This window comes from Oncorhynchus keta, unplaced genomic scaffold, assembly GCF_023373465.1.
Source record: "Oncorhynchus keta strain PuntledgeMale-10-30-2019 unplaced genomic scaffold, Oket_V2 Un_contig_30434_pilon_pilon, whole genome shotgun sequence".
NCBI classification, from domain to species: Eukaryota; Metazoa; Chordata; class Actinopteri; order Salmoniformes; family Salmonidae; genus Oncorhynchus; species Oncorhynchus keta.
Window position 1 is genome coordinate 1 of NW_026287043.1, and position 57,564 is coordinate 57,564.

General features: G+C 51.3%; 3 protein-coding genes and 2 long non-coding RNA genes across 5 annotated transcripts; 4 read left to right on the forward strand and 1 right to left on the reverse strand.

The window, feature by feature from the left end:
• Positions 1 to 4,759: 4,759 nt before the first annotated feature.
• LOC118380117 (ubiquitin carboxyl-terminal hydrolase 8-like) lies at positions 4,760 to 33,857 on the reverse strand (the record flags this gene model as incomplete). Its single annotated transcript, XM_052507702.1, has 8 exons — positions 33,715 to 33,857; positions 30,675 to 30,842; positions 28,548 to 28,692; positions 27,582 to 27,667; positions 27,171 to 27,300; positions 6,110 to 6,327; positions 5,750 to 5,912; positions 4,760 to 4,810 (listed from the first exon to the last, which is right to left on the reverse strand). Coding segments are annotated over exons 2-8 (897 nt in total), but the record flags the coding sequence as incomplete, so codon positions are not given.
• LOC127923669 (uncharacterized) lies at positions 21,391 to 24,495 on the forward strand. The gene is made up of 3 exons (XR_008114989.1): positions 21,391 to 21,401; positions 24,286 to 24,345; positions 24,466 to 24,495. It is a non-coding gene; the product is annotated as an uncharacterized LOC127923669 (long non-coding RNA).
• On the forward strand, positions 31,026 to 32,470 carry LOC127923670 (sialidase-like). The gene is made up of 2 exons (XM_052507703.1): positions 31,026 to 31,137; positions 31,299 to 32,470. The coding sequence occupies exons 1-2, from the start codon at positions 31,026 to 31,028 to the stop codon at positions 32,468 to 32,470; spliced, it is 1,284 nt and encodes a 427-aa protein (XP_052363663.1).
• A 5,343-nt stretch (positions 33,858 to 39,200) lies between the features above and the next one.
• LOC118380116 (macrophage mannose receptor 1-like) lies at positions 39,201 to 41,185 on the forward strand. The gene has a single exon (XM_035767111.2). It carries the CDS (start codon positions 39,696 to 39,698, stop codon positions 40,458 to 40,460), a length of 765 nt encoding a protein of 254 aa, XP_035623004.2. The 5' UTR covers positions 39,201 to 39,695; the 3' UTR covers positions 40,461 to 41,185.
• A 127-nt stretch (positions 41,186 to 41,312) lies between these two features.
• On the forward strand, positions 41,313 to 45,344 carry LOC127923668 (uncharacterized). The gene is made up of 9 exons (XR_008114988.1): positions 41,313 to 41,725; positions 41,808 to 41,876; positions 43,434 to 43,726; positions 43,909 to 44,048; positions 44,173 to 44,420; positions 44,669 to 44,792; positions 44,917 to 45,040; positions 45,103 to 45,164; positions 45,227 to 45,344. It is a non-coding gene; the product is annotated as an uncharacterized LOC127923668 (long non-coding RNA).
• Positions 45,345 to 57,564: the final 12,220 nt, after the last annotated feature.

Genomic DNA, 57,564 nt, shown 5'->3' on the forward strand with positions numbered 1-57,564 from the left:
ACATGGTTATCAGATGTTATTGGTCACATACACATGGTTATCAGATGTTATTGGTCACATACACATGGTTAAGAGACGTTATTGGTCACACACACATGGTTATCAGATGTTATTGGTCACATACACATGGTTATCAGATGTTATTGGTCACATACACATGGTTATCAGATGTTATTGGTCACATACACATGGTTATCAGATGTTATTGGTCACATACACATGGTTATCAGATGTTATTGGTCACATACACATGGTTAAGAGACGTTATTGGTCACATACACATGGTTAGCAGATGTTATTGGTCACATACACATGGTTAGCAGATGTTATTGGTCACATACACATGGTTAGCAGATGTTATTGGTCACATACCATATACCACACATATACACAGATGTTAATGAGAGTGTAGTGAAATGCTTGTGCTCCTAGTTCTGACAGTGCAGCACTAACGTACAATTCCACAACTACCTTATACACACAAATCTAAGGCATGGAATAAGAAATATACGTTTACATACACCTTAGCCAAATACATTTAAACTCAGTTAACAATTCCTGATTTTTAATCCTAGTAAAAATGCCCTGTTTTAGGTCAGGTAGGATCACCACTTTATTTTAAGAATGTGAAATGTCAGAATAATAGTAGAGAATTATTTTTTTCGAATTTTCACATTCCCAGTGGGTCAGACATCATTTGCAAATAAATTCATAAAAAATCCTACAATGTGATTTTCTGGATTTAAAAAAAAAAATTTGTCTGTCATAGTTGAAGTGTACTACCTATGATGAAAATTACAGCCCTCTCATCTTTTTAAGTGGGAGAACTTGCACAATTGGTGGCTGACTAAATACTTTTTTGCCCCACTGTATGTGTGTGTATATATATCACATTGTAGGATTTTTTATGAATTTATTTGCAAATTATGGTGGAAAATAAGTATTTGGTCAATAACAAAAGTTTATCTCAATACTTTGTTATATACCCTTTGTTGGCAATGACAGAGGTCAAACGTTTTCTGTAAGTCTTCACAAGGTTTTCACACACTGTTGTTGGTATTTTGGCCCATTCCTCCACGCAGATCTCCTCTAGAGCAGTGATGTTTTGGGGCTGTTGCTGGGCAACACGGACTTTCAACTCCCTCCAAAGATTTTCTATGGGGTTGAGATCTGGAGACTGGCTAGGCCACTCCAGGACCTTGAAATGCTTCTTACGCAGCCACTCCTTCGTTGCCCGCGCGGTGTGTTTGGGATCATTGTCATGCTGAAAGACCCAGCCACGTTTCAATTTCAATGCCCTTGCTGATGGAAGGAGGTTTTCACTCAAAATCTCACGATACATGGCCCCATTCATTCTTTCCTTTACACGGATCAGTCGTCCTGGTCCCTTTGCAGAAAAACAGCCCCAAAGCATGTTTCCACCCCCATGCTTCACAGTAGGTATGGTGTTCTTTGGATGCAACTGGAGTTTGGAGTGTGACTGTTTGAGGTTGTGGACAGGTGTCTTTTATACTGATAACAAGTTCAAACAGGTGCCATTAATACAGGTAATGAGTGGAGGACAGAGGAGCCTCTTAAAGAAGTTACAGGTCTGTGAGAGCCAGAAATCTTGCTTGTTTGTAGGTGACCAAATACTTATTTTCCACCATAATTTGCAAATAAATTCATAAAAAATCCTACAATGTGATTTTCTGGATTTGTTTTCTCATTTTGTCTGTCATAGTTGAAGTGTACCTATGATGAAAATTACAGGCCTCTCATGTTTTTAAGTGGGAGAACTTGCACAATTGGTCGCTGACTAAATACTTTTTTGCCCCACTGTGTGTGTGTGTGTGAGATATATACACACACACACTGGGGAGAACAAGTATTTGATAACCTGCAAAATCGGCAGTTTTTCCTACTTCCTACAAAGCATGTAGAGGTCTGTAACTGTGGGAGACGGAATCTAAAACAAAACAGAATCTAAAACAAAAATCCAGAAAAACACATTGTATGATTTTTAAGTAATTCATTAGCATTTTATTGCATGACATAAGTATTTGATACATCAGAAAAGCAGAACTTAATATTTGGTACAGAAACCTTTGTTTGCAATTACAGAGATCATACGTTTCCTGTTGTTCTTGACCAGGGTTGCACACACTGCAGCAGGGATTTTGGCCCACCACTCCATACAGACCTTCTCCAGATCCTTCAGGTTTCGGGGCTGTCTCTGGGCAATACGGACTTTCAGCTCCCTCCAAAGATTTTCAATTGGGTTCAGGTCTGGAGACTGGCTAGGCCACTCCAGGACCTTGAGATGCTTCTTATGGAGCCACTCCTTAGTTGCCCTGGCTGTGTGTTTCGGGTCGTTGTCATGCTGGAAGACCCATCTTCAATGCTCTTACTGAGGGAAGGAGGTTGTTGGTCAAGATCTCACGATACATGGCCCCATCCATCCTCCCCTTAATACGGTGCAGTCATCTTCAACTTCTTCCATTTTCTAATAATTGCACCAACAGTTGTTGCCTTCTCACAAAGCTGCTTGCCTATTGTCCTGTAGCCCATCCCAGCCTTGTGCAGGTCTACAATTTTATCCCTGGTGTCCTTACACAGCTCTCTGGTCTTGGCCATTGCGGAGAGGTTGGAGTCTGTTTGAGTGTGTGGACAGGTGTCTTTTATACAGGTAACGAGTTCAAACAGGTGCAGTTAATACAGGTAATGAGTGGAGAACAGGAGGGCTTCTTAAAGAAAAACTAACAGGTCTGTGAGAGCCGGAATTCTTACTGGTTGGTAGGTGATCAAATACTTATATCATGCAATAAAATGCAAATTAATTACTTAAAAATCAGTGTAATATTTAGGATTTTTGTTTTAGATTCCGTCTCTCACAGTTGAAGTGTACCTATGATAAAATGCTTTGTAAGTAGGAAAACATGCTAAATCGGCAGTGTATCAAATACTTGTTCTCCCCACTGTATATGTCTACTACCCTACCTTGGGTTCAATTACACCAGGAGAAAAATGAGATCTCAAAGATGAATGTTAAAACGGAGCTAACTGACAACGTGGATCAATTCCATCAACACTACACGGCACCATGCTGAAGTAGCATATCAACATAAAACGGAAAGACTGACTCATTTTGAATGTTACATCTAATTTGTGAATCTCTGACTGATGTTCTATCGATTCCTGGGGTCGTGTCATGGTTTCATGTGTCTCTGAGCTAGTCACCCTAGTCACCGTTCAAGCATGCAGAGTCCTACCGGCTGTATTTCATACTGGCTGTATTTCATACTGGCTGTATTTCATACTGGCTGTATTTCATACCGGCTGTATTTCATACCGGCTGTATTTCTGCAGGCAGAGTCCTACCGGCTGTATTTCATACCGGCTGTATTTCTGCAGGCAGAGTCCTACCGGCTGTATTTCATACCGGCTGTATTTCATACCGGCTGTATTTCTGCAGGCAGAGTCCTACCTGCTGTATTTCATACCTGCTGTATTTCATACCGGCTGTATTTCATACCGGCTGTATTTCTGCAGGCAGAGTCCTACCGGCTGTATTTCTGCAGGCAGAGTCCTACCGGCTGTATTTCTGCAGGCAGAGTCCTACCGGCTGTATTTCTGCAGGCAGAGTCCTACCGGCTGTATTTCTGCAGGCAGAGTCCTACCGGCTGTATTTCTGCAGGCAGAGTCCTACCGGCTGTATTTCTGCAGGCAGAGTCCTACCGGCTGTATTTCTGCAGGCAGAGTCCTACCGGCTGTATTTCTGCAGGCAGAGTCCTACCGGCTGTATTTCTGCAGGCAGAGTCCTACCGGCTGTATTTCTGCAGGCAGAGTCCTACCGGCTGTATTTCTGCAGGCAGAGTCCTACCGGCTGTATTTCTGCAGGCAGAGTCCTACCGGCTGTATTTCTGCAGGCAGAGTCCTACCGGCTGTATTTCTGCAGGCAGAGTCCTACCGGCTGTATTTCTGCAGGCAGAGTCCTACCGGCTGTATTTCTGCAAGCAGAGTCCTACCGACTGTATTTCATACCGGCTGTATTTCTTGCTTGAACGGGGGTACAGACAGAAATGTGTGAATGCGGTCCGCTGTGGGAGGGTGTTATAGATGTGTGTTCGGGGGCGAGGGTTAAGGTAATGGTTAAGGGGTACTCACGCTGTGGGAGGGTGCTGTAGCTGTGTGTTCTGGGGGTTAGGGTGAGGGTTAAGGTAAGGGTTAAGGGGTACTCACGCTGTGGGAGGGTGTTATAGCTGTGTGTTCTGGGGGTTAGGTAAGGGTTAAGGTAAGGGTTAAGGGGTACTCACGCTGTGGGAGGGTGTTATAGCTGTGTGTTCTGGGGGTTAGGGTGAGGGTTAAGGTAAGGGTTAAGGGGTACTCACGCTGTGGGAGGGTGCTGTAGCTGTGTGTTCTGGGGGGTTAGGGTGAGGGTTGAGGGTTAAGGGGTACTCACGCTGTGGATGTAGCATAGTGGGGGGTAGAAGTAGGAGCCAGCTCTGTGTGTTCAGGGTTAAGCCTCACCTCCTGGGGGTTAAGGTAGGGAACCATGGGCTCACTAGCTGTGTGTTCTGGGGGTTAGGGGATAAGTGGTACTGTCACCAGCTGTGTGTTCTGTAAGGGAAACACATTACCTCAATGAAACACACATTACCTCAATGGAAACACACAGGGTGTTATACTGTGTGTTCTGGGGGTTAGGGTGAGGGTCAATGGAAACACACATTACCGTGTTCAATGGAAACACACCACGCTGGAGGAAACACACATCTACCTCAATGGAGCTCTCATAGCCTCCCTCCAACAGGATAGTGGTACTGTCCCACTGTGAAACACACATTACCTCACATTACCTCAATGGAAACACACATTACCTCAATGGAAACACACATTACCTCAATGGAAACACACATTACCTCAATGGAAACACACATTACCTCAATGGAAACACACATTACCTCAATGGAAACACACATTACCTCAATGGAAACACACATTACCTCAATGGAAACACACATTACCTCAATGGAAACACACATTACCTCAATGGAAACACACATTACCTCAATGGAAACACACATTACCTCAATGGAAACACTGCCTGAGGAAACACACATTACCTCAATGGAAACACACATTACCTCAATGGAAACACACTGACTGAGGAAACACACATTACCTCAATGGAAACACACATTACCTCAATGGAAACACACTGACTGAGGAAACACACATTACCTCAATGGAAACACACTGACTGAGGAAACCCACATTACCTCAATGGAAACACACATTACCTCAATGAAACACACTGACTGGGGAAACACACATTACCTCAATGGAAACACACTGACTGAGGAAACCCACATTACCTCAATGGAAACACACATTACCTCAACGAAACACACATTACCTCAACGAAAACACACATTACCTCAATGAAAACACACATTACCTCAATGGAAACACACATTACCTCAATGGAAACACACATTACCTCAATGGAAACACACATTACCTCAATGGAAACACACATTACCTCAATGGAAACACACATTACCTCAATGGAAACACACATTACCTCAATGGAAACACACATTACCTCAATGGAAACACACATTACCTCAATGGAAACACACTGACTGAGGAAACACACATTACCTCAATGGAAACACACATTACCTCAATGGAAACACACATTACCTCAATGGAAACACTGACTGAGGAAGCATTGCAGGGAACACACATTCCTATGTTATGTTACCTTGTAGAGAGCATCTTTGAGGCTTTGTAAGGTGCTTCCCAGTTTGAGGTCAGTAACAGAGCTGAACCAGTCCAGTAGGATGATGTAATCTACGAACCCCCGTCTCTTCCACGTCTCTCTGGACGCATCAGGTAGATTGGCCTCAATCTGGTTCACTGTGATGCTGTGGGAACAGAATGATGACCTGTTACCCTGTGCAGGGGTGCACAACTCACGGCCCACGGGCTGAATGTGGCCTCAGAGAAGACAGCTTGTAGCCCGTAGTGATTATTAGTCGATTTTAATACATTTATTTGGGCATGGTCAGAGTGGAGACCTGGATCAACCATTACAACCCTCCACCCATCGCTCCCTCCGTACCCAGGGTTGATAGCCTCCTCTGGGACACTGATGACAGTCTGGGTGGGGACCTGGATCTGTGAGTCCTGGAAGTCTCGGAGGCAGCGAGCGTCCATCACAATGACCGTAATGGCCTGGTCCCTCATCATCTTGAACAACCCCTCTGCTGTGATCCCTCCCGCTGACACCGCAGCTAGGGAGGTAGGGAGGGAGGGAGGTAGGTAGGTAAGGCGGGAAGTAGGTACAGAGGGAGGGAGGGACAGAGGGAGGGAGGTACGGAGGGAGGGAGGTAGGTACGGAGGGAGGGAGGGGGAGGGGAGGACGGGAGGAGGTACAGGGGGAGGGAGGTACAGGGGGAGGGAGGTACAGAGGGAGGGAGGAGGTGGGTACAGAGGGAGGGAGGTACGGAGGGAGGGAGGTACGGAGGGAGGGAGGTACAGAGGGAGGGAGGTACGGAGGGAGGGAGGTACAGAGGGAGGGAGGTACAGAGGGAGGGAGGTACAGAGGGAGGGAGGTACAGAGGGAGGGAGGTACAGAGGGAGGAGGCAACAGGGAGGGAGGTACAGAGGGAGGGAGGTACGGGGGGAGGGAGGTACGGGGGGAGGGAGGCACGGGGGGAGGGAGGTACAGAGGGAGGGAGGTACAGAGGGAGGGAGGTACAGAGGGAGGGAGGTACAGGGGGGGAGGTACGGGGAGGGAGGCACGGAGGGGGAGGGTGGGAGGGAGGGAGGGAGGGAGGCAACAGAGGAGGGAGGTACAGAGGGAGGGAGGTACAGAGGAGGGAGGGAGGTACAGAGGGAGAGGAGGTACAGAGGAGGGGAGGCACAGAGGGAGGGAGGTACAGAGGAGGAGGTACAGAGGGAGGGAGGTACGGAGGGAGGGAGGCACGGGGAGGGAGGGAGGGGGGGGGAGGGAGGTACAGAGGGGGTGGGAGGTACAGAGGGAGGGAGGTACAGAGGGAGGGAGGTACAGAGGGAGGGAGGTACAGAGGGAGGGAGGTACAGAGGGAGGGAGGTAGGGAGGGGAGGAGGAGGCAGGGGGGAGTGGAGGTAGGGAGGGAGGGAGGTACGGGGGAGGGAGGTACGGGGGAGGGAGGCACGGAGGAGGGAGGCAGAGGGGAGGGAGGTACGGAGGGGAGGGAGGTACGGAGGAGGGAGGCACGGAGGGGAGGTACAGAGGAGGGAGGCACAGAGGGAGGAGGTACAGAGGGAGGGAGGTACAGAGGGATGGATAAATCAGAGGAGGGAACAGATCAACCTGTTGTGTAAAACAACAGGGGAGGATTCATGGGAGGAGGCACGGGGGGAGGGAGGCAACTCAAGGCACGGGGGAAACTTTTTAACAGGGGGAGGGAGGCACAGGGGAGGGAGGCACCAGGAGGAGGGGGAGGTACAGAGGGATTTTTCAGAGGGAGGAGGCTCAGGGGGAGGGAGCACAGAGGGTGGGACAACAGAGGGAGGGAGGTACAGAGGGAGGAGGCACAGAGGGAGGAGGCACAGGGGGGAGGGTGGGAGGACAGAGGGAGGGAGGTACAGAGGGAGGGGCACAGGGGGAGGGAGGAGGGAGGTACAGAGGGGAGGGAGGTACAGAGGAGGTACAGAGGGGGGAGGTACAGAGGGAGGAGGCACAGGGAGGGAGGTACAGAGGAGGACAGAGGAGGGAGGCAACAGAGGAGGAGGTACAGAGGGAGGAGGACAAGGGAGGTAGGGAGGAGGGAGGAGGTACAAGAGGGAGGAGGCACGGAGGAGGAGGGAACGGAGGAGGGAGGGAGGGAGGTGACGGAGGGAGGAGGGAGGAGGAGGAGGAGGGAGGACGGAGGGAGGTACGGAGGGAGGAGGTACGGAGGGGATAATAAAAGATGGATAAATCAATAAACATCAACCTGTTGTGTAAAACAACTTATATTCATGTCATAACTTCCATATTAACTCAAATTCTGAAACTTTTTAAAAGCATTTGAGTCAGTTTGCTGGTCACCATCCTTACCTTTGAAGTTACATTTTTCAACTCCTTCTGCTCTTTACCTAGAACACAGAACATTACAACTGAGACCACAGCATCTTAAAGGACCAACTCTCAACCACAACAACTGGTGCTGACAGGGTGGTGTAGACAGACAGGGAGGTGTCGACAGGGGAGGTGTCGACAGGAGGAGGTAAAAGGGAAGGTCGAGGTGTAGACAGGGGAGGTGTAGACAGGGGATACAGGGAGGTGGCCGACAGACAGGGGAGTGTCGACAGGGGTGGTGTCAGGAACTGGTGTAGACAGGGGAGGTGTCGACAGGGAGGTGTCGACAGGGGAGGTGTCGACAGGGGTGGTGTCGACAGGGGAGGTGTCGACAAGGGGAGTGTCGACAGGGGAGGTGTCGACAGGAGGTGTAGACAGGGGAGGTGTCGACAGGGGTGGTGTCAACAACTGGTGTCGACAGGGAGGTGTCGACAGGGGAGGTGTCGACAGGGGAGGTGTCGACAGGGGTGGTGTCGACAGGGGAGTGTGTCCAGGGTGGTGTCGACAGGGGTGGTGTCGACAGGGGTGGTGTAGACAGGGAGGTGTCGACAGGGGGAGGTGTCGACAGGGGTGGTGTCGACAGGGGGTGGTGTCGACAGGGTGGTGTCGACAGGGGAGGTGTCGACAGGGGGTGGTGTCGACAGGGGTGGTGTCGACAGGGGTGGTGTCGACAGGGGAGGGGGTGTCGACAGGGGAGGTGTCGACAGGGGTGGTGTCGACAGGGTGGTGTCGACAGGGAGGTGTCGACAGGGGTGGTGTCGACAGGGAGGTGTCGACAGGGGAGGTGTCGACAGGGGTGGTGTCGACAGGGAGGTGTCGACAGGGGGAGGTGTCGACAGGGGTGGTGTCGACAGGGGTGGTGTCGACAGGGTGGTGTCGACAGGGGTGGTGTCGACAGGGAGGTGTCGACAGGGGTGGTGTCGACAGGGGTGGTGTCAACAACTGGTGCTGACAGGGGAGGTGTCGACAGGGGTGGTGTCGACAGGGGTGGTGTCAACAACTGGTGCTGACAGGGGTGGTGTCGACAGGGGAGGTGTCGACAGGGGTGGTGTCGACAGGGGTGGTGTCGACAGGGGTGGTGTCGACAGGGGTGGTGTCAACAACTGGTGCTGACAGGGTGGTGTCGACAGGGTGGTGTCGACAGGGGAGGTGTCGAGGGGGAGGTGTCGACAGGGGAGGTGTCGACAGGGTGGTGTCGACAGGGGTGGTGTCGACAGGGGTGGTGTCGACAGGGGAGGTGTCGACAGGGGAGGTGTCGACAGGGGGTGTCGACAGGGGAGGTGTCGACAGGGGTGGTGGGCAGGGGTGGTGTCGACAGGGGAAGTGAGCAGGTGTCGACAGGAGGTGTCGACAGGGGAGGTGTCGACAGGGGAGGTGTCGACAGGGAGGTGTCGACAGGGGAGGTGGGAGGTGTCGACAGGGAGGTGTCGACAACTGGTGCTGACAGGGAGGTGTCGACAGGGGAGGTGTCGACAGGGAGGTGTCGACAGGGGTGGTGTCGACAGGGGAGTGTGTCGACAGGGGTGGTGTCGACAGGGGTGGTGTCGACAGGGGACTGGTGCTGACAGGGGTGGTGTCGACAGGGGAGGTGTCGGCAGGGGAGTGTCGACAGGGAGGTGTCGACAGGGAGGTGTCGACAGGAGGAGGTGTCGACAGGGGTGGTGTCGACAGGAGTGTGGACAGGGAGTGTCGACAGGGGAGGTGTCGACAGGGGAGGTGTCGACAGGAGGTGTCGACAGGGGAGGTGTCGACAGGAGGTGTCGATTAGGGGAGGTGTCGACAGGGGAGGTGTCGACAGGGTGGTGTCGACAGGGGAGGTGTCGACAGGGGAGGTGTCGACAGGGAGGTGTCGACAGGAGGTGTCGACAGGAGGTGTCGACAGGGGTGGTGTCGACAGGGGAGTGTGTCGACAGGGGTGGTGTCAACAAGGGGTGTCCACAGGGGAGGTGTCGACAGGAGGTGTCGACAGGAGGTGGTGTCGACAGGGGTGGTGTCGACAGGGGAGGTGTCGACAGGAGGTGTCGACAGGGGTGGTGTCGCACAGGGGTGGTGTCGACAGGGTGGTGTCGGCAGGGGGAGGTGCCGACAGGAGGTGTCGACAGGGGTGGTGTCGACAGGAGTGGTGTCGACAGGGGTGGTGTAGACAGGAGGTGTAGACAGGGGAGGTGTCGACAGGGTGGTGTCGACAGGGGTGGTGTCGACAGGAGTGTGTCGATTAGGGTGGTGCCGACAGGGGGAGGTGTCGACAGGGGAGGTGTCGACAGGGTGGTGTCGACAGGTGGTGTCGACAGAGGGTGGTGTCCACAGGGGTGGTGTCGACAGGAGGTGTCGACAGGGGTGGTGTAGACAGGGGAGGTGTAGACAGGGGTGGTGTCGACAGGGGTGGTGTCGACAGGGGAGGTGTCGACAGGGGAGGTGTCGACAGGGGAGGTGTCGACAGGGGTGGTGTCGACAGGGGTGGTGTCAACAACTGGTGCTGACAGGGGAGGTGTCGACAGGGGTGGTGTCGACAGGGGTGGTGTCAACAACTGGTGCTGACAGGGGTGGTGTCGACAGGGGAGGTGTCGACAGGGGTGGTGTCGACAGGGGTGGTGTCGACAGGGGTGGTGTCGACAGGGGTGGTGTCGACAGGGGAGGTGTCGACAGGGGTGGTGTCGACAGGGGTGGTGTCAACAACTGGTGCTGACAGGGGTGGTGTCGACAGGGGAGGTGTCGACAGGGGAGGTGTCGACAGGGGAGGTGTCGACAGGGGTGGTGTCGACAGGGGTGGTGTCGACAGGGGAGGTGCGTCCACAGGAGGTGTCGACAGGGGTGGTGTAGACAGGAGGTGTCGATTAGGGAGGTGTCGACAGGGGTGGTGTCGACAGGGGTGGGTCGACAGGGGTGGTGTCGACAGGGGAGGTGTCGACAGGGAGGTGTCGACAGGGGAGGTGTCGACAGGGAGGTGTCGACAGGAGGTGTCGACAGGGGAGGTGTCGACAGGGAGGTGTCGAGAGGAGGTGTCGGCAGGGAGAGGTGTCGACAAGGAGGTGTCGACAGGAGAGGTGTCGACAGGAGGTGTCGACAGGGGTGGTGTCGACAACAGGGGGAGGTGTCGACAGGGAGGTGTCGACAGGGGAGTGTGTCGACAGGGAGGTGTCGACAGGAGGTGTCAGACAGGGGAGGTGTCGACAGGGGTGGTGTCGACAGGGGTGGTGTGTCGACAGGGGTGTCGACAGGGGAGGTGTCGACAGGGAGGTGTCGACAGGAGGTGTCGACAGGGGAGGTGTCGACAGGGGTGGTGTCAACAACTGGTGTCGACAGGGAGGTGTCGACAGGGGAGGTGTCGACAGGGGAGGTGTCACAGGGGTGGTGTCGACAAGGAGTATCGGCACAGGGGTGGTGTCGACAGGGTGGTGTAAACAGGGGAGGTGTCGACAGGGTGGTGTCGACAAAGGAGACAGGAGGTGTCGACAGGGTGGTGTCAACAAAGTACAAGGTGAAACAGGGGAGGTGTCGACAGGGGTGGTGTCGACAGGGGAGGTGTCGACAGGGTGGTGTCGACAGGGGTGGTGTCGACAGGGGTGGTGTCGACAGGGGTGGTGTAGACAGGGGAGGTGTCGACAGGAGGTGTCGACAGGGGTGGTGTCGACAGGGGTGGTGTCAGGTGGTGTCCACAGGGGTGGTGAGACAGGGAGGTGTCGACAGGGGTGGTGTCGACATCAGGTGGTGTCAGTAAATGTCACAGGGTGGTGTCGACAGGGGTGGTGTCCATCAGAGGTGGTGATGTCGACAGGGTGGTGTCAACAAGGAGGTAACAGGGGTGGTGTCTACAAGTAAATGTCGACAAAGTGGTGTCGACAGGGTGGTGTAACAGGGGAGGTGTCGACAGGTGGTGGTGTCGACAGGAGTGTGTCGACAGGGGTGGTGTCGACAGGGGGTGGTGTAGACAGGAGGTGTCGACAGGAGGTGTCGACAGGAGGTGTCGACAGGGAGGTGTCGACAGGGAGGTGTCGACAGGGGTGGTGTCGACAGGGTGGTGTCAACAACTGGTGCTGACAGGGAGGTGTCGACAGGGGTGGTGTCGACAGGGGTGGTGTCAACAACTGGTGCTGACAGGGGTGGTGTCGACAGGGAGGTGTCGACAGGGGTGGTGTCGACAGGGTGGTGTCGACAGGGGTGGTGTCGACAGGAGGTGTCGACAGGGTGGTGTCGACAGGGTGGTGTCTACAACTGGTGCTGACAGGGGTGGTGTCGACAGGGGAGGTGTCGACAGGGGAGGTCCAGGGAGGTGTAGACAGGGGAGGTGTCGACAGGGTGGTGTCGACAGGGTGGTGTCGACTAGGAGTGTGTCCATTAGGGAGGGTGTCGACAGGGAGGTGTCGACAGGGGAGGTGTCGACAGGGGAGGTGTCGACAGGAGGTGTCGACAGGGGAGGTGTCGACAGGAGGTGTCGACAGGGGGTCCATCAGGGACAGCAGGGGAGGTGCCGGGCAGGGGAGGACAGGGGAGGTGTCCAGGGGAGGTGTCGACAGGAGTGTGTCGACAGGGGAGGTGTCGACAGGGGAGGTGTCGACAGGGGTGGTGTCGACAGGGGAGGCGTCCACAGGGGAGGTGTCGACAGGGGAGGGTGTCGATTAGGGAGGTGTCGAGCAGGGGAGGTGTCGACAGGGAGGTGTCATTTATAGGGGAGGTGTCCATCAGGGGTGGTGTCCACAGGGGTGGTGTCGACAGGGAGGTGTCGACAGGGGTGGTGTCGACAGAGAGTGTCGACAGGGGAGGTGTCGACAGGGGATGTGTCGACAGGGAGGTGTCGACAAAGGAGGTGTCGACAGGGTGGTGTCCACAGGAGAATGTCGACAGGAGGTGTAGACAGGGGAGGTGTCCACAGGGGGTGGTGTCCAGGGGAGGTGTCGACAGGGTGGTGTCCAAAGGGGTGGTGTCGACAGGAGTGTCGACAGGGTGGTGTCGACAGGGGAGGTGTCGACAGGAGTGTGCAGACAGGGTGGTGTCGACAGGGTGGTGTCGACAGGAGGTGTCGACAGGGGGTGGTGTCGACAGGAGTGTCGACAGGGGAGGTGTAGACAGGGGTGGTGTCGACAGGGGTGGTGTCGACAGGGGTGGTGTCGACAGGGGTGGTGTCGACAGGGGTGGTGTCGACAGGGGTGGTGTAGACAGGGGAGGTGTCGACAGGGGTGGTGTAGACAGGGGAGGTGTCGACAGGGGTGGTGTCGACAGGGGTGGTGTAGACAGGGGAGGTGTCGACAGGGGTGGTGTCGACAGGGGTGGTGTCGACAGGGGAGGTGTCGACAACTGGTGTAGACAGGGGAGGTGTCGACAACTGGTGTAGACAGGGGAGGTGTCGACAACTGGTGTAGACAGGGGAGGTGTCGACAACTGGTGTAGACAGGGGAGGTGTCGACAACTGGTGTAGACAGGGGTGGTGTCGACAACTGGTGTAGACAGGGAGGTGTCGACAACTGGTGTAGACAGGGAGGTGTCGACAACTGGTGTAGACAGGGGAGGTGTCGACAACTGGTGTAGACAGGGGGTGTCGACAACTGGTGCAGACAGGGAGGTGTCGACAACTGGTGTAGACAGGGGAGGTGTCGACAACTGGTGTAGACAGGGGAGGTGTCGACAACTGGTGTAGACAGGAGGTGTCGACAACTGGTGTAGACAGGGAGGTGTCGACAACTGGTGTAGACAGGGAGGTGTCGACAACTGGTGTAGACAGGAGGTGTCGACAACTGGTGTAGACAGGGAGGTGTCGACAACTGGTGTAGACAGGGAGGTGTCGACAACTGGTGTAGACAGGGGAGGTGTCGACAACTGGTGTAGACAGGGGAGGTGTCGACAACTGGTGTAGACAGGGGTGGTGTCGACAACTGGTGCTGACAGGAGGTGTCGACAACTGGTGCTGACAGGGGAGGTGTCGACAACTGGTGCAGACAGGGGAGGTGTCGACAACTGGTGTAGACAGGGAGGTGTCGACAACTGGTGTAGACAGGGGTGGTGTCGACAACTGGTGTAGACAGGGGTGGTGTCGACAACTGGTGCTGACAGGGGTGGTGTAACAAGGGAGGTGTCGACAGGAGGTGTCGACAGGAGGTATCGACAGGGGTGGTGTCGACAACTGTGTCCACAGGAGGTGTCGACAGGAGGTGTCGACAGGGAGGTATCGACAACGGGTGGTGTCGACAACGGGTGGTGTCGATTAGGGGAGTGTGTCGACAACTGGTGGTGTCAACTGGTGGTGTCGACAGGGGAGGTGTCGACAGGGGTGGTGTCGACAGGGGAGGTGTCGATTAGGGTGGTGTCGACAGGGAGGTGTCGACAGGGGTGGTGTCGACAGGAGGTGTCGATTAGGGTGGTGTCGACAGGAGGTGTCGACAGGGTGGTGTCGACAGGGAGGTGTCGACAGGGGAGGTGTCGACAGGGGTGTCGACAGGGGTGGTGCCTGACAGGAGGTGTCGACAGGGGAGGTGTCGACAGGGGAGGTGTCGATTAGGAGGTGTCGACATGGGTGGTGTCGATTAGGAGGTGTCGACAGGAGGTGTCGAGGGGTGGTACGACAGGGGTGGTGTCGACAGGGGGAGGTGAACAGGGGTGGTGTCGATTAGGAGAGGTGTCGACAGGGAGGTGTCGAATAGGGTGGTGTCGACAGGAGGTGTCGCACAGGAGGTGTCGACAGGGGTGGGTAGACAGGGGAGGTGTCGACAGGGGGTGGTCCATCGACAGGAGGGTGTCGACAGGAGGTGTCGACAGGGTGGTGTCCACATAGGCTGGTGTCGACAGGAGGTGTCCACAGGGAGGTGTCCATAGGAGGTGTCGACAGGAGGTGTCGACAGGGGTGGTGTCGACAGGGGTGGTGTCGACATGGGTGGTGTCGGCAAGGAGGTTTCGACATGGGTGGTGTCGACAGGAGGTGTCGACAGGGTGGTGGGTCGACAGGGAGGTGTCGACAGGGGGTGGTGTCGACATGGGTGGTGTCGACAGGGGAGGTGTCGACAACTGGTGTAGACAGGGAGGTGTCGACAACTGGTGTAGACAGGGAGGTGTCGACAACTGGTGTAGACAGGGAGGTGTCGACAACTGGTGTAGACAGGGGAGGTGTCGACAACTGGTAGACAGGGGAGTGTCGACAACTGGTGTAGACAGGGGAGGTGTCGACAACTGGTGTAGACAGGGGTGGTGTCGACAACTGGTGTAGACAGGAGGTGTCGACAACTGGTGTAGACAGGAGGTGTCGACAACTGGTGTAGACAGGGGAGGTGTCGACAACTGGTGTAGACAGGGGAGGTGTCGACAACTGGTGTAGACAGGGAGGTGTCGACAACTGGTGCAGACAGGGAGGTGTCGACAACTGGTGTAGACAGGGGAGGTGTCGACAACTGGTGTAGACAGGGAGGTGTCGACAACTGGTGTAGACAGGAGGTGTCGACAACTGGTGTAGACAGGGGAGGTGTCGACAACTGGTGTAGACAGGGAGGTGTCGACAACTGGTGTAGACAGGGGAGGTGTCGACAACTGGTGTAGACAGGAGGTGTCGACAACTGGTGTAGACAGGGAGGTGTCGACAACTGGTGTAGACAGGGAGGTGTCGACAACTGGTGTAGACAGGGGAGGTGTCGACAACTGGTGTAGACAGGGGAGGTGTCGACAACTGGTGTAGACAGGGGTGGTGTCGACAACTGGTGCTGACAGGGGAGGTGTCGACAACTGGTGCAGACAGGGAGGTGTCGACAACTGGTGCAGACAGGGAGGTGTCGACAACTGGTGTAGACAGGGGTGGTGTCGACAACTGGTGTAGACAGGGGTGGTGTCGACAACTGGTGCTGACAGGGGTGGTGTCGACAGGGGAGGTATCGACAGGGGTGGTGTCGACAACTGGTGTCGACAGGGGAGGTGTCGACAGGGGAGGTGTCGACAGGGGAGGTATCGACAACGGGTGGTGTCGACAACGGGTGGTGTCGACAGGGGAGGTGTCGACAACTGGTGGTGTCAACAACTGGTGGTGTCGACAGGGGAGGTGTCGACAGGGGTGGTGTCGACAGGGGAGGTGTCGACAGGGGTGGTGTCGACAGGGGAGGTGTCGACAGGGGTGGTGTCGACAGGAGGTGTCGATTAGGAGTGTGTCGACAGGAGTGGAGGAGGTGTCGACAGGGGAGGTGTCGACAAGGGGTGTGTCGACAGGGAGGTGTCGACAGAGGAGGTGCTCCACAGGAGGTGTCCCAGGGAGGTGTCGACATAGGTGTCGACAGGAGGTGTCGACAGGGGAGAAATGTCAACAAAGAGGAAAGGTCGACAGGGTAAATGCGACAAAGGTGGTGTCGACAAAGAGTGTGTCGACAAAAGTGGGCTCGACAGGGGTGGTGTCGACAGGGTGGTGGTGTGACAGGAGGTGTCGACAGGGAGGTGTCGACAGGGTGGTGTAGACAGGAGGTGTCGACAGGGTGGTGTCGACAGGGAGGTGTCGATTAGGGAGGTGTCGACAGGGTGTGTGTCGACAGGGTGGTGTCGACAGGAGGTGTCGACAGGGAGGTGTCGACAGGGGAAATGTCGACAGGAGGGTGTCAACAGGGGAGGTGTCGACAGGGGAGGTGTCGACAGGGTGGTGTCGACAGGGTGGTGTCGACAGGTGGTGTCGGATGGGTGGTGTCGACAGGAGGTCGACAAAGTAAATGTCGACATGGGTGGTGTCGACAGAGGTGTCGACAGGGGTGGTGTCGACAGGGGAGGTGTCGACAGGGGTGGTGTCGACATGGGTGGTGTCGACAGGGGAGGTGTCGACAACTGGTGTAGACAGGGAGGTGTCGACAACTGGTGTAGACAGGAGGTGTGACAACTGGTGTAGACAGGGAGGTGTCGACGACTGGTGTAGACAGGGGGAGGTGTCGACAACTGGTGTAGACAGGGAGGTGTCGACAACTGGTGTAGACAGGGGAGGTGTCGACAACTGGTGTAGACAGGGGTGGTGTCGACAACTGGTGCTGACAGGAGGTGTCGACAACTGGTGCAGACAGGGAGGTGTCGACAACTGGTGTAGACAGGGAGGTGTCGACAACTGGTGTAGACAGGGGTGGTGTCGACAACTGGTGTAGACAGGGTGGTGTCGACAACTGGTGCTGACAGGGTGGTGTCGACAGGGAGGTGTCGACAGGGAGGTGTCGACAGGGGAGGTATCGACAGGGGTGGTGTCGATAACTGGTGTCGACAGGGGAGGTGTCGACAGGGGAGGTGTCGACAACGGGTGGTGTCGACAACGGGTGGTGTCGACAACTGGTGGTGTCGACAACTGGTGGTGTCAGCAACTGGTGGTGTCGACAGGGAGGTGTCGAGCAGGGGTGGTGTCGACAGGGGGAGGTGTCGACAGGGGTGGTGTCGACAAAGGGGAAGTGTCGACAGGGGAGGTGTCGACAGGGGTGGTGTCGACAGGGAGGTGTCGACAGGGGTGGTGTCGACAGGGGTGGTGTCGACAGAGGGTGGTGTCAACAAAGGGGAGGTGTCAACAAGGAGAAATGTCAACAACAGGGAGGTGTCGACAGGGAGTGTCGACAGGGGAGGTGTCGACATGGGTGGTGTCGACAGGAGTGTGTCGACAGGGGAGGTGTCGACAGGAGGTGTCGACAGGGAGGTGTCAACACAGGGGAGGTGTCGAATTAGGGTGGTGTCGACAGGGGTGGTGTCGACAGGGGTGGTGTCAACAGGGGAGGGTGTCGACAGGGGTGGTGTCGACAGGGGTGGTGTCGACAGGGGTGGTGTCGACAGGAGGTGTCGACAGGAGGTGTCGACAGGGGTGGTGTAGACAGGGGAGGTGTCGACAGGGGTGGTGTCGACAGGGGTGGTGTCGACAGGAGGTGTCGACAGGGAGGTGTCGACAGGGGTGGTGTCGACAGGGGTGGTATCCACAGGGTGGTATCGACATGGGTGGTGTCGACAGGGGAGGTGTCGACAGGGAAGTGTCGTCGACATGGGTGGTGTCCATTGGGAGGTGTCGACAGGGTGGTGTCGACAGGAGGTGTCGACAGGGTGGTGTCGACATGGGTGGTGTCCAGGGGAGGTGTCGACAGGGTGGTGTCGACAGGGGAGGTGTCGACAGGGGGTGGTGTCGACAGGGGTGGTGTCGACAGGGTGGTGTCGACAGGAGGTGTCGACAGGGTGGTGTCGACAGGGGTGGTGTCGACAGGGGTCGTGTCGACAGGGAGGTGTCGACAACTGGTGCTGACAGGAGGTGTCGACAGGAGGTGTCGACAGGGAGGTGTCGACAGGGGTGGTGCTGACAGGAGGTGTCGACAGGGGAGGTGTCGACAGGGGTGGTGTCGACAGGAGGTGTCGACAGGGGTGGTGCCGACAGGGAGGTGCCGACAGGGAGGTGTCGACAGGGGTGGTGCTGACAGGAGGTGTCGACAGGGGTGGTGTAGACAGGGTGGTGTCGACAGGGGTGGTGTCGACAGGGGTGGTGTAGACAGGGGTGGTGTCGACAGGGGTGGTGCCGACAGGGGAGGTGTCGACAGGGGTGGTGCTGACAGGGGAGGTGTCGACAGGGGTGGTGTAGACAGGGGTGGTGTCGACAGGGGTGGTGTCGACAGGGGTGGTGTCGACAGGGGTGGTGTAGACAGGGGTGGTGTCGACAGGGGTGGTGTAGACAGGGGTGGTGTAGACAGGGGTGGTGTCGACAGGGAGGTGTCGACAGGGGTGGTGTCGACAGGGAGGTGTCGACAGGGGTGGTGTCGACAGGGGGGGTGTCGACAGGGGAGGTGTCGACAGGGGAGGTGTCGACAGGGGTGGTGTCGACAGGGGTGGTGTCAACAACTGGTGCTGACAGGGGAGGTGTCGACAGGGGTGGTGTCGACAGGGGTGGTGTCAACAACTGGTGCTGACAGGGGGTGGTGTCGACAGGGGAGGTGTCGACAGGTGGTGTCGACAGGGGTGGTGTCGACAGGGTGGTGTCGACAGGGGAGGTGTCGACAGGGGTGGTGTCGACAGGGGTGGTGTCAACAACTGGTGCTGACAGGGGTGGTGTCGACAGGGGAGGTGTCGACAGGGGAGGTGTCGACAGGAGGTGTAGACAGGAGGTGTCGACAGGGGAGGTGTCGACAGGGGTGGTGTCGACAGGGGTGGTGTCGACAGGGGAGTGTGTCGACAGGGGTGGTGTCAACACAGGAGGTGTCGACAGGGAGGTGTCGACAGGGGAGTGTGTCGACAGGGAGGTGTCGACAGGGGAGGTGTCGACAGGGGAGAAATGTCGACAGGAGGTGTCGGCAGGAGGTGTCGGCAGGAGGTGTCGGCAGCAGGAGGTGTCGACAGGAGGTGTCGACAGGAGGTGTCGACAGGAGGGAGTGTCGACAGGGGAGGTGTCGGCAGGGGAGGTGTCGGCAGGGGTGGTGTCGACAGGGGTGGTGTCGACAGGGGAGGTGTCGACAGGGGAGGTGTCGACAGGAGGTGTCGACAGGGGAGGTGTCGACAGGAGGTGTCGACAGGAGGTGTCGACAGGAGGTGTCGACAGGGGTGGTGTCGACAGGGGGAGGTGTCGACAGGGTGGTGTCGGCAGGGGAGGTGTCGACAGGGGAGGTGTCGACAGGGGAGGTGTCGATTAGGGAGGTGTCGACAGGGGAGGTGTCGACAGGGGTGGTGGGAAAATAGCAGGGAGGTGTCGACAGGAGTGTGTAGACAGGGGTGGTGTCGACAGGGGAGGTGTCGACAGGGTGGTATCGACAAGGGGTGGTGTCGACAGGGGAGGGGTGTCGACAGGGGTGGTGTCGACAGGGAGGTGTCGACAGGAGGTGTCGACAGGGGAGTGTAGACAGGGTGGTGTCGACAGGGGAGGTGTCGACAGGGGGTGGTGTCGACAGGGGAGGTGTCGACAGGAGGTGTAGACAGGGGTGGTGTCGACAGGGGTGGTGTCGACAGGGGTGGTGTCGACAGGGGGGGTGGTGTCGACAGGGGTAAATGTCGACAGGGGTGGTGTAGACAGGAGGTGTCGACAGGGTGGTGTAAGACAGGGAGGTGTCGACAGGGGGTGGTGTCGACAGGGTGGTGTAGACAGGGGAGGTGTCGACAGGGGTGGTGTCGACAGGGGTGGTGTCGACAGGGGAGGTGTCGACAACTGGTGTAGACAGGGGAGGTGTCGACAACTGGTGTAGACAGGGGAGGTGTCGACAACTGGTGTAGACAGGGAGGTGTCGACAACTGGTGTAGACAGGGGAGGTGTCGACAACTGGTGTAGACAGGGGAGGTGTCGACAACTGGTGTAGACAGGGGTGGTGTCGACAACTGGTGTAGACAGGGGAGGTGTCGACAACTGGTGTAGACAGGGGAGGTGTCGACAACTGGTGTAGACAGGGGAGGTGTCGACAACTGGTGTAGACAGGGGGAGGTGTCGACAACTGGTGTAGACAGGGGAGGTGTCGACAACTGGTGTAGACAGGGGAGGTGTCGACAACTGGTGTAGACAGGGGAGGTGTCGACAACTGGTGTAGACAGGGGAGGTGTCGACAACTGGTGTAGACAGGGAGGTGTCGACAACTGGTGTAGACAGGGAGGTGTCGACAACTGGTGTAGACAGGAGGTGTCGACAACTGGTGTAGACAGGGAGGTGTCGACAACTGGTGTAGACAGGGAGGTGTCGACAACTGGTGTAGACAGGGGAGGTGTCGACAACTGGTGTAGACAGGGGAGGTGTCGACAACTGGTGTAGACAGGGGAGGTGTCGACAACTGGTGTAGACAGGGGTGGTGTCGACAACTGGTGCTGACAGGGGAGGTGTCGACAACTGGTGCTGACAGGGGAGGTGTCGACAACTGGTGCAGACAGGGGAGGTGTCGACAACTGGTGTAGACAGGGGAGGTGTCGACAACTGGTGTAGACAGGGGTGGTGTCGACAACTGGTGTAGACAGGGGTGGTGTCGACAACTGGTGCTGACAGGGGTGGTGTCGACAGGGGAGGTGTCGACAGGGGAGGTGTCGACAGGGGAGGTATCGACAGGGGTGGTGTCGACAACTGGTGTCGACAGGGGAGGTGTCGACAGGGGAGGTGTCGACAGGGGAGGTATCGACAACGGGTGGTGTCGACAACGGGTGGTGTCGACAGGGGAGGTGTCGACAACTGGTGGTGTCAACAACTGGTGGTGTCGACAGGGGAGGTGTCGACAGGGGGTGGTGTCGACAGGGGAGGTGTCGACAGGGGTGGTGTCGACAGGGGAGGTGTCGACAGGGGTGGTGTCGACAGGGGAGGTGTCGACAGGGGGTGGTGTCGACAGGGGAGGTGTCGACAGGGGTGGTGTCGACAGGGGAGGTGTCGACAGGGGAGGTGTCGACAGGGGGGGTGTCGACAGGGGTGGTGTCGACAGGGGAGGTGTCGACAGGGGAGGGAGGTGTCGACAGGGGAGGTGTCGATTAGGGGAGGTGTCGACATGGGTGGGTGTCGACAGGGAGGTGGCCGACAGGGGAGGTGTCGACAGGGGTGGTGTCGACAGGGGTGGTGTCGAGGAGGTGTCGACAGGGGGTGGTGTCGACAGGAGGTGTCGACAGGGGAGGTGTCGACAGGGGTGGTGTCGACAGGGGAGGTGTCGACAGGGGAGGTGTCGACAGGGGTGGTGTAGACAGGGGAGGTGTCGACAGGGGTGGTGTCGACAGGGGAGGTGTCGACAGGGGAGGTGTCGACAGGGGTGGTGTCGACAGGGGTGGTGTCGACAGGGGAGGTGTCGACAGGGGAGGTGTCGACAGGGGAGGTGTCGACAGGGGAGGTGTCGACAGGGGTGGTGTCGACAGGGGTGGTGTCGACATGGGTGGTGTCGACAGGGGAGGTTTCGACATGGGTGGTGTCGACAGGGGAGGTGTCGACAGGGGTGGTGTCGACAGGGGAGGTGTCGACAGGGGTGGTGTCGACATGGGTGGTGTCGACAGGGGAGGTGTCGACAACTGGTGTAGACAGGGGAGGTGTCGACAACTGGTGTAGACAGGGGAGGTGTCGACAACTGGTGTAGACAGGGGAGGTGTCGACAACTGGTGTAGACAGGGGAGGTGTCGACAACTGGTGTAGACAGGGGTGGTGTCGACAACTGGTGTAGACAGGGGAGGTGTCGACAACTGGTGTAGACAGGGGAGGTGTCGACAACTGGTGTAGACAGGGGAGGTGTCGACAACTGGTGTAGACAGGGGAGGTGTCGACAACTGGTGTAGACAGGGGAGGTGTCGACAACTGGTGTAGACAGGGGAGGTGTCGACAACTGGTGTAGACAGGGGAGGTGTCGACAACTGGTGTAGACAGGGGAGGTGTCGACAACTGGTGTAGACAGGGGAGGTGTCGACAACTGGTGTAGACAGGGGAGGTGTCGACAACTGGTGTAGACAGGGGAGGTGTCGACAACTGGTGTAGACAGGGGAGGTGTCGACAACTGGTGTAGACAGGGGAGGTGTCGACAACTGGTGTAGACAGGGGAGGTGTCGACAACTGGTGTAGACAGGGGAGGTGTCGACAACTGGTGTAGACAGGGGAGGTGTCGACAACTGGTGTAGACAGGGGTGGTGTCGACAACTGGTGCTGACAGGGGAGGTGTCGACAACTGGTGCAGACAGGGGAGGTGTCGACAACTGGTGCAGACAGGGGAGGTGTCGACAACTGGTGTAGACAGGGGTGGTGTCGACAACTGGTGTAGACAGGGGTGGTGTCGACAACTGGTGCTGACAGGGGTGGTGTCGACAGGGGAGGTGTCGACAGGGGAGGTGTCGACAGGAGGTATCGACAGGGGTGGTGTCGAGCCAACTGGTGTCGACAGGGAGGTGTCGACAGGGAGGTGTCGACAGGGGAGGTATCGACAACGGGTGGTGTCGATTAACGGGTGGTGTCGACAGGGAGGTGTCGACAACTGGTGGTGTCAACAACTGGTGGTGTCGACAGGGGAGGTGTCGACAGGGGTGGTGTCGACAGGGGAGGTGTCGACAGGGGAGGTGTCGACAGGGGAGGTGTCGACAGGGGAGGTGTCGACAGGGGGGTGTGTCACAGGGGAGGTGTCGACAGGGGAGGTGTCGACAGGGGAGGTGTCGACAGGGAGGTGTCGACAGGGGAGGTGTCGACATGGGAGGTGTCGACATGGGTGGTGTCGACAGGAGAGGTGTCGACAGGGGAGGTGTCGACAGGGGTGGTGTCGACAGGGGTGGTGTCGACAGGGAGGTGTCGACAGGGGGTGGTGTCGACAGGGGTGGTGTCGACAGGGGGTGGTGTCGACAGGGGTGGTGTCGACAGGGGAGGTGTCGACAGGGGAGGTGTCGACAGGGGTGGTGTAGACAGGGGAGGTGTCGACAGGGTGGTGTCGACAGGTGCAGGTCGAGGAGGTGTCGACAGGGGAGGTGTCGACAGGGGGTGGTGTCGACAGGGGTGGTGTCGACAGGGGAGGTGTCGACAGGGGAGGTGTCGACAGGGAGGTGTCGACAGGGGAGGTGTCGACAGGGAGGTGTCGACAGGAGGTGTCGACAGGGGGTGGTGTCGACAGGGGTGGTGTCGACATGGGTGGTGTCGACAGGGGAGGTGTCGACAGGGGTGGTGTCGACATGGGTGGTGTCGACAGGGGAGGTGTCGACAGGGGTGGTGTCGACAGGGGAGGTGTCGACAGGGGTGGTGTCGACATGGGTGGTGTCGACAGGGGAGGTGTCGACAACTGGTGTAGACAGGGGAGGTGTCGACAACTGGTGTAGACAGGGGAGGTGTCGACAACTGGTGTAGACAGGGGAGGTGTCGACGACTGGTGTAGACAGGGGAGGTGTCGACAACTGGTGTAGACAGGGGAGGTGTCGACAACTGGTGTAGACAGGGGAGGTGTCGACAACTGGTGTAGACAGGGGTGGTGTCGACAACTGGTGCTGACAGGGGAGGTGTCGACAACTGGTGCAGACAGGGGAGGTGTCGACAACTGGTGTAGACAGGGGTGGTGTCGACAACTGGTGTAGACAGGGGTGGTGTCGACAACTGGTGTAGACAGGGGTGGTGTCGACAACTGGTGCTGACAGGGGTGGTGTCGACAGGGGAGGTGTCGACAGGGGAGGTGTCGACAGGGGAGGTATCGACAGGGGTGGTGTCGACAACTGGTGTCGACAGGGGAGGTGTCGACAGGGGAGGTGTCGACAACGGGTGGTGTCGACAACGGGTGGTGTCGACAACTGGTGGTGTCGACAACTGGTGGTGTCAACAACTGGTGGTGTCGACAGGGGAGGTGTCGACAGGGGTGGTGTCGACAGGGGAGGTGTCGACAGGGGTGGTGTCGACAGGGGAGGTGTCGACAGGGGAGGTGTCGACAGGGGTGGTGTCGACAGGGGAGGTGTCGACAGGGGTGGTGTCGACAGGGGTGGTGTCGACAGGGGTGGTGTCGACAGGGGTGGTGTCGACAGGGGAGGTGTCGACAGGGGTGGTGTCGACAGGGGAGGTGTCGACAGGGGAGGTGTCGACAGGGGAGGTGTCGACAGGGGAGGTGTCGACATGGGTGGTGTCGACAGGGGAGGTGTCGACAGGGGAGGTGTCGACAGGGGAGGTGTCGACAGGGGTGGTGTCGACAGGGGTGGTGTCGATTAGGTGGTGTCGACAGGGGTGGTGTCGACAGGGGAGGTGTCGACAGGGGTGGTGTCGACAGGGGTGGTGTCGACAGGGGAGGTGTCGACAGGGTGGTGTCGACAGGGGAGGTGTCGACAGGGGAGGTGTCGACAGGGGTGGTGTAGACAGGGGAGGTGTCGACAGGGGTGGTGTCGACAGGGGTGGTGTCGACAGGGGAGGTGTCGACAGGGGAGGTGTCGACAGGGGTGGTGTCGACAGGGGTGGTGTCGACAGGGGTGGTGTCGACATGGGTGGTGTCGACAGGGGAGGTGTCGACAGGGGTGGTGTCGACATGGGTGGTGTCGACAGGGGAGGTGTCGACAGGGGTGGTGTCGACAGGGGAGGTGTCGACAGGGGTGGTGTCGACATGGGTGGTGTCGACAGGGGAGGTGTCGACAGGGGTGGTGTCGACAGGGGAGGTGTCGACAGGGGTGGTGTCGACAGGGGTGGTGTCGACAGGGGAGGTGTCGACAGGGGTGGTGTCGACAGGGGTGGTGTCGACAGGGGTCGTGTCGACAGGGGAGGTGTCGACAACTGGTGCTGACAGGGGAGGTGTCGACAGGGGAGGTGTCGACAGGGGAGGTGTCGACAGGGGTGGTGCTGACAGGGGAGGTGTCGACAGGGGAGGTGTCGACAGGGTGGTGCTGACAGGGAGGTGTCGACAGGGGAGGTGTCGACAGGGGTGGTGTCGACAGGGGTGGTGTCGACAGGGGAGGTGTCGACAGGGGAGGTGTCGACAGGGGTGGTGTCGACAGGGGAGGTGTCGACAGGGGAGGTGTCGACAGGGGTGGTGTCGACAGGGGTGGTGTCGACAGGGGTGGTGTCGACAGGGGAGGTGTCGACAGGGGAGGTGTCGACAGGGGAGGTGTCGACAGGGGAGGTGTCGACAGGGGAGGTGTCGACAGGGGAGGTGTCGACAGGGGTGGTGTCGACAGGGGTGGTGTCGACAGGGGTGGTGTCGACAGGGGTGGTGTCGACAGGGGTGGTGTCGACAGGGGTGGTGTCGACAGGGGAGGTGTCGACAACTGGTGTAGACAGGGGAGGTGTCGACAGGGGAGGTGTCGACAGGGGTGGTGTCGACAGGGGTGGTGTCGACAGGGGTGGTGTCGACAGGGGAGGTGTCGACAGGGGAGGTGTCGACAGGGGTGGTGTCGACAACTGGTGTAGACAGGGGTGGTGCTGACAGGGGAGGTGTCGACAGGGGAGGTGTCGACAGGGGTGGTGTCGACAGGGGAGGTGTCGACAGGGGAGGTGTCGACAGGGGAGGTGTCGACAGGGGTGGTGTAGACAGGGGAGGTGTCGACAGGGGAGGTGTCGACAGGGGAGGTGTCGACAGGGGTGGTGTAGACAGGGGTGGTGTCGACAGGGGAGGTGTCGACAGGGGTGGTGTCGACAGGGGAGGTGTCGACAGGGGAGGTGTCGACAGGGGAGGTGTCGACAGGGGAGGTGTCGACAGGGGTGGTGTAGACAGGGGAGGTGTCGACAGGGGAGGTGTCGACAGGGGAGGTGTCGACAGGGGAGGTGTAGACAGGGGAGGTGTCGACAGGGGAGGTGTCGACAGGGGTGGTGTAGACAGGGGAGGTGTCGACAGGGGTGGTGTAGACAGGGGAGGTGTCGACAGGGGAGGTGTAGACAGGGGAGGTGTCGACAGGGGAGGTGTCGACAGGGGTGGTGTAGACAGGGGAGGTGTAGACAGGGGAGGTGTAGACAGGGGAGGTGTCGACAGGGGAGGTGTAGACAGGGGAGGTGTCGACAGGGGAGGTGTAGACAGGGGAGGTGTCGACAGGGGAGGTGTCGACAGGGGAGGTGTCGACAGGGGAGGTGTCGACAGGGGAGGTGTAGACAGGGGAGGTGTCGACAGGGGTGGTGTCAACAACTGGTGGTGTCGACAGGGGAGGTGTCGACAGGGGAGGTGTCGACAGGGGAGGTGTCGACAGGGGTGGTGTCGACAACTGGTGGTGTCGACAGGGGAGGTGTCGACAAGGGAGGTGTCGACAGGGGAGGTGTCGACAGGGGAGGTGTCGACAGGGGAGGTGTCGACAGGGGAGGTGTCAACAACTGGTGGTGTCGACAGGGGAGGTGTCGACAGGGGAGGTGTCGACAGGGGAGGTGTCGACAGGGGAGGTGTCGACAGGGGAGGTGTCGACAGGGGAGGTGTCGACAGGGGAGGTGTCGACAGGGGAGGTGTCGACAGGGGAGGTGTCGACAGGGGAGGTGTCGACAGGGGTGGTGTCGACAGGGGTGGTGTCGACAGGGGAGGTGTCGACAGGGGAGGTGTCGACAGGGGAGGTGTCGACAGGGGAGGTGTCGACAGGGGAGGTGTCGACAGGGGAGGTGTCGACAGGGGAGGTGTCGACAGGGGAGGTGTCGACAGGGGTGGTGCTGACAGAGTTTACGTATCGACCTCACAGACATTTCCTTTTCCAGTACCACTTGCTTATCTGAGTTTACGTATCGACATCACAGCCTTCGATAGAGCTGTTGTGTCCTCGTCATCATTCAGGGACCTACCTTCTTGATCTCTTTCCCTGCTTTCGGAGATGCCCTCCCTCCATCTTTCTCCGTCTTATCCTCCCTCCTTTTCTTCTCCTCTTGTCTCTCTTTCTCCTCAAGCTTTTTGCGAACCTCGACTTCCTCGTACCTAAACACACAGACACACAGACACACACACACACACACACACACACACACACACACACACACACACACACACACACAGTAACCTGTAGAAGCATTAGGCTGAGATTCTATAGCTTCAAATCAACGTATCTCCGTCTTTGGCAAAGTCCACGGTCTCCTTGAAACCATTCAGGGTTATTGAAGTTCAGCTAAAACCTCTGCCAACTGAATACCAGTTGATTTAGTAACATCCAGCACATAGTGAACGTAATGTCTGTGAATAAACGACGACGACACACCAACCTGAGTTTAAGGCTTTCAGAGAGTTTCTCTGCTTCTTCTATTGCTTTTTTAAAGCTGGTGGGCCCCAACACGGACAGGAAGAACTCCTTGGACAACAGAGAGGAAAGGTGCTTCAGATGACAGCCGTCTCAACAACGGGAGGGAAAACACAGCTGGTCAAAAATCAATACATTGTGTCGTTGACAAACAGAATGACTTTGCACCATGTCCGCGGAAGTCAAGTACCTTTATTTAGTATTGATGGTTAACGTGAAACCAGCAGCATCCACTTCCACTAAGACAGTACTATTCTATAACCGGCAGGGTAGTCTAGTGGTTAGAGCGTTGGACTAGTAACCGAAAGGTTGCAAGTTCGAATCCCCGAGCTGACAAGGTACAAATCTGTCGTTCTGCCCCTGAACAGGCAGTTAACCCACTGTTCCCAGGCCGTCATTGAAAATAAGAATTTGTTCTTAACTGACTTGCCTGGTTAAATAAAGGTAAAATAAAGAAATAAAAACAATCGGGAAAATCAATAGAGCGTGAAATCACGGTAGGAAGCCTTGTCCTCGTACGGTTCGAACCCTCAAATATGGCCAGTATCATAACAGTCCCGTGTGGGAGTGTGGCTCATCACTAGTTCTGCAGTCTACAAGCACACAGCCCGTGTCGGCATGGGGTTAAATCCCTCTTCAGCCACTACTCCCCCCCCACAGTTCTCCCCTCTACACGCTGCGCCCCCCATTACATTCCTACAGTCTGAAAACCCACTGAATACATGGGGAGCTCCCAGTCTCCTTTAAAACATATCGCATGGCTTGAACTCCCTCTGTGGTCTGAGTAGCAAAACATGGGTCGTATTCACTAGGGACCAAATGGAAGAACAGGGAAGGTTTATAACCTGAACGTGTCCATATAAAGAAACACTTGTTTTCGACAGGGCTACCGTCGGTGGTACGGAGTGAACTAATGGACCACGGTTGGTACCTGTTGCTGCTTGAAGTCGGGCCTCTTCTTGATGAGATCATAAACCGTTAGGTATTTCATGTAGAGAACATAGGCCTTCTCCTCGTCTCCATCCAGACGACACTCCTCCGCAGCCTTGAAGATCTTACAGGCACTCTGGACATAGCTGGAACACACGACAGAACATAGCTGGAACTCACAACAGAACATTTACCATACACATAGCTGGAACACACGACAGAACATTTACCATACACATAGCTGGAACTCACAACAGAACATTTACCATACACATAGCTGGAACTCACAACAGAACATTTACCATACACATAGCTGGAACACACAACAGAACATTTACCATACACATAGCTGGAACTCACAACAGAACATTTACCATACACTCTGGACATAGCTGGAACTCACAACAGAACATTTACCATACACATAGCTGGAACACACAACAGAACATTTACCATACACTCTGGACATAGCTGGCACTTACAACAGAACTCACAACAGAACATTTACCATACACATAGCTGGAACTCACAACAGAACATTTACCATACATAGCTGGAACTCACAACAGAACATTTACCATACACATAGTTGGAACTCACAACAGAACATTTACCATACACATAGCTGGAACTCACAACAGAACATTTACCATACACATAGCTGGAACTCACAACAGAACATAGCTGGAACTCACAACAGAACATTTACCATACACATAGCTGGAACTCACAACAGAACATTTACCATACACATAGCTGGAACTCACAACAGAACATAGCTGGAACTCACAACAGAACATTTACCATACACATAGCTGGAACTCACAACAGAACATTTACCATACACATAGCTGGAACTCACAACAGAACATTTACCATACACTCTGGTAACATGGCTGGAACTCACAACAGAACATTTACCATACACTCTGGACATAGCTGGAACTCACAACAGAACATTTACCATACACTCTGGACATAGCTGGAACTCACAACAGAACATTTACCATACACATAGCTGGAACTCACAACAGAACATTTACCATACACATAGCTGGAACTCACAACAGAACATTTACCATACACTCTGGACATAGCTGAAGAATTGAACACAGGCCTGTTACCAGGACCATACTGACTGGTCACAACAGGCCTATTGTGGACAGCCAGTGTCAGTATGTTCCTGGTAACAGGCCTGATGTGACCAGTCAGTATGTTCCTGGTAACAGGCCTGATGTGACCAGTCAGTATGTTCCTGGTAACAGGCCTGATGTGACCAGTCAGTATGTTCCTGGTAACAGGCCTGATGTGACCAGTCAGTATGTTCCTGGTAACAGGCCTGATGTGACCAGTCAGTATGTTCCTGGTAACAGGCCTGATGTGACCAGTCAGTATGTTCCTGGTAACAGGCCTGATGTGACCAGTCAGTATGTTCCTGGTAACAGGCCTGATGTGACCAGTCAGTATGTTCCTGGTAACAGGCCTGATGTGACCAGTCAGTATGTTCCTGGTAACAGGCCTGATGTGACCAGTCAGTATGTTCCTGGTAACAGGCCTGATGTGACCAGTCAGTATGGTCCTGGTAACAGGCCTGATGTGACTAGTCAGTATGTTCCTGGTAACAGGCCTGATGTGACCAGTCAGTATGGTCCTGGTAACAGGCCTGATGTGACCAGTCAGTATGTTCCTGGTAACAGGCCTGATGTGACCAGTCAGTATGTTCCTGGTAACAGGCCTGATGTGACCAGTCAGTATGGTCCTGGTAACAGGCCTGATGTGACCAGTCAGTATGTTCCTGGTAACAGGCCTGATGTGACCAGTCAGTATGGTCCTGGTAACAGGCCTGATGTGACCAGTCAGTATGTTCCTGGTAACAGGCCTGATGTGACCAGTCAGTATGGTCCTGGTAACAGGCCTGATGTGACCAGTCAGTATGTTCCTGGTAACAGGCCAGTTGTGACCAGTCAGTATGGTCCTGGTAACAGGCCTGATGTGACCAGTCAGTATGTTCCTGGTAACAGGCCTGATGTGACCAGTCAGTATGTTCCTGGTAACAGGCCAGTTGTGACCAGCCAGTGTCTGTTACCAGGACCATTTAAATAACATCCATGCCCGAACAACAGCTTACCTCCTGGTGTTGATTTTGTCAGGCTTGACTTCAGCTTTCTTGTTGAGATCCCCCAGGTTAGTAGAGAGGTACAAGTCCTTCGCCCCGCGGGACACCGCAGGCATCTTCAACGGTGGGTTATATATCACCAGCAGTGTACAATGTTCACATATTCCAGTCCTCACCGCTCTGGAAAGACAAAACAATTTAATCAAATAGCTTTTAGTATTATTATTATTATTATTATTATTATTATTATTATTAACCCCTTGCCTGCCCCATTCATAGAGGCCAACGACCTTTAGCACCGATTGATGGGGCATCTTCTTCCAGGGGACTTTAAGAGGCCAGACGTTCGGTCTGAACGTTAACATGCATCGCTTGTGGTTTTTGGGAAACTTAAGGAGGAAGGCCGCCAGAAATGGGTTGGAACTGAAAAATACTGTCAGTGTGATAAAGTCGGTGAGGGATAAATCAAATGGACGTATGTTTTGAAGTGTCTGTCCTATATCTGAGAGAAATAACAAAGATGAGGACTTTGTAGGATTTGTTTAAAAAATATTTAACCACTTATTTATATATTTATTTATTTTTGCACTAAAGTACTTCCATTCCATGTTTAAACTGGTACCGGGCTGCCTACAGACACGTCTAGTCAGGCTGGTACCAGGCTGCCTACAGACACGTCTAGTCAGGCTGGTACCGGGCTGCCTACAGACACGTCTAGTCAGGCTGGTACCGGGCTGCCTACAGACACGTCTAGTCAGGCTGGTACCGGGCTGCCTACAGACACGTCTAGTCAGGCTGGTACCGGGCTGCCTACAGACACGTCTAGTCAGGCTGGTACCGGGCTGCCTACAGACACGTCTAGTCAGGCTGGTACCGGGCTGCCTACAGACACGTCTAGTCAGGCTGGTACCGGGCTGCCTACAGACACGTCTAGTCAGGCTGGTACCGGGCTGCCTACAGACACGTCTAGTCAGGCCAGGCACCGGGCTGCCTGGACACGTCTAGTCAGGGGTACCGGGCCTACAGACACGTCTAGTCAGGCTGGTACCGGGCTGCCTACAGACACGTCTAGTCAGGCTGGTACCGGGCTGCCTACAGACACGTCTAGTCAGGCTGGTACCGGGCTGCCTACAGACACGTCTAGTCAGGCTGGTACCGGGCTGCCTACAGACACGTCTAGTCAGGCTGGTACCGGGCTGCCTACAGACACGTCTAGTCAGGCTGGTACCGGGCTGCCTACAGACACGTCTAGTCAGGCTGGTACCGGGCTGCCTACAGACACGTCTAGTCAGGCTGGTACCGGGCTGCCTACAGACACGTCTAGTCAGGCTGGTACCGGGCTGCCTACAGACACGTCTAGTCAGGCTGGTACCGGGCTGCCTACAGACACGTCTAGTCAGGCTGGTACCGGGCTGCCTACAGACACGTCTAGTCAGGCTGGTACCGGGCTGCCTACAGACACGTCTAGTCAGGCTGGTACCGGGCTGCCTACAGACACGTCTAGTCAGGCTGGTACCGGGCTGCCTACAGACACGTCTAGTCAGGCTGGTACCGTCAGGCTGCCTACAGACACGTCTAGTCAGGCTGGTACCGGGCTGCCTACAGACACGTCTAGTCAGGCTGGTACCGGGCTAGTCAGGCCTACAGACACGTCTAGTCAGGCTGGTACCGGGCTGCCTACAGACACGTCTAGTCAGGCTGGTACCGGGCTGCCTACAGACACGTCTAGTCAGGCTGGTACCGGGCTGCCTACAGACACGTCTAGTCAGGCTGGTACTATAGATCGGGCTGCCTACAGACACGTCTAGTCAGGCTGGTGACCGGGCTGCCTAAACAAACAGACACGAACTTTTCAGTCAGGCTGGTACCGGGCTGCCTACAGACGTCGTCTGATGTTCAGGCTGGTCGCTGCCGGGCTGCCTACAGACACGTCTCACACAGTCAGGCATTTTTTTAACCGGGCTGCCTCAGATCAAGACTCCATCTAGTCAGGCTATTTCATCAAACAGTGGCTGCCTCAGACAAGCTCAGTCAGGTTGATTTAAAACACATAGGATGCCTATATGGAAAAACACGTCTAGACCAGGCTGGAACCGGGCTGCCTACAGACCCCATGTCAAGAATCTGTACACAGGCTGAACATTTAGTTCGGGCTGCCTACAGACACGTCACCCATTGAGTCAGGCTGGTGCTCTGGGTGCCTACAGACAGCGTGTTCCAGTTCAGGCTGGTACTTCACGGGCAGCCATTGAAGAGGAGTGGGACAACATTTCAGGCACAATCAACAGCCTGATTAACTCTATGTGAAGGAGATCGTCTAGTCAGGCTGGTACCAGATACTGACTGGTTCTACAGACACGTCTATCTGTGACCAACAGATGTCAGGCTGGTACCAACAGATGGGTCTGCCTAGATTACGTCTAATTTATTGAAATTGACTAATTTCCTTATTGAACTCATAAAAAAAAAAAGAACGTTTAATTTTTGTTCAGTGTAGAACCATGTCCAATAGGTTTTTGACGTTTTTGTTAGTAAGCGGTTGTTCTCTGAATGACCAAGCAAAGTACTGTAATGTGATTTGTGTACCTGAGGGTCAATTTCCAGTGTAACGTTACGTATGATTATCTTTGGCGGTTCAGCTGGAGTAATGCATCCAAGCAAGATGTAAACATGAACTGTGCATTTAGCAAGGCTTCCAAGAAACGAAACCACAGACAATTTCTTTGACGAAATTGTAAATATAATAAATGTGACATTGGACTTGCTACTAGCTAGTCAGGTAGCTTCCTAAGTAATGTTTAATCGGGAAGTGCAGTAGCTAGCCTACCCCCCCATCTGTCAAGTTAGTTTGTTAGCAGGATAGCTAGTTTATTAGGCTAGCTAGCTTTCACTGTAGTTGTTTACTCGAACAGGCTCTGTCAGCTTATGGATGTTTAGCTAGGTAACGACAAAGACGTTATAACCGTAACTATAACGGCGAATAGCCTCTAAGTTATTGCAATGAAGAGATAGCAAGCGAATACGTTTGAAAAGAGGAAATAATACAACTTACCATAACGTTGCACTATTGTCTTGTTCAGTTTTTTTTCTAGTGTTTTCCGATAGTTACCACAGCCACAAAGTAAAAATTGGCTATGTCGAAAAATGTTATTTAAAAAAAAAAGTGTTTTGGGGGCTTAATTTAGGGTAAAAAAAACGCGTATGGTTAAAAGTGTGGTTACGGTTAGGTATATAATCGCATTTTAATTATATATATTTTAGAAACAGGCGGGGTTTATGACTGTGTGGCTGTGGTAACTAGTGACGAGCCCAAGTCAGCTGACTCCTGATTCCCGGAAGAACTCAAGGGGGCGTATTTGTTCAAAATGGCAAAACTTTATCAACAATGTAGAACACACCACTGCTAGAATCAACCCGATTTTTCTAAACAACAACCGTTGCTACGTGAGGCCTATTTGATCGATTAGAAGTTTCGTAATGGTTAGGTTGTTATGAATGTACTGTACTGAAACACTCGGGAGCAGGTCTCGAACCGTTGACCTTCTCGCCAGAAGTCCAGCGCGCTATTTACTGTGCCGCAAAAGCATGCTCGACCGGCAGAGTCGATATCCGCGCTTATAAACCCAGGGTCTTTACAGTACTAACATAAGTGGACGTGGCATTTCGGCAACTTTGTAAAAATCTAGTTGTGCTTGTTTTCTTAAGATACTGATAGAGGACTAACCCGTTTTAGCATGGATATTGCTGGAGCCATTGAAATATTGAACTGGGTGGGGATGGGCAGTACCATTAAGGCTATCACATATGCCATGTCTACCCCTAACTTCCTTCATACTGGACACAGACAAACAAATGGTATCCACGAGTTAATCTGACTCCGGGGAAGTAGATAAAGAGCCTCATTGCCAACATTCCAAATGTATCGCTTTAAACTGCACAGCCAGTAATACACGCATGTCCCCGCTCATACATAAAACACCCTCTATTAAGGTTGCGACGACATCGGTTTCCTCCTTAAATAGCTTTAATGCCATACGATTGGAAAAAAATGGGGAAAATATACAAGAAGTAGAGCGGCAGGTAGCCTAGTGGTTAAAGGTACAACTCTGTCGTTCTGCCCCTGAACAAGGCAGTTAACCCACTGTTCCTAGGCCGTCATTGTAAATAAGAATTTGTTCTTAACTGACTTGCTTAGTTAAATAAAGGTTAAATATATCTATATATTTTTTAAATACAAAAATAGAGAGAAGTAGGGAACTTTATTTTGCCCAGTTGGATGTGGAAGTTGGATCTCTTTCAGTTGTAAAAAAACAAAAGTTGCTTCCACTTCCCCCGGAAGATCAATCGACCTTATGATTTCCTGTTTGCAGTTTTTCAAAACTACCAACAAGTGCTAAATTATTGTTTTTTTTTTACCCTCTTTTCATGGTTTCCAATTGGTAGTTACATTATTGTCCCATCTCATGGTTTCCAATTGGTAGTTACATTACTTGTCCCGTCTGCTAAATGGCATTAAAAAAATAAAATAAAAATTTTTTTAAAAAAAACTCCCGTACAGACTCGGGAGAGGCGAAGGTCAAGCCACACTGCTTCTTGACACAATGCCCAGCAATGTGTCAGAGGAAACACCATACACCTGGTGGCCATGTCAGTGTACACTGCACCCAGCCCACCACAGGAGTTGCTAGTATGCAATGGGACAAGTACATCCTTGTGGGACAAACCCTCCCTACCTGGACGACACTGGGCCAATTGTGCACTGCCCCATGGGGTCTCCTGGTCGAACCAGGATCTCTAGTAGCACAGCCAGCTGCAACAGAGTCTGGACTCGAACCAGGATCTCTAGTGGCACAGCCAGCACTACGATGCAGTGCCTTAGATCACTGCGCCATGGGTCTCCTGGCCGCTGCCAGCTGAAACAGAGTCTGGACTCGAACCAGGATCTCTAGTAGCACAGCTAGCACTGCGATGCAGTGCCTTAGATCACTGCGCCATGGGTCTCCTGGTCGCTGCCAGCTGCAACAGAGTCTGGACTCGAACCAGGATCTCTAGTAGCACAGCTAGCACTGCGATGCAGTGCCTTAGATCACTGCGCCACTCTGGAGTCCCTTTGGCAGTTACATTTATGGAATTTATACATCTTAAGACTAAAACGCCTGATTTCGGGCACTAGATTCGCTGGACATTACAGATAATATGTTTCCAATACTTATTTTATTGATATCCCACCGTTTAATAAGTCAGAACACCATCAAATACAGGAATATATTATATGTGTGACATTCAACAAAATAAAATGGTGTCTGGGATCTTGGTTGAACAAGAGGGAGTAATCTCTACACCCTGCGCAGTCGGTGCACTGCAGAGCTGCGGGTTTGCATGCCAGCTCCCGTGCTGTCAAAGTGCTGTCTGTAGTGGATTTTATGATTTGTCTATTTGCACATTCCTTTCCAGTAGGCTAATAATAGCCTAGTAAACTAGACAAGAAAGATTGACAAAAAAGGACATAATCTGCTTATTCCTCCATTTGATTATTGTTGCAACACAACAGCTTTTGAAGCGCACAGAATCCTTAAAGGGATACTTCAGGATTTTAGCGTTATCGCAATGACTGGAAGTCTACTGGTATCTGCTAGCAGTCGTTGCTCTAAAGCTAGTTAGCTTTGGGTAACGAAACCACCTCTAACTTTCCTTCATACTGGACACAGAAAGATAAATATGGTATCCACAAGTTCATCCACGAGTTCATAAAGGGTCTCATTACCAAAATCTCAAAGTATCCCTTTAAGTTCCAACACTGCTAGTATATTAATAAATGTCTCATCCACTCCTTCACAACCCGGGTGCCTGCTGTGCTGTCTTCTCCATTCATCTTTATTTATGTAACAACATCTTTGGCTTTAGAACAAATTCATGTTAACTTTTTTTAAATAATTGACAAACATAACATAACATGTTATTCTAATAAGAGAATTACAAATTCACTAGTAACAAAGGAAGTTCCTCATCTCCTCACAGTCCCTGGTTCCCCAATGCTCTCCCTCTCTGGCCAGGGTCCCACAGCAGAGGTGTTGGATGGGGCAGCCTGAGCCAACCTCCTCCCAGTCCAGGCCTGGTTCTCCAGGTGTCCCCGTTCACCCACAGACAGAAACCACTGAAAAAGCGTCCACACATGGTCCGTCTGGGCCCCTTTTGAATCCCTCATTCTCTGGACGAGGAGCTGCTCATTCTCAGACAGCAGGCTGGTGAGGTCAGTGTAATGCTTCCTGCAGTGATCCAGAGCCTCTTCCCACGTCTTGTTCATCTGTACCTGGATCACATTCAGATCAAAGTACAAGAAAGGGTTTCTCAGCCAATCAGCCACCAACATCCGGCTTCTTTACCTGCGGGATCGTCTGAAACCAGCCACCCACACAGCTGATGAAACTGAGGAGTATTTCTGTCTATAATAAAGCCCTTTTGTGGGGGAAAACTCATTCTGATTGGCTGTGCCTTGATCCCCAGTGGGTGGGCCAGTCTTCCAAGTGAGTGGGCCTATGCCCTCCCAGACCTACCCATTGCTGCACCCCTGCCCAGTCAGGTGAAATCCATAGATTAGGGCCTTATTAATTAATTGAAATTGACTGATTTCCTTATATGAACTGTAACTCAGTAAAATCGTTGAAATTGTTGCATGTTGCGTTTATATTTTTGTTCAGCATAGATGATTCGAGACAATGTCTTAAGTAGTTTAACATGTTATTACTCCTCGTGAAAGTAACAAACTGACACGTTTTCATTTTCATCAAGGGTCACTTCCCTTCCCTCTACATTTCTTTGTTTAGGTAAATCTCCTCTCTGCATCTCAGTCAAATGTTTTTCAGCCATGTAAAAAACCCTTCAGACCTTTTCAGCCAAGCCTGGGTTGGGCAGCAGCACAGCAGGGAAGATGTCCCCAAGTTAATTCCCCAAGGTCATGGATCATCGTCTTTATTCACTCTTCAGGCCTGTTGTCCTATTGTGTTTACTTGATCTGTCAGTGATGTAATCTCAGCGAATGATGAAACGTGCCTTTTTCAGGACCCTGTCTTTCAAAGAGAATTCGTAAAAATCCAAAAAACTTCACAGATCTTCATTGTAAAGGGTTTAAACACGGTTACCCATGTTTGTTTAATGAACCTTAAACAATGAATGAACATGCACCTGTGGAAAGGTCGTTAAGACAGTAATAGCTTCCAGACAGTAGGCAATTAAGGTCACAGTTATGAAAACTTAGGACACGAAAGAGGCCTTTCTACTGACCCTGAAAACACCAAAAGAGAGATGCCCAGGGTCCCTGCTCATCTGCGTGAACATGCCTTAGACATGCTGCAAGGAGGCATGAGGACTACAGAAGTGGCCAGGGCAACAAATTGCAATGTTCGTACTGTGAGACGCCGAAGACATCGCTACAGGGAGACAGGATGGACATCTGATTGTCCTCGCAGTGGCAGACCACATGTCACAACGCATGTTGATTGTAAAGAAATGCCATCCTCCTCTCTTTCATGTTGCTGAAATGGTCTATCACTCTGTCAGACAATACACGTTTTTAGTTTTTGTTGTCCTAGGCTACCTGGCTAAAATGCATCTAACTACATATTGAACTTTCATCTTCTCAGGCCAGTATGGATAATTAAGTAAAACCACATGTCTAAATCCTTATCTCCGTCCATGGAAGGGACCATTTTATTAGCTAGCTAGCCACCGGAGTACAACAACACAACGGGATGCAACAAAATATATATATTTCAATGATGTTTGGCTTGAAGTGATGTGATTGGTCTGGCACTTTGTTTTGGTGTGCCAGGACCATTCACAGTTGAGCTCACTCAGTTTAGCTCAACACTGATTGACTGTTATTGCATTATTTTTTTTTTATCAAGGGAGGCCAAATGCTCACTGGCTTCCCTTGCATTCAATGCTCCAACAATATTATCCTATTTTGGACCACTCGCTCGGAAGCTTTCTATGATGAGATACATAGTCTCTTGCAAATTGAAGAAAAATTATGAAACAGAGAGAGATGAAAGATATATTATTTTATGTTTTTGTATTTTTTCATGGAAATGTTTTCCCTTTGGGATCCATGAAAACTCACCACTGTTAAAGAAAGCCTCTCTGATTGGTGGGCTGGGTGTATAAGTGAGCTGAGGAAGTCTCTCTGATTGGTGGGCTGCGTGTGCGGGTGAGCTCAAACCAAACAATACAGTCACTCTGATCCATGACCTGGGGGATTTAACTGGGGACCATCCTCTCTGTTCTTCTGCTGCCCAACCCAGACACAAACCTAGACCAGACCCACCCAGACCTGCCCAACCCAGCCCAGCCCAGACCTACCTAGAGCAACCCAGGGTCTTTGCATGGCTGGAAACATTTGACTGAGAGGCAGTGAGGAGATTTACCTAATGAAGGACTGTAGAGGGAAGTGACCTAGAGAGAGAGAGAGAGAGAAAGAAAGAGAACGGGGGGGGGGCATGCTAGTTTTGCATCGTGCCCATTGGGCCATTCTATTGGGGGAACACCTAATGATGGAAATCAAATGAGCCTTCCAGCCAGTAAGAGAGTGAGGGAGAGAAAGAGACAGAGTGAGTGAGAAGGGGGAGAAAGTGAATGGTTGAGTGAATAAGTGATAGTGAGACATAGAGAAAATGGGTTTTGGATGAATTATTGAGTGAATTATTGAGTGAGTGAGCGAGTGAGCGAGTGAGCGAGTGAGTGAGTGAGTGAGTGAGTGAGTGAGTGAGTGAGTGAGAGAGAAAGAGAGAGAGAGAGAGAAAGAGAGAGACAGAGACAGAGAAAGAGAAAGAGAGTGGCAGCAGAAGGGCCAGTGTTTACAGGTGAGTTAGGGAAGTGTTCTCATTGGTGGGTTGGGTGTACAGGTGAGTTAATGAAGCCTCTCTGATTGGTTTGCTTTGTGTGAAGAGGTGAGCTAAGGAAGCGCCTGGTAGTTGGTGATCATAAGAGCAGCAGCAGGGTCAACTCCACTCCACACTGACTGAGTACTGGGACATCATGCAGAGGAAGAGCATCTCCACTGGGCTCCTCATCACTGCTCTGTTTGCAGTAGTCTCTGCTCTTACCAAACAGTTCTACTATGTGGATAAACAGCTGACCTGGCAAGAAGCTCAGCAGTACTGCAGAGAGAAATACATTGACCTGGCCTTCATCACCGACCAGGAGGAAGCAGAGCTGTTGTCCAACGTCTTAACTTCTGAATTCAACTGGATTGGTTTGACTTGGATCGGTCTGTACAGAGATACCAATGACTCAACAGAGTGGAAGTGGTCTGGAGGGTGGAACTCAACATTCAGGTTCTGGAGTAAAGACCTGCCAAACCATCTTGTTGTCAACCAGGACTGTGTCGGTGTGAGAAAGGGTGAGATGGCTGACAGCTTGTGCAAACAAATAAACCCTTTCTGGTGCTTTGATCTGAACGTGGTCCTGGTACAGGAGAACAAGACGTGGGAAGAGGCGCTGGATCACTGCAGGATGCAATACACTGACCTCACCAGCCTGCTGTCTGAGAATGAGCAGCTCGTCGTCCAGAGAATTATGAATTCAAAGGGGGCCCAGACGGACCATGTGTGGACCGGTCTACGCTTTTTCAGTGGTTTCTGGTTGTGGGTGAATGGAGACCCCCTGGAGTACGAGGCCTGGACCGGGGGGAGGCTGCCCCACTGCCCCGCCCAACACCTCCGCTGTGGGACCCTGGCCAGAGAGGGAGAGCTTTGGGGAATCAGGGACTGTGAGGAGATGAGGAACTTCCTCTGTTACTAGTGATTTGGTCATTCACTATCATTGATAAGTAAAATGATTATGACGGAATAGGATAGCAAGCTTTTACCGTTAATTAAATAACATATTGTTTTAAATAAATTGTCAAGTTTATTTAAAATGTCATCTTTATTTCCAATTTAAATAATAAAGTTGAAAGTGTTTATTAGAATCTCTTTTAACACATCATAACAATCTTCCTAAAACTAAACATACCAAGCAGGGTTGGGGCCAATTCAAATTGGACTCAATTCAGGAAGTGATTAGATTTTTTTATATTTTTTTATACTAAAATTGAAAAACGTTTTAAATTAATATATTTCATTTTTCATTGAATTGAAAAGTCATTGAAAATACATATTGAATACGAATTTCAGTTTTTTTTTAATTAACAGACTTGAATTTGAATTTACCCGACCCTGATACTAGCATACAAACGCTGTCAGTGGTGGATATGAAATGCTTGAGAGAAAAGGCATGTTGATTACTACTCCTTCATGGATTTATTGGTGAGAAACAAGGAGTGGTGTGAAATTCATATTTTAACAAACTACATATTTAGAGGTCTCATTTTGCCTGTGTTGTGATGTTATCGTCTATATAATCAAATATTTAACTCATGTATCTGCTGTTCATAATCTGTGTGTTTTTGTAGAGTTTCCACAATATTATCTTGCTTTGGAAGCTACAGTATGTATGTATGTATGTATGTATGTATGTATGTATGTATGTATGTATGTATGTATGTATGTATGTATGTATGTATGTATGTATGTATGTATGTATGTATGTATGTATGTATGTATGTATGTATGTATGTATGTATGTATGTATGTATGTATGTAATAAAACAGAAAGGGAAACCAAAGTACTTATTCTCATGGGTTTTTCTGACCAAAACAATGTGTTGTGTTTACTGTTGCTGACTGAACTAATAATTCTACACAGTTTTAGAGACACAAGGAGGGTAGATGGTACCGCGGGTCTGTCATCAGGCTATTGGATGTGTGAGATAATCAGAAGCATTATTTCCTGTGCTTGGGTCTTCCTCACTGGTTATTTGGACGAATCAGGATTGGGCAAAGGCGGTGCTTAAACTGGGGGTGGGGATTTCTAGCCCATGTGTGATAAATACAGGTGAAATTATCCGAAGGGGAGGGGCTTTGCCTTACAGTTTCCATTTGCGAGGGTGGAGACTTCTCAATCCGGAAATCTACATTTCTAACACGTTTGTTCCCAGAATTGAATCGACCATCTGACCCAACTAGGTAAGATTTTAGTTCTGGCTGAACCGAGATGAAGGTTAAGGTAAAGTAATGGTGGGTTGTAATGCTCTCCTCCCACCCCTAGATGTCCCTGGTGGTAATGGTGCCGTACTACATGTCTGCTGTCTTTCGTGCTCCAACCCAACGACGATAAGTATTTATATACTCCTGCTATCAGTCACTTTACTACAGCCCTTTTCCGCAGACATATAGACACACACACACACACACACACACACACACACACACACACACACACACACACACACACACACACACACACACACACACACACACACACACACACACACACCTCATGCTGCTGCCATATTAATATTAATTAATCCTGCAACCAGTCACTTTCTCCTAATCCCTGTCTACATGTACATATCTACCTCAATACTCCAGTATCCCTGTCTACATGTACATATCTACCTCAATACTCCAGTATCCCTGTCTACATGTACATATCTACCTCAATACTCCAGTATCCCTGTCTACATGTACATATCTACCTCAATACTCCAGTATCCCTGTCTACATGTACATATCTACCTCAATACTCCAGTATCCCTGTCTACTACATGTACATATCTACCTCAATACTCCAGTATCCCTGTCTACATGTACATATCTACCTCAATACTCCAGTATCCCTGTCTACATGTACATATCTACCTCAATACTCCAGTATCCCTGTCTACATGTACATATCTACCTCAATACTCCAGTATCCCTGTCTACATGTACATATCTACCTCAATACTCCAGTATCCCTGTCTACATGTACATATCTACCTCAATACTCCAGTATCCCTGTCTACATGTACATATCTACCTCAACCTGTAAATCTACTGTACAATGTGTGCATCCCTGTGCTACACTTGTACCCTGACCCTGTATATAGGGTTCCTCTGTTTTGTTATTGAATACTGCTGTTGGGGGCCAGGGTAACAAGGTTAGGGCCAAGCTCCAGGGTAGGTCCCTGTCTGCATGTACACAGGGTTAGGGCCAGATCCAGGGTAACGGTAAGGGTTAGGGCCAGGGTAACAGTAAGGGTTAGGGCCAGAGCCAGGGTAACGGTAAGGGTTAGGGCCAGAGCCAGGGTAAGGGTAGGGTTAGGCCAGTAACGGTAAGGGTTAGGGCCAGAGCCAGGGTAAGGGTTAGGGCCAGAGCCAGGGGTAAGGGTTAGGGCCAGAGCCAGGGTAACGGTAAGGGTTAGGGCCAGAGCCAGGGTATCCCGGTTAGGGCCAGGGTAACAGGGAGCCAGGGTAACGGGGTTAGGGCCAGAGCCAGGGTAACGGTTAGGGCCAGGGTAACGGTAAGGGTTAGGGCCAGATCCAGGGTAACGGTAAGGGTTAGGGCCAGAGCCAGGGTAACGGTCAGGGTAACGGTAAGGGTTAGGGCCAGAGCCAGGGTAACGGTTGGGGCCAGAGCCAGGGTTAGGATTAGGTTAATCTTGTTTCTAGATACTTCTGCCCAAATGTGCCAAGAGTCTGGTGTACCAACAGGTCAGACAACACAGGAAGACCTGGAAAAGCACATAGTCATTGGCTTAATAGGCTAAATCAACCAACTACTCATCTCACACAACACCTTCCCCTTAACCTAATTTAGCAGATATGAAAGAAACGGCCGAGTGGAGTTCCCACATCCAGTTTTTTCAGTTTCACACTGTGTTGTGTTTTAATGCTCTCCTTCCACCACTAGATGTCTCTGGTGGACCTGAGATAAAGGGTCAGGTATATGACCTGAGACAGAGTTTGGGTTAGCGGGTGATGATAACGTGTGCTGTGTTGTGTGTTGTAATGCTCTCCTCTCACCACGAGATGTCTCTGGTGGACCTGAGATAAAGGGTCAGGTATATGACCTGAGACAGTGGACCTGTGAAGGAAGCTCGTGGAAGCAGCCAAGTTCTCACCAGGGTCCCTATTCATAAAACTAGCATCCCAAATGGCACCCTATTCCCTATTTAGTCCACTACATTGGACCAGGACCATTCGGTACGCAGCAAAGCATCTCAGATTAGAAGTGCTGATCTTGGATCAGTTTGACCATTTAATTATTATTGAGATTACATGGACAAGCGGGTTGGGTTACTGGACAAACTTTTACATTTGGATGATTAACTGACTGATTGATTGTCTGACTGACTGAGATCTCTCTACTCTACCTGTGAGTGTAGCTGGGGACCTGTCTGCCCAGTACGATCAGTACTCCCCAACGGAGGTTCTACTGAGGCCAGGGGTCAGCCATGATGCCCGGACCAAGGTGGACCACACCCCCCTCCACAGGGCTGCTCCAGCAGGGACAGGCATCGTAGAGGTCCTGCTCAAGGTACAGCCTCCCTCTACATGGCTGCTCCAGCAGGGACAGGCATCGTAGAGGTCCTGCTCCAGGTACAGCCTCCCTCTACATGGCTGCTCCAGCAGGGACAGGCATCGTAGAGGTCCTGCTCCAGGTACAGCCTCCCTCTACATGGCTGCTCCAGCAGGGACAGGCATCGTAGAGGTCCTGCTCCAGGTACAGCCTCCCTCCACAGGGCTGCTCCAGCAGGGACAGGCATCGTAGAGGTCCTGCTCCAGGTACAGCCTCCCTCTACATGGCTGCTCCAGCAGGGACAGGCATCGTAGAGGTCCTGCTCCAGGTACAGCCTCCCTCCACAGGGCTGCTCCAGCAGGGACAGGCATCGTAGAGGTCCTGCTCCAGGTACAGCCTCCCTCTACATGGCTGCTCCAGCAGGGACAGGCATCGTAGAGGTCCTGCTCCAGGTACAGCCTCCCTCTACATGGCTGCTCCAGCAGGGACAGGCATCGTAGAGGTCCTGCTCCAGGTACAGCCTCCCTCTACATGGCTGCTCCAGCAGGGACAGGCATCGTAAAGGTCCTGCTCCAGGTACAGCCTCCCTCTACATGGCTGCTCCAGCAGGGACAGGCATCGTAGAGGTCCTGCTCCAGGTACAGCCTCCCTCTACATGGCTGCTCCAGCAGGGACAGGCATCGTAGAGGTCCTGCTCCAGGTACAGCCTCCCTCCACAGGGCTGCTCCAGCAGGGACAGGCATCGTAGAGGTCCTGCTCAAGGTACAGCCTCCCTCTACATGGCTGCTCCAGCAGGGACAGGCATCGTAGAGGTCCTGCTCCAGGTACAGCCTCCCTCTACATGGCTGCTCCAGCAGGGACAGGCATCGTAGAGGTCCTGCTCCAGGTACAGCCTCCCTCTACATGGCTGCTCCAGCAGGGACAGGCATCGTAGAGGTCCTGCTCCAGGTACAGCCTCCCTCCACAGGGCTGCTCCAGCAGGGACAGGCATCGTAGAGGTCCTGCTCCAGGTACAGCCTCCCTCTACATGACTGCTCCAGCAGGGACAGGCATCGTAGAGGTCCTGCTCCAGGTACAGCCTCCCTCTACATGGCTGCTCCAGCAGGGACAGGCATCGTAGAGGTCCTGCTCCAGGTACAGCCTCCCTCCACAGGGCTGCTCTAGCAGGGACAGGCATCGTAGAGGTCCTGCTCCAGGTACAGCCTCCCTCCACAGGGCTGCTCCAGCAGGGACAGGCATCGTAGAGGTCCTGCTCCAGTTACAGCCTCCCTCTACATGGCTGCTCCAGCAGGGACAGGCATCGTAGAGGTCCTGCTCCCCCCCTCAAACTTTTAAAAGACCCTTACCCCTCCAAACATTCAACTTCCAGCTGCGTAGCCCCTCTAGCATCAGGGTCAGCGCACTCTCAAATGTTGTTTTTTTGCCATCATGTTAAGCCTGCCACACACACACTATACGATACATTAATTAAACATAAGAATCACAACTCGGCTCATGGGAATTGACAAAGAGCTCATAGGAGCAGGGCACAAATAATAATAATCAATAATGTTGCTGTTTTTTTAAACCATTTTACATATAAACCCTCATTTGTTCATCGAAAATGTGAATAACTCACCACAGGTTAATAAGGTTGTGCTTGAAAGGAGGCACATAACTCTGCAATGTTGGGTTCTATTGGAGAATCTGTCTTAAATAATTTCACACACAGTCTGTGCCTGTATTTAGTTTCACGCGAGAGAGCAGAGAATCCACTTTCACATAGGTACGTGGTTGCTAAGGGCATCAGTATCTTAACAGCGCGATTTGCCAAAGCAGGATACATCATACAATGATGGAAAGGACTGTGCGTTGTCTCGCACATTGGATATAGTTGCGGAGTGTCTCCTGTAATCATAGACTCAGATCATTCAGGCGGGAAAAAAACAACTCCTAGATAGGCCCGTCGTGTGAGAAACTCGTCATCATGCAAGTTGTCAGACAAGTGTAAATTATGGTCTGTAAAGAAACCTTTAAACTTGTCTCTCAATTCAAAAGAACGTGTCAATACTTTGCCCCTTAATAACCAGCCCACTTCTGTATGTTTTAAAAGTGTTACATGGTCGCTGCCCATATCACTGCATAGTGCAGAAAATACACGAGAGATCAGGGCTTTAACAAAGTTCAGGGCTTTAACAAAGTTAACCAAAACATCTTTCAAGCTGTCAGGCATTTTCCTTGGCAGCAAGAGCCTCTCGCTGGATGCTGCAGTGTACCCAAGAAACTGCTTGCGCACGTTACCACTCCACTATGTCTCCCTGTCATGGCTTTTGCACCATCAGTACAGATACCAACACATCTTGACCACCAAAGTCCATTTGATGTCACAAAGCTGTCCAGTACTTTAAAAATATCCCCTCATGTTGTCCTGGTTTCCAGTGGTTTGCAGAAGAGGATGTTTTCTTTAATTTACCCCATATAAACGGAACGGACTTATACCAGGAGTTGTGTCAGTCTGTTGACTCATCCAGCTGTAACACATAGAATTCACTGGCTTGTATGTGAAGCAGTAATTGTTTCAAAACATCTCCTGCCATGTCACTGATGCGTCGTGAAACAGTGTTGTTTGATGAAGACGTTGTCTGTATAGTTTTTATGGGTCATTTCCCCCAGCATTTTCCCAGCAGCAGGAAGAATGTAGTCCTCCACAATAGTGTAGCGACCCGCACAGACAGCTGTGTGTTATGTGTTAGGCTAGGAGGTGGTTGTGTTGTACTGACCAGTACCCGGTGTTCGCGGGGTCCGACCTGTCAATCAACCTGCTATCTGCCAATCACGGGAATGCCTGGAATGTTCTGATGCCGGGCATCCTGGTGGTTGGCGGAGTGGCGTGGAGGGGGGTTGGGCAGGGGGGTGGAGCATTGGAAGTTAAGACCAGGTTCAGCCTTTGTTCTCTCTCTCTTACGTCTGGGTTTCACAAGAGAAGGTCATGATTGGCTTGTGGGTTATCTGTCATCTATTTGGCATGTGCTACGGCCCAAACAGTAGCCTGTGTAAAGTTGGTGTAATAAACCGTCAATTCGTAAACTCAAGCCTCTGTCTGGACAATTGTTCATTTATGATCCAGTCAGGTCATTACAATAGTATGGGGCTTGCCTGTCCTAGCCACTCGGTAGCTCACCATATAAAACACTTCTAGACCCTTCTTATTAATGGTATCTGTTGCTTTTATACATCTTACTACTACTCAAAAGTAATCTTACTTCTCGCTCAAAAAACTCCTGGGGTTTATTTTTTTTTAAATTGGCACGATTTGTTTCTAAATGTTTGCTCAAGAGTAAAGGTTTCATTGAGTTGTGAGATAGTACTTTTACACATAACACACTGTGTTTCTGAGGAAAGGCACTACTCCCATTATAAGTGAACCCCAAATCAATGTAGTTCTCGTCATATTGGCGCCTCTTCGCTGGTCCAACGTCCCTGTCTGTTGTTCGGTGCTTTCCCGGGTAAAGGGGCAGGAGCTCTTCAGCTGCATCAGATTCACAACTGTCAGTGTCAATGCTAGCTGGGCTAACAACAAATGTAGAATTACTGATGCTAGCTGGGCTAACAACAAATGTAGAATTACTGATGCTAGCTGGGCTAACAACAAATGTAGAATTACTGATGCTAGCTGGGCTAACAACAAATGTAGAATTACTGATGCTAGCTGGGCTAACAACAAATGTAGAATTACTGATGCTAGCTGGGCTAACAACAAATGTAGAATTACTGATGCTCGCATTGGATGTTCTTGTGGAAGCAGAACAAGTTGTTGTCGACAGGTGTAGTAGCAGCAGTACTACCAGTAGAGCTGGTATGTGTCTCTATGGACACAAGCCTTACTTTTTTAAAAACCATTTATACATTTTCAAATAAACGGAATGAGCTGCAGCTACGTTTGGCTACATACGGACCGTTAGGGGAATTCCCGCGAGAGAGTAACGGTTAATGTGATTGGATGTTAATGATTTGACAAGACTACCTGTATTTGACATTGTGTTGTTAGTTCTCTGAACACGAGATGGTTTCATTTGATTTTGGGCAGTGAAACGAGGCTACTCATGGGAGAAAAAGACCTCACCCAAATGCATAGAGCCCCGTTGGAAAATATAAAAGGGACTGTTTGAAAATGTGAAGATTTTTTATTTAAAAAAAAATATGTGAATCACATTTTTATTTGGCATTATGTAACAACATAGTAGCTTATAATGCTCTTAATTAATATATATGTTTAATTTTACATATGAAAAAATGTCAGAAATTATTCACAAAATAAAAACGTTGTTTAATTCATTCATAAAACAACATGATGTTCAAAAATGAATTGATGCTGTTATGAAGAAAGGACTGTGAGATTCACGATTCAGATTCACCTGGATGACTTTGATGTCTGTCTAAAACTCCCGGCTCTGTTCAGACCTCCATTACAGAAGATCAGTGGTCATTCTACCATTACAGCCCCATTCCCCTGTGATCTCCTGCCATCAGCAACAGTCATCCACTGTCATAGGGCCACCGAGCTAATGCCATTAATAACTGCTGTTGCAGGGCCACCGAGCTAATGCTGTTATTAACTACACACTCATCCACTGTCATAGGGAACACGTTCATAATGCCACCCTTTTCCCTATATAGTGCACTACTTTTTAACCAGGACCCATAGGGTAGAATAGTAGAAAGACTGATCTCTAATAGGTCCCTGCGCAAAAGTAGTGTACTTTTTTAGGGAATAGGGTGCCATTTGGGACATGCCCAGGGACTGTAGGGAACAGGGAGCACAGGACAATGGCCCCATTGATCTCTCTGCTCTGCTGTAGCATGTAGCATGGGATCCGCTGACGTCAATGACGAGGCCTGCTGTACAGGGGACATTCTTTCCTGCATAATGAATGTCCCAACCGTCTGGGACAGTAATGCTATATGTTGATGTTGTTGTTAATTGTTTATATTGATAGATGAATGAATGAGTGAGTGAGAAGAGTTCTGCTCCTTCGTTCGAACAATTGATTGATTTATCGAGATCAATTGATCAACTTTGATTAGATTGATCGAGATCAATTTGATGGATCAATAGATTGACTGACATCCCCCCCTCCCCTCCCTGCTATCTCTCTCCTCTGTGTTCCAGCACAGGGCTGATGTGAATACTACAGACATGCTGAAGATCTCTCCGCTGGGCTGTGCAGCACAGGGCTGATGTGAATACTACAGACATGCTGAAGATCTCTCCTCTGTGTGCAGCACAGGGCTGATGTGAATACTACAGACATGCTGAAGATCTCTCCGCTGGGCTGTGCAGCACAGGGCTGATGTGAATACTACAGACATGCTGAAGATCTCTCCGCTGGGCTGTGCAGCACAGCGACAGAGAGGTGGTGGATCTGCTGATCCAGTGAACATCCAGCAAGTTCTGTGAACTCGCCCTCGACAACGTCGACGACCAGCTGGCTGAGATCCTACAGGTTCAGAGTACTGGATGTGTTAACAAAGCGGTGGTGGTCCATTCCATTACAATACCATTACAATTCCATTACAATTCCATTACAATACCATTACAATACCATTACAATACCATTACAATACCATTACAATACCATTACAATTCCATTACAATTCCATTACAATACCATTACAATACCATTACAATTCCATTACAATACCATTACAATACCATTACAATACCATTACAATTCCATTACAATTCCATTACAATACCATTACAATACCATTACAATTCCATTACAATTCCATTACAATACCATTACAATTCCATTACAATACCATTACAATTCCATTACAATACCATTACAATTCCATTACAATTCCATTACAATACCATTACAATACCATTACAATTCCATTACAATTCCATTACAATACCATTACAATTCCATTACAATACCATTACAATACCATTACAATTTCATTACAATTCCATTACAATACCATTACAATTCCATTACAATACCATTACAATTCCATTACAATACCATTACAATTCCATTACAATTCCATTACAATACCATTACAATTCCATTACAATACCATTACAATTCCATTACAATTCCATTACAATTCGTTAAAGGAAGTAAACTGAGGTGCGGCAGGGTAGTCTAGTGGTTAGAGCGTTGGACTAGGGTTCGACGTGTTGGGTAATAGGGTCGACGTATTGGGTTACAGGGTTGATGTGTTGGGTAACAGGGTTCAAATCCCCAAGCTGACAAGGTACAAATCTGTCGTTCTGCCCCTGAACAGGCAGTTAACCCACTGTTCCTAGGCCGTCGTTGAAAATAAGAATTTGTTCTTAACTGACTTGCCTAGTTAAATAAAGGTAAAAAATAAAATATTCAAACTATCTCAATGACGATAATCATTTTCCGGATGGGTGTAGACTTGAGAGAGGCATTTTGTGTTATGACGATGTAAAGTTTATTTATTTTTTAAAGGGGGTATCACTTTGACCTGAAATGATACTTACAGAATGCCCCTTTAATCCATAACCTTCTGAAATATGTCTTCCTGCCTTTTAAATACTAATCTGTACCCTGTTTGCTGTGTATATTTGCACTAATGGATTGGTTTCTGTCCCGTGAGAAATGAACGAGAGGAAGTGTGTATTTCACAGTGTTTAAATGTCAGAGGATGAGAATGATGTGAACAGTGCAGCTGGTGCCTGGGCTTGTGGCAGGGTTATACATATGGACGGTGTCTCAAATGGCACCCTATTCCCTATATAGTGCACTACTTTTGACCAGGGTCAGTAAGGACTCTGGCACCCTATTCCCTATATAGTGCACTACTTTTGACCAGAGCCCATAGGGAATAGGGAGCCATTAGAACGGGCCCATGGTATCCTCAGCCAGTGAAATAGACATGTGTGATTAAGACCTTTGATTCAGTGTTTGGTCTCCATTCTGTAATGTTTCACCTTGTTTGTTTTGAAACCATCATACAACTCAAACATCACAGATGTGAGCGAAACCAAACCAACGTCAATACATTCAGCTAGTCGGACAGGAAACCGACGTCAATACATTCAGCTAGTCAGACAGGAAACCAACGTCAATACATTCAGCTAGTCAGACAGGAAACCAACGTCAATACATTCAGCTAGTCAGACAGGAAACCAACGTCAATACATTCAGCTAGTTAGACAGGAAACCAACGTCAATACATTCAGCTAGTCGGACAGGAAACCAACGTCAATACATTCAGCTAGTCGGACAGGAAACCAACGTCAATACATTCAGCTAGTCAGACAGGAAACCGACGTCAATACATTCAGCTAGTCAGACAGGAAACCAACGTCAATACATTCAGCTAGTCAGACAGGAAACCAACGTCAATACATTCAGCTAGTCAGACAGGAAACCAACGTCAATACATTCAGCTAGTCAGACAGGAAACCAACGTCAATACATTCAGCTAGTCAGACAGGAAACCAACGTCAATACATTCAGCTAGTCAGACAGGAAACCGACGTCAATACATTCAGCTAGTCAGACAGGAAACCAACGTCAATACATTCAGCTAGTCAGACAGGAAACCAACGTCAATACATTCAGCTAGTCAGACAGGAAACCAACGTCAATACATTCAGCTAGTCAGACAGGAAACCAACGTCAATACATTCAGCTAGTCAGACAGGAAACCGACGTCAATACATTCAGCTAGTCAGACAGGAAACCAACGTCAATACATTCAGCTAGTCAGACAGGAAACCAACGTCAATACATTCAGCTAGTCAGACAGGAAACCAACGTCAATACATTCAGCTAGTCAGACAGGAAACCAACGTCAATACATTCAGCTAGTCAGACAGGAAACCAACGTCAATACATTCAGCTAGTCAGACAGGAAACCGACGTCAATACATTCAGCTAGTTAGTCAGGAAACCAACGTCAATACATTCAGTTAGTTAGACAGGAAACCAACGTCAATACATTCAGCTAGTTAGACAGGAAACCAACGTCAATACATTCAGCTAGTCAGACAGGAAACCAACGTCAATACATTCAGCTAGTTAGACAGGAAACCAACGTCAATACATTCAGCTAGTTAGACAGGAAACCAACGTCAATACATTCAGCTAGTCAGACAGGAAACCATCGTCAATACATTCAGCTAGTCAGACAGGAAACCAACGTCAATACATTCAGCTAGTTAGACAGGAAACCAACGTCAATACATTCAGCTAGTCAGACAGGAAACCAACGTCAATACATTCAGCTAGTTAGACAGGAAACCAACGTCAATACATTCAGCTAGTCAGACAGGAAACCAACGTCAATACATTCAGCTAGTCAGACAGGAAACCAACGTCAATACATTCAGCTAGTCGGACAGGAAACCAACGTCAATACATTCAGCTAGTCAGACAGGAAACCAACGTCAATACATTCAGCTAGTCAGACAGGAAACCAACGTCAATACATTCAGCTAGTTAGACAGGAAACCAACGTCAATACATTCAGCTAGTTAGACAGGAAACCAACGTCAATACATTCAGCTAGTTAGACAGGAAACCAACGTCAATACATTCAGCTAGTCAGACAGGAAACCAACGTCAATACATTCAGCTAGTCGGACAGGAAACCAACGTCAATACATTCAGCTAGTTAGACAGGAAACCAACGTCAATACATTCAGCTAGTCAGACAGGAAACCAACGTCAATACATTCAGCTAGTCGGACAGGAAACCAACGTCAATACATTCAGCTAGTCGGACAGGAAACCGACGTCAATACATTCAGCTAGTCAGACAGGAAACCAACGTCAATACATTCAGCTAGTCAGACAGGAAACCGACGTGAATACATTCAGCTAGTTAGACAGGAAACCAACGTCAATACATTCAGCTAGTTAGACAGGAAACCAACGTCAATACATTCAGCTAGTCAGACAGGAAACCGACGTCAATACATTCAGCTAGTCAGACAGGAAACCGACGTCAATACATTCAGCTAGTCAGACAGGAAACCGACGTCAATACATCCAGCTAGTCAGACAGGAAACCAACGTCAATACATTCAGCTAGTCAGACAGGAAACCGACGTCAATACATTCAGCTAGTCAGACAGGAAACCAACGTCAATACATTCAGCTAGTCAGACAGGAAACCGACGTCAATACATTCAGCTAGTTAGACAGGAAACCAACGTCAATACATTCAGCTAGTCAGACAGGAAACCGACGTCAATACATTCAGCTAGTTAGACAGGAAACCAACGTCAATACATTCAGCTAGTTAGACAGGAAATGGAACAATGTACTTTCACAGAATAGGTGTGTGTGTGTGTGTGTGTGTGTGTGTGTGTATGTATCGTGCGCGTGTTTGTGTGTATGTGTGTGTGTGAATGTATCGTGCGCATGTTTGTGTGTGAATGTATCGTGCGCGTGTTTGTGTGTATGTGTGTGTGTGTGTGTGTGTGTGTATGTATCGTGCGCGTGTTTGTGTGTATGTGTGTGTGTGAATGTATCGTGCGCGTGTTTGTGTGTATGTGTGTGTGTGTGTGTGTGTGTGTGTATGTATCGTGCGCGTGTTTGTGTGTATGTGTGTGTGTGAATGTATCGTGCGCGTGTTTGTGTGTATGTGTGTGTGTGTGTGTATGTATCGTGCGCGTGTTTGTGTGTGTGTGTGTGTGTGCGTGTATGTATTGTGCGGCGTGTGTGTGTGTGTATGTGTGTGTGTGAATGTATCGTGCGCGTGTTTGTGTGTATGTGTGTGTGTGTGTGTGTGTGTGTGTGTATGTATCGTGCGCGTGTTTGTGTGTATGTGTGTGTGTGTGAATGTATCGTGCGCGTGTTTGTGTGTGTGTGTGTGTGTGTGTGTGTGTGTGTGTGTATGTATCGTGCGTGTTTGTGTGTGTGTGTGTGTGTGTGCGTGTATGTATCGTGCGTGTGTGTGTGTGTGTATGTATCGTGCGCGTGTTTGTGTGTGTATGTGTGTGTGTGTATCGTGCGCGTGTTTGTGTGTGTGTGTGTGTATGTGTGTGTGTGTGCGTGTATGTGTGTGTGTGTGTATGTATCGTGCGTGTGTGTATGTATCGTGTGTGTATGTATCGTGTGTGTGTGCATCTACAGGGACGTCTGGTGGACCTGATGACTGTTATTATTCCAGTCTGTCATTGACCTCCACATTGTGATCTGAGAACTCCACTTCTTACCAATGTTACACCTGTAAACCATTCTGATGCAGTGGTAACGTCTGTCATTCTCTGTGTTTTATACTGTTTAGTTTGTGGTCCTTCTGTAGCTCAGTTGGTAGAGCATGGCGCTTGTAACGCCAGGGTAGTGGGTTCGATTCCCGGGACCACCCATACGTAGAATGTATGCACACATGACTGTAAGTCGCTTTGGATAAAAGCGTCTGCTAAATGGCATATATAGATTCTTCTTGTTTTAATGTTGGCAATTATTGTTTATTTAAGGTTTGTATTTCCAACTCAGAATGACCTTACGTTATCTTGATGCCTTCTGTGTTGAATCAGAACAATGGATATTTCAGCATGGAATATGTTCTCACAAAAGGTGATGGCGTGGGGCTTTTCGTTGTGTGGCTATCATGCTATTGTAAACATGATCAATGTGAGCTCTGCCCTGAGTCTCTCGCCCACAGACAGACACACGTTGGGAGAAGAGAGGTGGGGCATTCCACCAATTAGGTTTGAGATGTGGAACTATTGATTTCCCCTCATTTTAACATTCTGTCAAAACATAATGTTAAACTGAATAAAAAAACAACGTTTCCCATCTCAAGTGGTGGAATAAAAAAAACGACTATAGTAAGTAACTATTAAGTGCCAAGTAAAGTAACAGGGATCTCAGCCAACATGTAATCTTAAATCAGCCATGAATCACATTTTGACAAGGGAAATGGAAGCTTGTTGTTGTGTGGAACAGGGAGGGGCAATTGAATGCAAGCTTCACCAAAAGAAATGACAATAATTGTTAAAACATTTCTAGCCTGTCTAGTTATGGGTAACAGAGTTGACGTGTTGGGTTACAGAGTTGACGTGTTGGGTAACAGAGTTGACGTGTTGTGTAACAGAGTTGACGTGTTGGGTAACAGAGTTGACGTGTTGGGTAACAGAGTTGACGTGTTGGGTAACAGAGTTGACGTGTTGGGTAACAGAGTTGACGTGTTGGGTAACAGAGTTGACGTGTTGGGTAACAGAGTTGACGTGTTGGGTAACAGAGTTGACGTGTTGGGTTACAGAGTTGACGTGTTGGGTAACAGAGTTGACGCGTTGTGTTGGGTAACAGAGTTGACGTTTTGGGTAACAGAGTTGACGTGTTGGGTAACAGAGTTGACGTGTTGGGTAACAGAGTTGACGTGTTGGGTTACAGAGTTGACGTGTTGGGTAACAGAGTTGACGTGTTGGGTAACAGGGTTGACGTGTTGGGTAACAGAGTCGACGTGTTGGGTAACTTAGTTGACGTGTTGGGTAACAGAGTTGACGTGTTGGGTAACAGGGTTGACGTGTTGGGTAACAGAGTCGACGTGTTGGGTAACAGAGTTGACGTGTTGGGTTACAGAGTTGACGTGTTGGGTAACAGAGTTGACGTGTTGGGTAACAGGGTCGACGTGTTGGGTAACAGGGTTTGACATGTTGGGTAACTTTACCTTAAAATGAGGGACCGTTTTTTTTCTTTCTTAAAGTGAATCACAAATCACATTAAATAAATAATAGTCTTCAGAAATGACTGTCAAATCGGCACATTAACTAGGGCTTTACTATGATGGTGACAACTTTGAGAAATGTTGGAGTTAGGTTTTGAAAATCTTCATGGAAGTCACAGCCCACTGGGTTCAGAACCTCATTTCAATGTGTATAACTGGGAGTCACAGCCCACTGGGTTCAGAACCTCATTTCAATGTGTATAACTGGGAGTCACAGCCCACTGGGTTCAGAACCTCATTTCAATGTGGATAACTGGGAGTCACAGCCCACTGGGTACAGAACCTCATTTCAATGTGTATAACTGGGAGTCACATCCCACTGGGTTCAGAACCTCATTTCAATGTGGATAACTGGGAGTCACAGCCCACTGGGTACAGAACCTCATTTCAATGTGGATAACTGGGAGTCACAGCCCACTGGGTTCAGAACCTCATTTCAATGTGGATAACTGGGAGTCACATCCCACTGGGTACAGAACCTCATTTCAATGTGGATAACTGGGAGTCACAGCCCACTGGGTACAGAACCTCATTTCAATGTGTATAACTGGGAGTCACAGCCCACTGGGTTCAGAACCTCATTTCAATGTGGATAACTGGGAGTCACAGCCCACTGGGTACAGAACCTCATTTCAATGTGGATAACTGGGAGTGACAGCCCACTGGGTTCAGAACCTCATTTCAATGTGGATAACTGGGAGTCACAGCCCACTGGGTACAGAACCTCATTTCAATGTGGATAACTGGGAGTCACAGCCCACTGGGTACAGAACCTCATTTCAAGGTGGATAACTGGGAGTCACAGCCCACTGGGTACAGAACCTCATTTCAATGTGTATAACTGGGAGTCACAGCCCACTGGGTTCAGAACCTCATTTCAATGTGTATAACTGGGAGTCATAGCCCACTGGGTACAGAACCTCATTTCAATGTGTATAACTGGGAGTCACAGCCCACTGGGTTCAGAACCTCATTTCAATGTGTATAACTGGGAGTCACAGCCCACTGGGTACAGAACCTCATTTCAATGTGGATAACTGGGAGTCACAGCCCACTGGGTTCAGAACCTCATTTCAATGTGTATAACTGGGAGTCATAGCCCACTGGGTACAGAACCTCATTTCAATGTGGATAACTGGGAGTCACAGCCCACTGGGTTCAGAACCTCATTTCAAGGTGGATAACTGGGAGTCACAGCCCACTGGGTACAGAACCTCATTTCAATGTGGATAACTGGGAGTCACAGCCCACTGGGTACAGAACCTCATTTCAATGTGGATAACTGGGAGTCACAGCCCACTGGGTTCAGAACCTCATTTCAATGTGGATAACTGGGAGTCACAGCCCACTGGGTACAGAACCTCATTTCAATGTGGATAACTGGGAGTCACAGCCCACTGGGTACAGAACCTCATTTCAATGTGGATAACTGGGAGTCACATCCCACTGGGTACAGAACCTCATTTCAATGTGGATAACTGGGAGTCACAGCCCACTGGGTACAGAACCTCATTTCAATGTGGATAACTGGGAGTCATAGCCCACTGGGTACAGAACCTCATTTCAATGTGGATAACTGGGAGTCATAGCCCACTGGGTACAGAACCTCATTTCAATGTGGATAACTGGGAGTCACAGCCCACTGGGTACAGAACCTCATTTCAATGTGGATAACTGGGAGTCACAGCCCACTGGGTACAGAACCTCATTTCAATGTGGATAACTGGGAGTCACAGCCCACTGGGTACAGAACCTCATTTCAATGTGGATAACTGGGAGTCACAGCCCACTGGGTACAGAACCTCATGTCAATGTG

What these genes read in the sequence shown, in the direction of transcription:
- LOC127923670 (XM_052507703.1), top strand. Translation starts at nt 31,026, where the DNA reads ATGCATCGCTTGTGGTTTTTGGGAAACTTAAGGAGGAAGGCCGCCAGA. An exon ending in GAGGGATAAATCAAATGGAC is followed by an intron (nt 31,138 to 31,298) that starts GTATGTTTTGAA and finishes GGCTGCCTACAG; the next exon opens with ACACGTCTAGTCAGGCTGGT.
- LOC118380116 (XM_035767111.2), top strand. Translation starts at nt 39,696, where the DNA reads ATGCAGAGGAAGAGCATCTCCACTGGGCTCCTCATCACTGCTCTGTTT.